The following is a 72,089-nucleotide window of genomic DNA, read 5'->3' as shown; positions in this document are numbered from 1 at the left end:
TCTAGAGAGTTGTTACAGGCCTTAGTTCTAGAGTGTTGTTACAGGCCTTAGTTCTAGAGAGTTGTTACAGGCCTTAGTTCTAGAGAGTTTTACAGGCCTTAGTTCTAGAGAGGTGTTACAGGCCTTAGTTCTAGAGAGGTGTTACAGGCCTTAGTTCTAGAGTGTTGTTACAGGCCTTAGTTCTAGAGTGTTGTTACAGGCCTTAGTTCTAGAGTGTTGTTACAGGCCTTAGTTCTAGAGTGTTGTTACAGGCCTTAGTTCTAGAGAGTTGTTATAGGCCTTAGTTCTAGAGAGTTGTTACAGGCCTTAGTTCTAGAGTGTTGTTACAGGCCTTAGTTCTAGAGAGTTGTTACAGACCTTAGTTCTAGAGTGTTGTTACAGGCCTTAGTTCTAGAGAGGTGTTACAGGCCTTAGTTCTAGAGAGGTGTTACAGGCCTTAGTTCTAGAGAGTGTTACAGGCCTTAGTTCTAGAGAGTTGTTACAGGCCTTAGTTCTAGAGTGTTGTTACAGGCCTTAGTTCTAGAGAGTTGTTACAGGCCTTAGTTCTAGAGAGTTGTTACAGGCCTTAGTTCTAGAGAGTTGTTACAGGCCTTAGTTCTAGAGTGTTGTTACAGGCCTTAGTTCTAGAGTGTTGTTACAGGCCTTAGTTCTAGAGAGTTGTTACAGGCCTTAGTTCTAGAGAGTTTATACAGGCCTTAGTTCTAGAGAGTTGTTACAGGCCTTAGTTCTAGAGAGTTGTTACAGGCCTTAGTTCTAGAGTGTTGTTACAGGCCTTAGTTCTAGAGAGTTGTTACAGGCCTTAATTCTAGAGAGTTGTTACAGGCCTTAGTTCTAGAGAGGTGTTACAGGCCTTAGTTCTAGAGAGTTGTTACAGGCCTTAGTTCTAGAGAGGTGTTACAGGCCTTAGTTCTAGAGAGGTGTTACAGGCCTTAGTTCTAGAGAGGTGTTACAGGCCTTAGTTCTAGAGTGTTGTTACAGGCCTTAGTTCTAGAGTGTTGTTACAGGCCTTAGTTCTAGAGTGTTGTTACAGGCCTTAGTTCTAGAGTGTTGTTACAGGCCTTAGTTCTAGAGAGGTGTTACAGGCCTTAGTTCTAGAGAGGTGTTACAGGCCTTAGTTCTAGAGAGTTGTTACAGGCCTTAGTTCTAGAGAGGTGTTATAGGCCTTAGTTCTAGAGAGGTGTTACAGGCCTTAGTTCTAGAGAGGTGTTACAGGCCTTAGTTCTAGAGTGTTGTTACAGGCCTTAGTTCTAGAGTGTTGTTACAGGCCTTAGTTCTAGAGTGTTGTTACAGGCCTTAGTTCTAGAGTGTTGTTACAGGCCTTAGTTCTAGAGAGTTGTTACAGGCCTTAGTTCTAGAGTGTTGTTACAGGCCTTAGTTCTAGAGAGGTGTTACAGGCCTTAGTTCTAGAGAGGTGTTACAGGCCTTAGTTCTAGAGAGGTGTTACAGGCCTTAGTTCTAGAGAGTTGTTACAGGCCTTAGTTCTAGAGTGTTGTTACAGGCCTTAGTTCTAGAGAGTTGTTACAGGCCTTAGTTCTAGAGAGTTGTTACAGGCCTTAGTTCTAGAGTGTTGTTACAGGCCTTAGTTCTAGAGTGTTGTTACAGGCCTTAGTTCTAGAGAGTTGTTACAGGCCTTAGTTCTAGAGAGTTTATACAGGCCTTAGTTCTAGAGAGTTGTTACAGGCCTTAGTTCTAGAGAGTTGTTACAGGCCTTAGTTCTAGAGTGTTGTTACAGGCCTTAGTTCTAGAGAGTTGTTACAGGCCTTAGTTCTAGAGAGTTGTTACAGGCCTTAGTTCTAGAGAGGTGTTACAGGCCTTAGTTCTAGAGAGGTGTTACAGGCCTTAGTTCTAGAGAGTTGTTACAGGCCTTAGTTCTAGAGAGGTGTTACAGGCCTTAGTTCTAGAGAGGTGTTGCAGGCCTTAGTTCTAGTGTGTTGTTACAGGCCTTAGTTCTAGAGTGTTGTTACAGGCCTTAGTTCTAGAGAGTTGTTACAGGCCTTAGTTCTAGAGAGGTGTTACAGGCCTTAGTTCTAGAGAGTTGTTACAGGCCTTAGTTCTAGAGAGTTGTTATAGGCCTTAGTTCTAGAGAGTTGTTACAGGCCTTAGTTCTAGAGTGTTGTTACAGGCCTTAGTTCTAGAGAGTTGTTACAGACCTTAGTTCTAGAGTGTTGTTACAGGCCTTAGTTCTAGAGAGGTGTTACAGGCCTTAGTTCTAGAGAGGTGTTACAGGCCTTAGTTCTAGAGAGGTGTTACAGGCCTTAGTTCTAGAGAGTTGTTACAGGCCTTAGTTCTAGAGTGTTGTTACAGGCCTTAGTTCTAGAGAGTTGTTACAGGCCTTAGTTCTAGAGAGTTGTTACAGGCCTTAGTTCTAGAGAGTTGTTACAGGCCTTAGTTCTAGAGTGTTGTTACAGGCCTTAGTTCTAGAGTGTTGTTACAGGCCTTAGTTCTAGAGAGTTGTTACAGGCCTTAGTTCTAGAGAGTTTATACAGGCCTTAGTTCTAGAGAGTTGTTACAGGCCTTAGTTCTAGAGAGTTGTTACAGGCCTTAGTTCTAGAGTGTTGTTACAGGCCTTAGTTCTAGAGAGTTGTTACAGGCCTTAGTTCTAGAGAGTTGTTACAGGCCTTAGTTCTAGAGAGGTGTTACAGGCCTTAGTTCTAGAGAGGTGTTACAGGCCTTAGTTCTAGAGAGTTGTTACAGGCCTTAGTTCTAGAGAGGTGTTACAGGCCTTAGTTCTAGAGAGGTGTTACAGGCCTTAGTTCTAGAGAGGTGTTACAGGCCTTAGTTCTAGAGTGTTGTTACAGGCCTTAGTTCTAGAGTGTTGTTACAGGCCTTAGTTCTAGAGTGTTGTTACAGGCCTTAGTTCTAGAGTGTTGTTACAGGCCTTAGTTCTAGAGTGTTGTTACAGGCCTTAGTTCTAGAGAGGTGTTACAGGCCTTAGTTCTAGAGAGGTGTTACAGGCCTTAGTTCTAGAGAGTTGTTACAGGCCTTAGTTCTAGAGTGTTGTTACAGGCCTTAGTTCTAGAGAGTTGTTACAGGCCTTAGTTCTAGAGAGGTGTTACAGGCCTTAGTTCTAGAGAGTTGTTACAGGCCTTAGTTCTAGAGAGTTGTTACAGGCCTTAGTTCTAGAGAGGTGTTACAGGCCTTAGTTCTAGAGAGTTGTTACAGGCCTTAGTTCTAGAGAGGTGTTACAGGCCTTAGTTCTAGAGTGTTGTTACAGGCCTTAGTTCTAGAGTGTTGTTACAGGCCTTAGTTCTAGAGTGTTGTTACAGGCCTTAGTTCTAGAGAGGTGTTACAGGCCTTAGTTCTAGAGTGTTGTTACAGGCCTTAGTTCTAGAGAGGTGTTACAGGCCTTAGTTCTAGGGAGGTGTTACAGGCCTTAGTTCTAGAGAGGTGTTACAGGCTGTAGTTCTAGAGAGTTGTTACAGGCCTTAGTTCTAGAGAGTTGTTACAGGCCTTAGTTCTAGAGAGTTGTTACAGGCCTTAGTTCTAGAGTGTTGTTACAGGCCTTAGTTCTAGAGAGTTGTTACAGGCCTTAGTTCTAGAGAGTTGTTACAGGCCTTAGTTCTAGAGAGTTGTTACAGGCCTTAGTTCTAGAGAGTTGTTACAGGCCTTAGTTCTAGAGTGTTGTTACAGGCCTTAGTTCTAGAGTGTTGTTACAGGCCTTAGTTCTAGAGAGTTGTTACAGGCCTTAGTTCTAGAGAGTTGTTACAGGCCTTAGTTCTAGAGAGTTGTTACAGGCCTTAGTTCTAGAGTGTTGTTACAGGCCTTAGTTCTAGAGAGTTGTTACAGGCCTTAGTTCTAGAGTGTTGTTACAGGCCTTCGTTCTAGAGTGTTGTTACAGGCCTTAGTTCTAGTGAGTTGTTACAGGCCTTAGTTCTAGAGAGGTGTTACAGGCCTTAGTTCTAGAGAGTTGTTACAGGCCTTAGTTCTAGAGTGTTGTTACAGGCCTTAGTTCTAGAGAGGTGTTACAGGCCTTAGTTCTAGAGAGTTGTTACAGGCCTTAGTTCTAGAGTGTTGTTACAGGCCTTAGTTCTAGAGTGTTGTTACAGGCCTTAGTTCTAGAGAGGTGTTACAGGCCTTAATTCTAGAGAGGTGTTACAGGCCTTAGTTCTAGAGAGGTGTTACAGGCCTTAGTTCTAGAGAGTTGTTACAGGCCTTAGTTCTAGAGTGTTGTTACAGGCCTTAGTTCTAGAGAGGTGTTACAGGCCTTAGTTCTAGAGTGTTGTTACAGGCCTTAGTTCTAGAGAGGTGTTACAGGCCTTAGTTCTAGAGAGTTGTTACAGGCCTTAGTTCTAGAGAGGTGTTACAGGCCTTAGTTCTAGAGAGGTGTTACAGGCCTTAGTTCTAGAGAGGTGTTACAGGCCTTAGTTCTAGAGAGTTGTTACAGGCCTTAGTTCTAGAGAGTTGTTACAGGCCTTAGTTCTAGAGAGTTGTTACAGGCCTTAGTTCTAGAGAGTTGTTACAGGCCTTAGTTCTAGAGAGTTGTTACAGGCCTTAGTTCTAGAGAGTTGTTACAGGCCTTAGTTCTAGAGAGGTGTTACAGGCCTTAGTTCTAGAGAGTTGTTACAGGCCTTAGTTCTAGAGAGTTGTTACAGGCCTTAGTTCTAGAGAGTTGTTACAGGCCACTGTTCCTGTTTCTGCTTGCTCTTTAGGGTCTGTGTTGTTATGTGTTAATAACATTTAGACTACGTTACCCAGCAGGCTAAGCGGGCGGGGCGGATGGTTAAAGAATGCCTTGCATGGCTAAACATGGAGTTTTGTAGCTGAAGTATATGTTCATTAAAAGTAGTTAAACCTACGGCCGGGTTTTTTATAAGGAACAAACATTACAGGGTCTAGGTTGGGTTACTGTAAAAGTAGTTTTTGACAACTGCTGATTATAAATAAACGTATTAGGGTTTTATGTTGTTTTTTTTGTAACTATGACATTTTCTGTAAAAGCTTAATAAAAGGGAAAGTGGATGCAAAAACAACAAACAAATCATTCCAGTGCCAAAATTGACAAAAAAACGTTTAAAGTAGGATAATGTTTTGTTAAAATTGTCAGTATATTCCAAAACAGAGATTTTAAAGATGTGTTTAACTGAGGTCGTGGCGATTTACATGAGGGTTGGGTTTAGTTAACAATCATGCCCACTACCACGGGATTATAACGCCTAGGGAGAATTGACATGTACTGGACAAACAGCTGCGCTGATTGCAATCTATCCAATCACAGCAGGGAACCTCCAGACGGTGAGACAGACCTGCCCGTCACACAGCGCCTCGGACTTGTTAACGTAAGACAACATAACACCAATGTTATGTTGAAAGAACACTTGGCCCCTAGTCCGTACATGGAGTGGCGACTAGCCGATGTGTTTGTTAGGGATCACTCCAGTCTGCCGGTTTTTGAGCAAAATGAGAAATGAGACGATGGGTCTTTGTTCCTGCTGCTACACTGTTTAGTAACATTAGTCCCCATGAAACACTGGCAGACACACTCTGGTAATAGATAGTGAGAAAGCTGTAAAAACAAAACGGCACCAAAGCACACACTTCACCACTCACCAGTGACTTGATAAGCCAATTTAGCTAACGTGGTCTACCGGCTCAATGTGCACGCTAGCTACTAGTACTAGCTAGCATTATTGACAAACACAGAGATGGAACTTAGCTAGCTAGCGTGTAGCAGCTTGAGCTTTATTTACGATAGTTTGACAGCTTTGTTGATGACGTACAGTAGATGTAAAATTGAGCGACAAAGACCTCCTTGGCAAACCACTTCCTCAATATTTAATTAATTTTAAAATGAATTAAAGATGGAAGAAATGGTAGTGGCTATGTTGTTGCTACCGTTCTTAAAGGGGCAGCAGAAAAACATATGCACAATCGACGAGTTCAGCAGCTCTTCAAACGTGTAACGTGTAAATATCATACTTTATTTGTTTTGTCTCATACCACTTCACTTCATTGAGTGAAGCAACAATACAATCGTTCACTATGCCAGATACACTGTAGTTACACATAGCTTTCTTCCAATCAGAAAACAAAATGTATAGAGGAAGGAACCGAGACTGCAAAAGAGAGATATAAATAAACAAAACACTTCAAGTACTTCTAAATATAAGTATATGTAAATATACATTAAATACATTAAATCACACTGATATTTGTTATTTTTTGAATGGCTATAAAGGCTCGTAGACATACTATACAGTGCCTTCATAAATTATTCACACCTCTTGAATTATTCCACATTTTGTTGTGTTACAGTCTGAATTTAAAATGGATTACATGTAGATTTTGTGTCACTGGCCTTCACACAATACCCCATAAGGTCAAAGTGGAATGATAGTAAAACCAAATCTCTGTACCGACACTGTAAGGTCCCTCAGTCCAGCAGTGCATTTCAAACACAGATTCAACCACTAAGACCAGGGAGGTTCTCCAATGCCTTGCAAAAAGGCCAACCTATTAGTTGATGGGTAAAATCAATAACAACAAAAAAAGCAGACATTGAATATCCATTTGAGAATGGTGAAGTTATTAATTACACTTTGGATGGTGGATCAATACACCCAGTCACTACAAAGATACAGGCGTCCTTTCTAACTCAGTTGCCGGAGAGGAAGGAAACCACTCAGGAATTTCACCATGAGACCAATGGTGACTTTAAAACAGTTACAGAGTTTAATGGCTGCGACATGTGACATGAGGATGGATCAAGAACGGTGTAGTTACTCCACAATACGAACCTAAATGACAGAGTGAAAAGAAAGCCTGTACTGAATTCAAATATACCCAAACATGCATCCTGTTTTCAAAAAGGCACTAAAGTAAAACTGTAAAAAAAAGTGGCAAAGAAATTAACTTTATGTCCTGAATACGATGCGTTATGGTTGAGGCAAATCCAACACATCACTGATTACCACTCTTCCTATTTCCAACATGGTGGTGGCTGCAACACGTTATGGGTATGCTTGTCATCGCCAAGGACTAGAGAGTTTTTAGGATAAAGAAGAACCGGAATAGAACTAAGCACAAGCAAAATCCTAGAGGAAATCCTGTTTCAGTCTGATTTCCAACAGACACTGGGAGACAAATTCACCTTTCAGCAGGACAATAACCTAAAACACAAGATCAAATATACACTGGCGTTTCTTAGCAAGATGATAGTGAATGTTCCTGAGTGGCTTAGTTACAGTTTTGACTTAAATCGTCCTGAAAATCTATGGCAAGACTTGAAAATGGCTGATTAGGTATGAATACTTTCTGAAGGCACTGTAAATATATTATTTTTAAGAGAAATAATTCAAGTACTTCATGTTGGTTTGACCTGCGTCACAGCTCTCTGGGCCCCTCTTCTGAGCAGCTTCTTGACCGATACCTTAAACTCCTCTGTCTTCAGAACGTATATGATGGGGTTGAGCATTGGTGGCAGTACTGAGGTCAGGGAGAGGTTGATGATCCGGGCGTTGGTTGGTATGAGGGATTGGAATTGGAGGACGTATGTGAAAATAACAGGCAGGTAGAATATGGCCACCAGTATTAGGTGTGAGGTACATGTCTTTATGGCTCTGAGTCTGAGAGAGAGAGAGAGAGAGAGAGAGAGAGAGAGAGAGAGAGAGAGAGAGAGAGAGAGAGAGAGAGAGAGAGAGAGAGAGAGAGAGAGAGAGAGAGAGAGAGAGAGAGAGAGAGAGAGAGAGAGAGAGAGAGAGAGAGAGAGAGAGAGAGAGAGAGAGAGAGAGAGAGAGAGAGAGAGAGAGAGAGAGAGAGAGAGAGAGAGAGAGAGAGGTGGAGAGAGGTGGAGAGTGAGAGGAGAGAGATAGGGTTAGAGGTGGAGAGAGAGAGAGGGTTAGAGGTAGAGAGAGAGAGAGGAGAGAGAGAGAGAGAGAAGGAGAGAAAGTGTGTCAATACAGTATGTGATTATCTATACAGTTTTAATTGCATTCTCAATATCTCCCAGCATGTATCATTCTTGTAACAAGTCCATCACTCTAAAAACGTTTTTCTGAGGCCTCACGCCAATCAGTATATGGGCCGTTCTGGCTTGGACAAGTCTACTTACTGACTTGACGTACTTATTCCAGTCAGTATTACTTCTCACCTGTCCTGGGGCAGTGTGATGGTGAACAGGGCGTGTGTTATACAGATGTAGGAGGATACGATGAAGACCATGGGGAGATAGAGAACTATACAGGGGTTGAGATACGCCATCATCTGATTAGGGACCACATCAGAACAGGGGGCCGCCAGACGGAACAGGGGACCGTGGTCACAGAAGTAGCTGTCGATCACCAGAGACCTACAATACATTATACAACATTTTATTACCCAGATATTAGAGAGAAAAACAGAAATGTTGTCTTCTGCTAATTTTTTCTCCAGCGCCTGGCCGGGGTTTCGAACCCGTGACGTTTTCGGCTACAGGTTCACTGCCTTATCTGTTGGAATTAGTATTCAAGAGGAACTGAGTCCATGACGACATGGAGCCATCAACCTTTTACAACAACCTGACAGATGACAACATAACATTCTGTTTGTTTATCTCCTTCATTTTATTGATTTACTGTAAAAGTAAAAATTTGAAATGCACTTGAACAATAGTTTGATGTGATTTAAGAGATAAAGCCGTAATTCACAGAAGCTATGCTTTTGCAGTGGAGTCGTTGCACTACAACACGATACATACTAACCTACAGAAAGAGAGCCGGGTGATGAGACACACAGCGATCAACATCATCAACACAGCAAACGTCCAGGCGGCGCCCGTCAGCTGGAGCATGGACCTGTGAGTGACCATCATGTGGTACCTGGGAAAGAACATGACAATGGAACTTTGAGAGTTGATGACACCTCTTGTCAATTAATAGGATCTCTGCGGGGGGGGGAAAGCTGTTCAACGTTATCGTGTTATAATCGTCAATGGTTGATTATTATTGTTTTATAATTATTCAGTCGAGATTCCCACATTTGGGGAACTTGCAGGGATCAGCACGACCAGAGTGCATTGGCCGAGCCTCACGCTGGGTTAACCTCCTTTGTGATCAAGGTGTCTGCCAGGAAACTATATCCTTATATATGATTTTAAATGCAGTGAATCCATGTTAAATCGTAATTTTTTTATATATAATACATTTAATAAATACATTTGAATAAATGGTCAAATAAATCAAATTATTCAATTAAAAATATTTTCTTTATCCCAGAAGAGTCAAATAATGTAGTCTTTCTGAATGTTATTTTAATTGAGTTAATAATTTGATGTATGATCTGAGACCTGAGCGGGCAGCAGATGGCCACCAGTCTGTCATAGGAGAGGATGGTGAGGTTGAAGGACTGCATGGTGATGAAGAGGAAGACGAAGAAGAGGCTAGTGAGACACTGGTTGTAGGAGATGAGCTGTCTGCTGAACAGGAACATGTCCAGCAGCTTGGGAACCAGGGCCGTGCTTTCACACACGTCTGTGAAGGCCAGGTTGAACACAGCAATGTACTTGGGGCTGTAAGGGCAGAACATAAATATCTTTTAATATTAATATAAATATCACGTAATGGAGATCGGGGAGCAGGGCAGGCTCCCACACATGTCTGTGAAGTCCAGGGGAACTGGGACTTCAAAAAGATAGAATGTCCAACAAAGGACCTTTTACACTGTATTGTGTTAATGAGATTAAAAGAGGTCTGATTACCTGTGGAGACTGCGGTCCATGTAGATGCCAGTCATGACGAAGGTGTTGCCCACCTAGACCCAACACACACACACACACACACAGAGAGAGAGAGCAGAAATGACCCAACATGGATTTACAGGTACATGCATCAGGCCATTGACTATGGGTGGTATTAGGTTTTGTGTTCTATAGGAAAGTGAACAACTTTAGAGTTTATCACCTGGACCAACTAGCTGACGCTAACCGCATGTAACACCCTGGACCAGAGCTCGCTAGTAACACCCTGGACCAGAGCTAGTTGGTAACACCCCGGACCAGAGCTAGCCAGTAATACCCTGGACCAGGGCTAGTTGGTAACACCCTGGACTAGAGCTGGTTTTGTAACACACGGGACCAGAGCTAGTGAGTAGGACCATTTACCAGAGCTAGTTAGTAACACCCTGGGCCAGAGCTAGGCAGTAACCCCCGGGACCAGAGCTAGTTAGTAACACCCCGGACCAAAGCTGGTTAGTAACACCCTGGACCAGAGCTAGCTAGTAACACCCTGTGCCAGGGCTAGTTAGTAACACCCCGGACCAGAGCTGGTTGGTAACACCCGGGACCAGAGCTAGTTAGTAACACCCCAGACAAGAGCTAGTCAGTATCACCCTGGACCAGAGCTAGCTAGTAACACCCTGTGCCAGGGCTAGTTAGTAACACCCTGGACCAGAGCTACATCCTTACCAGAGAGATGATGTATACAAAACAGAGGAAGCAGTAGTAGTACTTCATGTAGGGGATGGCTATGAAACCACTGATGAAGAAGTAAGGGGGTCGGATGATAGTGTTGATGTCTGTCTGGTTAGGGTCAGAGGTCAGGGAACTCATCCTGACTGGAGAACGTCTCCCTCTGGCTGGTGATAATCTGTGGAAATACATAACCATGAACACATTATTACAAATAAAGATATTCAAAACTGTACATTAATTCACCTGTTGACAAAAACATAATTGAAGCATCGTTAGTGGAAAGAGAATTAAACAAGTTCATCAAAAAGGTACATTACAAATAATTTACAAAAATGTATAAAATAATATTCTATTCAATGTTAGCGCATTCGATACCAGCTGCTAAGAAAAGGGTTAAACCAGTCACGTCAGACATCAAACTAAATAGCAGAATGTCAACATCTCCACCAACTAGTAAAGCCACTGTTTATCATGTAAATGTCAAGTTGAACCCACCTCCTCAGGTGATATGGTGAACCTGACAGCCCAGGTCTAGTGTGAGTACCTGGGCAGAGACAACAGGCTTATATATACTGGATCATCTTCACCTGCTGGTCATTAGTACACAGAGTTACATCACTGGTTCCCAATCCTGGTCCCGGGGACCCAAAGAGATGCACATTGTAGTTACTGCACTAACACACCTGATTCAGCTCATCAACTCATCATCAAGCCTTTGATTAGATGAATCAGGACAAAAACCTACATGGTGTTGACCCTTTGGGAAACACTGAAACACTGAATGACGCCTATAATAATGTATAATTGTAGAATGTAATAATAGGATCTATATGGTGAAGTCATCATGGAGGGGTGGGTTAACATACAGCTGTCCATTTCCAGATGTAGGATCTTCATTTGATCAAATCATCCATCTAATAATTCACATTTCCTTTTGATGGAGGATTATTTTCCTGTTATAGGAGACTGAATTAAATTAGAATCCTACATCTGTAGTAGCATCTCTCCTCCACAGGGATGGACACACCTGGGACAAACACTCACCTGGGTCAAACACTCACCTGGGTCAAACACTCACCTTGGTCAAACACTCACCTGGGTCAAACACTCACCTGGGACAAACACTCACCTGGGTCAAACACTCACCTGGGACAAACACCCACCTGGGACAAACACCAACCTGGGTCAAACACCCACCTGGGTCAAACACTCACCTGGGACAAACACTCACCTGGGACAAATAATCACCTGGGACAAACACTCACCTGGGTCAAACACTCACCTGGGTCAAACACTCACCGGCATCCCCAGCCGCGTCCTCAGAGCATGCGCAGACTAGCTGGCTGGTGTGTTTACGGACATATTCAATCAATCCTTATCCCAGTCTGCTGTCCCCACATGCTTCAAGAGGGCCACCATTGTTCCTGTTCCCAAGAAAGCTAAGGTAACTGAGCTAAACGACTACCGCCCCGTAGCACTCACTTCCGTCATCATGAAGTGCTTTGAGAGACTAGTCAAGGACCATATCACCTCCACCCTACCTGACACCCTAGACCCACTCCAATTTGCTTACCGCCCCAATAGGTCCACAGACGACGCAATCGCAACCACACTGCCCTAACCCATCTGGACAAGAGCGATACCTATGTGAGAATGCTGTTCATCGACTACAGCTCAGCATTTAACACCATAGTACCCTCCAAAATCGTCATCAAGCTCGAGACCCTGGGTCTCGATCCCGCCCTGTGTATCTGGGTCCTGGACTTCCTGACGGGCCGCCCCCAGGTGGTGAGGGTAGGTAACAACATCTCCACCCCGCTGATCCTCAACACTGGGGCCCCACAAGGGTGTGTTCTCAGCCCTCTCCTGTACTCCCTGTTCACCCACGACTGCGTGGCCATGCACGCCTCCAACTCAATCATCAAGTTTGCAGACGACACTAGAGTGGTAGGCTTGATTACCAACAACGACGAGACGGCCTACAGGGAGGAGGTGAGGGCCCTCGGAGTGTGGTGTCAGGAAAATAACCTCACACTCAACGTCAACAAAACAGAGGAGATGATCGTGGACTTCAGGAAACAGCAGAGGGAGCACCCCCCTATCCACATCGACGGGAGAGTAGTGGATAGGGTATAAAGTTTTAAGGTCCTCGGCGTACACATCACGGACAAACTGAAATGGTCCAACCACACAGACAGCGTGGTGAAGAAGGCGCAGCAGCGCCTCTTCAACCTCTGGAGGCTGAAGAAATTTGGCTTGTCACCAAAAACACTCACAAACTTTTACAGATGCACAATCAAGATCATCCTGTCGGGCTGTATCACCGCCTGGTACAGCAACTGCTCCGCCCATATCCGTAAGGCTCTCTAGAGGGTAGTGAGGACTGCACAATGCATCACTGGGGGCAAACTACCTGCCCTCCAGGACACCTACAGCACCCGATGTCACAGGAAGGCCAAACAGATCATCAAGGACAACAACCACCCGATCCACTGCCTGTTCACCCCGCTATCATCCAGAAGGTGAGGTCAGTACAGGTGTAACAAAGCTGGGACCGAGAGACTGAAAAACAGCTTCTATCTCAAGGCCATCAGACTGTTAAACAGCCATCACTGACATTGAGTAGCTACTGCCAACACAGTGAACAATAATATTACTGCATTGTCGGAACTAGAAGCACAAGCATTTTGCTACACTCGCATTAAACATCTGCTAACCATGTGTATGTGACCAATAACATTTGATTTGATTTGCTTTGATTTGAAGTAGTGAGTAACCACAACGTGAGGTGCTTCTGGACTTTATGTGTGTCGTCATTGTTTTTTGAGCTCCAACGCGCGCCAACGGGTTATTAAGCAAACTATAAATAAATGAATATGGGTTGTTGCATAACTCATCGGGGTTTATTATTTTTTATTTATTTTGATGTGAACATGTAATAACCCATATTAAACCTTATGTATGTTGCCTTGGTGGAGTAACTAAATGTTTCAATTTAATTTAATGCATGGGCTAGCCGCTAGCCTATCCTGATACAATAACAGAAACCTATAATCATTTCATCTGAAGTTAATACCCTATTGTCATCCCCCTAGACAGTTTACAGTAGGAGTTCTTATTGGAGAAGTCCTTCACACCTGACATCCCATGCTGTTGAGATACTCTTCGTAAGTTAATATTGTGAGAGTCATATTCGAGCCTGGTGAAAGTTACACTGTTTAACTTTAATTAGCCACGAAATCCATAGTTTGAAAGACACTGTTTTTCTGTTCTCTACCCCAGAGAACACTGCTACTCCAGCTGCTCTGTCTTCATCTGATTATATTTTCTCTCGTAGTCCGAGAGCATCTGGTCGTCACGGTGATGGCACAGGGCTCCTCATTCCTCCTAAATGGAGACTCTTTTCTCCCCCATACCATACCGTCACTGTCACTTGTCCACTCAAACTTAACCTTATCGTCATCTGTTGCCAACCAGGTGACCTTAGAGAGTTCCTCAATGAGCTCGACACCTTAATAAGCTAATTTCCTGACGATGGCTCACCGCTCTTCGTAGTTGGCGACTTCAACCTCCTGACATCTGACTTCGATACATTTCTTTCCAACTCTCTCTTTCACCCTCCTTGCCTTTTTTGACCTCAGCCTTTTTTTCAGTCACCTCCCACTCACAAGGTAGGCAATATGCTTGACCTCATCTTTACTAGAGGCTGTTCTCCTACTAATCTCACTGTAACCTCCCTCCAGGTCTCTGTTCTCCTACTAATCTCACTGTAACCCCCCTCCAGGTCTCTGTTCTCCTACTAATCTCACTGTAACCCCCTCCAGGTCTCTGTTCTCCTACTAATCTCACTGTTACCCCCCTCCAGGTCTCTGATCTTTTTCTCCCTTCCTTCTCCGTGGCTGAGTGACTCATTGTGAGCTTATAGAACAGGACTGGCGGAAGCTGAGTGAACATTTCTGGAGGACCTATCTTCCTTTCACTCCCTTCTTTACCTTCTGGAGGACCTATCATCCTTCCACTCCTTTACCTTCTGGAGGACCTATCATCCTTTCACTCCCTTCTTTACCTTCTGGAGGACCTATCATCCTTCTTTACTTCCTCCTCTCTACTTTCTCTTCCTCTGTATCTGCTTTCTAGCCACTTTCTATCACTCTAAATTTCAAGCTCCTTTCTCTAACCCTAGGACACTATTTTCCACCTCCTCTCTCCTTAATCCTCCACCCCCTCCCTCCTCCCTCTCTGCGGACAGCTTTTTCAACCTCTTTGAAAAGAAGGTTGATGGGAATCCGCTCCTCATTCACTCAGCCTATTGAGTCAACTGGTCCCACTCACACAGAACTATTCTACGCCTTGACCTCTTTCTCCCCTCCCTCTCCAGATGAAATCCTGAGATGAGTGTGGTCTGACCGGCCGACAAAAAACCAAGCCATGAAGTTGAAGGAAGTGTCCGTTGAACTCCGAGACAGGATTGTGTTGAGGCCCAGATCTGGGGAAGGCTACCAAAACATTTCTGCACCATTGAAGGTCCCCAACAACACAGTTGTCTCCATCATTTTTAAATGCAAGAAGTTCGGAACCACCAAGACTCTTCCTAGAGCTGGCCGACAGTGTAACGGCTGTCGTCCTCTTCTTCCTCTGAAGAGGTGTAGCAAGGATCGGACCAATACGCAGCGTGGTAGGTGTCCATGTTTTAATAGGGAAAACTGAACATGAACACAAATACAAAAACAATAAACGTGACCAAACCGAAACAGTCCAGTGTGGCACAAACACTGACACAGGAAACAATCACCCACAAAATACCCAAAGAACATGGCTGCCTAAATATGGTTCCCAATCAGAGACAACGATAAACACCTGCCTCTAATTGAGAACCAATCTAGGCAACCATAGACTTACATAAACACCTAGAATGAACACAACCCCATAAATCTACAAAAAAAACCTAGACAGTACAAACACCCTAGACGAGACAAAAACACACAAACCACCCTCGTCACACCCTGACCTAACCAAAATATTTAAAGAAAACAAAGAATACTCAGGTCAGGGCGTGACAGTACCCCCCCACAACCCCCCCTCAACAACTACAGACCAGTATCCCTTCTTTCTTTTCTCTCCAAAACTCTTGAATGTGCCGTCCTTGGCCAGCTCTCCTGCTATCTCTCTCAGAATGACCTTCTTGATCCAAATCAGTCAGGTTTCAAGACTAGTCATTCAACTGAGACTGCTCTTCTCTGTGTCACGGAGGCACTCCGCACTGCTAAAGCTAACTCTCTCTCCTCTGCTCTCATCCTTCTAGACCTATCGGCTGCCTTTGACACTGTGAACCATCAGATCCTCCTCTCCACCCTCTCCGAGTTGGGCATCTCCGGCGCGGCCCACGCTTGGATTGCGTCCTACCTGACAGGTCGCTCCTACCAGGTGGCGTGGCGAGAATCTGTCTCCGCACCACGTGCTCTCACCACTGGTGTCCCCCAGGGCTCTGTTCTAGGCCCTCTCCTATTCTCGCTATACACCAAGTCACTTGGCTCTGTCATAACCTCACATGGTCTCTCCTATCATTGCTATGCAGACGACACACAATTAATCTTCTCCTTTCCCCCTTCTGATAACCAGGTGGCGAATCGCATCTCTGCATGTCTGGCAGACATATCAGTGTGGATGACGGATCACCACCTCAAGCTGAACCTCGGCAAGACGGAGCTGCTCTTCCTCCCGGGGAAGGACTGCCCGTTCCATGATCTCGCCATCACGGTTGACAACTCCATTGTGTCCTCCTCCCAGAGCGCTAAGAACCTTGGCGTGATCCTGGACAACACCCTGTCGTTCTCAACTAACATCAAGGCGGTGGCCCGTTCCTGTAGGTTCATGCTCTACAACATTCGCAGAGTACGACCCTGCCTCACACAGGAAGCGGCGCAGGTCCTAATCCAGGCACTTGTCATCTCCCGTCTGGATTACTGCAACTCGCTGTTGGCTGGGCTCCCTGCCTGTGCCATTAAACCCCTACAACTCATCCAGAACGCCGCAGCCCGTCTGGTGTTCAACCTTCCCAAGTTCTCTCACGTCACCCCGCTCCTCCGCTCTCTCCACTGGCTTCCAGTTGAAGCTCGCATCCGCTACAAGACCATGGTGCTTGCCTACGGAGCTGTGAGGGGAACGGCACCTCCGTACCTTCAGGCTCTGATCAGGCCCTACACCCAAACAAGGGCACTGCGTTCATCCACCTCTGGCCTGCTCGCCTCCCTACCTCTGAGGAAGTACAGTTCCCGCTCAGCCCAGTCAAAACTGTTCGCTGCTCTGGCACCCCAATGGTGGAACAAACTCCCTCACGACGCCAGGTCAGCGGAGTCAATCACCACCTTCCGGAGACACCTGAAACCCCACCTCTTTAAGGAATACCTAGGATAGGATAAAGTAATCCTTCTAACCCCCCCCCCCCCCCCCCCCCTTAAAAGATTTAGATGCACTATTGTAAAGTGGCTGTTCCACTGGATATCATAAGGTGAATGCACCAATTTGTAAGTCGCTCTGGATAAGAGCGTCTGCTAAATGACTAAAATGTAAATGTAAATGTAAATGTGCGGACTCCGGCCGCAAAAACCTAATCTAAAGGGGAGGGTCCGGGTGGGCCTCATTCATGGCGGCGGCTCGGGTGCGGGACTTAGACCCCACTCTACCATAGTCATTGCCCTCTTCAAGGGCCTCTTCAGAGGGACGACCCTCGCCTCCGACCTAGGTTCTAAGATCCTAATTAAAGGCCCCACTGGACTGAGGGGCAGCTCCGGACTGAGGGGCAGCTCCGGACTGAGGGGCAGCCCCGGACTGAGGGGCAGCTCCGGACTGAGGGGCAGCTCTGGCAGCTCCTGACTGGCGGCTCTGGCAGCTCCTGACTGGCGGGCGGCTCTGGCAGCTCCTGACTGGCGGGCGGCTCTGACGGCACCTGACTGGCGGGCGGCTCTGGCGGCTCCTGACTGGCGGGCGGCTCTGGCAGCTCCTGACTGACGGACGGCTCTAGCGGCTCCTGACTGACGGACGGCTCTAGCGGCTCCTGACTGACAGACGGCTCTAGCGGCTCAGGACAGACGGGCGGCTTTGACGGCTCAGGACAGACGGGCGGCTCTGACGGCTCAGGACAGACGGGCGGCTCTGACGGCGCTGGGCAGACGGGCAGTGCAGGCGGCGCTGGGCAGATGGGCACACCTGTAGGGAGGAGACGGAGAGACAGCCTGGTGCGTGGGGCTGCCACAGGACCCACTAGGCTGGGGAGACCTACAGGAGGCTTGGTGTTAGGAGGAGTTACCTGAAGGACCGGGCTGTGGGTGAGCACTGGAGATCTAGTGCCTACTACACGCACCTCTCCCTTAGGCTCCACTCCCACATTTGCCCGGCACGAGCGGAGCGCAGGCATAGGACGCACTGCACCCTCCCAGCGCCCCGGAGACACAGCACGCAAAGCCGGCGCAGGATAACCTGGACCGAAACGGCGTACCGTAGACCAGACACGCTGAGCAGGCACAATACGCCCTGGCTGGATGCCCACACTCGCATGACACTTTCGGGGGGCTGCCCTATAGCGCACCGGGCTATGGGCACGTACTGGCGACACCGTGCGCTTAACCTCTTGACACTAGGGGGGCGCCATTTCGACTTTGTAAAAATTCGTTCCCAAATTAAACTGCCTCGTACTCAATTCTTGCTCGTACAATATGCATATTATTATTACTATTGGATAGAAAACACTCTCTAGTTTCTAGAACCGTTTGAATTATTTCTCTGAGTGAAACAGAACTCATTCTGCAGCACATTTCCTGTCAGGGAGTGAGATTTCAGAAATCGAGGTCCCTGTTCTGAGGTCAGTTTATAAGTCCCCATGTAAGCCATCGGGCTACATGCACTGCATACGCCTTCCTCTAGATGTCAGTAAGCAGGGAGAATTTGAATGGAGTGGATTGTGCAATCTGGGGCCCTATATAAGACCGTGGAACGGAAGTACCGTTCTTTTCAACGGGGCGCCTGGCGCATCAGGGACATCACAATGGCCTCCTGCAAAGCTTTCGTTTTAGCAGTTCTGTATCTCCGGTCATGTTTTTATTCGTTATAGTTGTTAAAGACATCATAAGGTAGTTAATTTAAACCGACTTATAGCAGTTTATTGCAATTTTCCTGGATTTCTTTGTGATGCGCTTTCACGAGTTGGACACCTCTCCAGTGGGTGGCTAACGTTAGCGGCTATTTCGACAGGACAAGAGGACATCTTTCAACCAAAAGACGATTGTTCTGGAGAAAGGACACCTTGCCCAAGATTCTGATGGAAGCTCAGCAAATAGTAAGCAGTCTTTATGCTGTTAATTCGTACTTATGTTGACAAATGTCAAATAATAATTCCGCCATGAATTATGGTGCGGTCTCGCTTTAGCGCACGCTGTATTGCGCAGTAACGTTAATTTTAAAAATCTAACACAGCGATTGCATTAACCTGTTTGGCGTGCAAGCCCGACGTCGGTACACTTATGACAACAGCCAGCTCAAAGTGCAGGGCGCGAAATTCAAAAGATATTTTTTTTTAATATTTAACTTTCACACATTAACAAGTCCAATACAGCATATGAAAGGTACACATCTTGTGAATCAAGCCAACATGTCCGATTTTTAAAATGTTTTACAGGGAAGACAAAATATGTAAATCTATTAGCTAACCACGTTAGCAAAAGACACCACTTTTTTTACTCCAACAGTTTTTTACTCCATCAGTAGCTATCACAAATTCGACCAAATAAAGATATAAATAGCCACTAACCAAGAAACAACTTCATCAGATGACAGTCTGATAACATATTTATTGTATAGCATATGTTTTGTTCAAAAAATGTGCATATTTCAGGTATAAATCATAGTTTACATTGCAGCTACAGTCAGAAATTGCACCGAAAGCAGACAGAAAAATTACAGACACCAACGCCAAATAACCAAATACTCATCATAAAACATTTCTGAAAAATACATAGTGTACAGCAATTGAAAGACAGGCATCTTGTGATTCCAGACAATATTTCCGATTTATCAAGTGTTTTACAGCGAAAACACAATATAGCGTTATATTAGCTTAGCACAATAGCAAACATAACAACAGCATTGATTCAAGGCAAAAATAGCGATAACGTAGAAACCACCAAAATATATTAATTTTTTCACTAACCTTCTCAGAATTCTTCAGATGACAGTCCTGTAACATCATATTACACAATGCATATAGAGTTTGTTCGAAAATGTGCATATTTAGCGGCACAAATCGTGCTTATACAATGAAAATAGTGTCCAAATACTCAAGCAATCTGTCCGGCGCCATCTTGGAAAGGCCCCTATTCTTATCGAAAACTATTCATAAACTTGACTAAAAAAATACAGGTTGGACAGCAATTGAAAGACAAATTAGTTCTTAATGCAATCGCTGAATTACATTTTTTAAATTAACGTTACTGCGCAATGCAGGGTGCGATAAAGCAAGGCTACACTGCAAGTAATGGCGTCTTATGCATTTTACTTTTTCCAACAGAACAATGAATTATCAGCATAAATAGTTCTTACTTTTTGATGAACTCCCATCAGAATCTTGGGAAAGGTGTCCTTTGTCCAAAAGAATCGTTGCTAGGTTGGAGAACGTCGTCTTCAACGTTGCAATTAGCAGTAAACATTAGCCATGTGGGCCAGAGATACCCAACTTCCTACAACGTCACGAAAATAAATACCCGAAAATCGCAATATACTGACATAAACTGATATAATTCGGTTTAAAATAACAACATTACGATGTCTTTAACACCTATATCGAATAAAAACAGAGCCGGATATATCTTGGAGCTGAAACAGGAGCTTCTAACATGACATGCCAAGACCCTCCCTGCGTCAGAGCGAAGAGTGGAAAGATGGGACATTTCGGTTCCAAGCAATTTATAACCTTTGGGAACTACGTAGAAACTCCATTTCAAGTCTCCCTATTCGCTGACACCCAGGGGAAGGCGTATGCAGTGCATCTCAACCAATAGAGGACAGGCAAATTAATACACAGGTCTCAGAACAGCCAGCAAAATTCTGCATTCTGACATACACATAGGAAAATTGCTCTAAGTCCAGTTCTGTTTCACCCACAGATATAATTCAAACGGTTTTAGAAACTAGAGAGTGTTTTCTATCCAATAGTAATAATAATATGCATATTGTACGAGCAAGAATTGAGTACGAGGCCTTTTTGAAATGGGCACCTTTTATCTGGCTACTCAATACTGCCCCTTGAGCCCAAACAGGTTAAGAACTAATTTATCTTTCATTTGCTGTCCAATCTGTATTTTTTAGTCAAGTTTATGAATAGTTTTCGATTAGATTAGGTGCCTCTCCAAGATGGCTCCGGACAGATTGCTTGAAGTTTTGGCCACTAATCACATTGTATAACCACGATTTGTGCCGCTAAATATGCACATTTTCGAACAAACTCTATATGCATTGTGTAATATGATGTTATAGGACTGTCATCTGAAGAATTCTGAGAAGGTTAGTGAAAAAATTAATATATTTTGGTGGTTTATACGTTATCGCTATTTTTGGCTTGAATCAATGCTGTTGTGATGTTTGCTATTGTGGTAAGCTAATATAACGCTATATTGTGTTTTCGCTGTAAAACACTTAGAAAATCTGAAATATTGTCTGGATTCACAAGATCTGTGTCTTTCATTTGCTGTACGCTGTGTATTTTTAAGAAATGTTTTATGATGAGTAATTAGGTAATGCACGTTGCTCTCTGTAGTTATTCTAGTCGCTTTGGTGAGAGTTGTGATGGTGGCTGCAATGGTAAACTATGATTTATACCTGAAATATGCACATTTTTCGAACAAAACATATGCTATACAATAAATATGTTATCAGACTGTCATCTGATGAAGTTGTTTCTTGGTTAGTGGCTATTTATATCTTTATTTGGTCGAATTTGTGATAGCTACTGATGGAGTAAAAAACTGTTGGAGTAAAAAAAGTGGTGTCTTTTGCTAACGTGGTTAGCTAATAGATTTACATATTGTGTCTTCCCTGTAAAACATTTTAAAAATCAGAAATGATGGCTGGATTCACAAGATGTGTATCTTTCATCTGGTGTCTTGGACTTGTGATTTAATGATATTTAGATGCTAGTATTTACTTGTGACGCTATGCTAGGCTATGCTAGTCAGCTTTTTTACTGATGGGGGTGCTCCCGGATCCGGGTTTGGGGAGAAGTAGAGGTTAACTGCATAACACGGTGCCTGACCAGTAACGCGCTGCTTATAATAAGCACGAGGAGTGAGCTCAGGTCTGCTACCTGGCTTAGCCACACTCCCCGTGTCCCCCCCCCCAAAAAAAATTGGGGGCTGCCTCTCGTACCTGTCGCGCTGCCGTGCTGCCTCCTCATATCGCCGCCGCTCAGCTTTGGGACGGCGATATTCCCCAGCCTGTTACCAGGGTCCTTTCCCATCCAGAATCTCCTCCCAGGTCCAGGAGTCCTGCGATCGCTGCTGCCCGATACCACGCTGCTTGGTCCTTGGTTGGTGGGTGATTCTGTAACGGCTGTCGTCCTCTTCTTCCTCTGAAGAGGTGTAGCAAGGATCGGATCAATACGCAGCGTGGTAGGTGTCCATGTTTTAATAGGGAAAACTGAACATGAACACAAATACAAAAACAATAAACGTGAACAAACCGAAACAGTCCCGTGTGGCACAAACACTGACACAGGAAGAACATGGCTGCCTAAATATGGTTCCCAATCAGAGACAACGATAAACACCTGCCTCTAATTGAGAACCAATCTAGGCAACCATAGACTTACATAAACACCTAGAATGAACACAACCCCATAAATCTACAAAAAAAACCTAGACAGTACAAACACCCTAGACGAGACAAAAACACACAAACCACCCTCGTCACACCCTGACCTAACCAAAATATTTAAAGAAAACAAAGAATACTCAGGTCAGGGCGTGACAGACAGGCCAAACTGCGCAATCGGGGGAGAAGGGCCCTGGTCAGGGAGGTGACCAAAAACCCAATGGTACCTCTGACAGAGCTCCAGAGTTCCTCTGTGGAGATGGGAGAACCTTCCACTAGGACAACCATCTCTGCAGCACTCCACCCATCAGGCGTTTTGGTGGAGTGGCCAGACCGAAGCCACACCTCAATAAAAGGCACATGACATCCTGCTTGGAGTTTGCCAAAAGGCACCTAAAGGGCTCAACAATATTCTCTGGTCTGATGAAACCAAGATTGAACTCTTTGGCCTGAATGCCAAGTGTCACGCCTGTAGGAAACCTGGCACCATCCCTACGGTGAAGCATGGTGGTGGCAGCATCATGCTGTGGGAATGTTTGTCAGCAGCAGGGACTAGGAGACTAGTCAGGATCAAGGGAAAGATGAACGGAGCAAAGTACAGAGAGATCCTTGATGAAAACCTGCTCCAGAGATCTCAGGTCCTCAGACTGGGGTGAAGGTTCACCTTCCAACAGGACAACGACCCTAAGCACACAGCCAAGACAATGCAGCAGTGGCTTTGGGACAAGTCTCTGAATGTCCTTGAGTGGCCCAGCCAGAGCCCGGTCTTGAACCCGATCGAACATCTCTGGAGAGACCTGAAAATTGCTGTGCATCGACACTTCTTATTCAACCTGACAAAGCTTGAGAGGATCTGCAGAAAATAATTGGAGAAACTCCCCAAATACAGGTGTGCCAAGCTTGTAGCTTCATACTCAAGAATATTTGAGTCTGTAGTCACTGCCAAAGGTGCTTCAACATAGTACTAAGTATAAGGGTCTGAATAAGTATGTAAATGTGATATCTCAGTTTGCAAAAAAATCTAAAAAGTTGTTTTTGCTTTGTCATTATGGGATATTGTGATGTCATTATGGAATATTGTGATGCCATTATAGGATATTGTGATGTCATTATGGGATATTGTGATGTCATTATAGGATATTGTGATGTCATTATAGGATATTGTGATGTCATTATGGGATATTGTGATGTCATTATGGGATATTGTGTGTAGCTTGATGAGGAGGAAAAAATGATTTATTCCATTTTAGAATAAGGCTGTAACTTAACAAATTGTGGAAAACATCAAGGAGTCTGAAGAGAAGATGATGAAGATATGTTTTCAGCACGACAGCGTTTGGGTTTTGTCCCACTTTGATCTATTGTGCTTAAATCAATTCAGTAGTTCTAAACCTGCGCCTGCCTCCTGCTCTCTACACTCGTGACAAAAATTATAAAAACTTGTTTTTGCTTTGTCAAAAAAAAGTCAAGGAGACTGAAGAGAGGAGTGCACTGTAATGTAAATATTTTACTTATTTGTCTCATACCACTTCACTTCATTGAGTGAAGCAACAATACAATCGTTCACTATGCCAGATACACTGTAGTTACACATAGCTTTCTTCCAATCAGAAAACAAAACGTATAGAGGAAGGAACCGAGACTGCAAAGAATATAGACATAAATATATTCCACACTTCACGTACTTCTAAATATAAGTATATCTAAATATGCATTAAATACATTAAATCATGATATCACACTGATATTTGTTATTTTTTGAAAGGCGATAAAGTCTCGTAGACATAACATACAGTGCCTTCATAAAGTATTCACACCTCTTGAATTATTCCAGATTTTGTTGTGTTACAGCCTGATTTTAAAATTGATTAATTTCAGATTATTTTTTTTGTCACTGGCCTACACACAATACCCCATAATGTCAAATTGGAGTGATTATTTTTAGAAATGTTTACAAATGAATTCAAAATTAAAAGCTGAAATTTCTTGAGTCATGGACCACTTTGATATGGCAAATCCAAATAAGTTCAGGAGTAGAAATGTGCTTAATAAGTTGCATGGACTCCCTCTGTGTTTAATAATAATGTTTAACATGATTTGTGAATGCCTACCTAACCTTTGTACCCCCACACATACAATTATCTGAAAGGTCACTTAGTCGAGCAGTGAATTTCAAGCACAGATTCAATCACGAAGACCAGGGAGGTTTTCCAATGCCTAGCATAGAAGGGCACCTAATTGTTGATGGGTAAAAATCAACAACAACAAAAAGGCAGACATTGAGTATCCCTTTGAGCACGGTGAAGTTATTAATTATGGACGGTGTATCAATAAACCCAGTCATTACAAAGATACAGATGTCCTTCCTAACTCAGTTGCTGGAGAGGAAGGAAACCGCTCAGGGATTTCACCATGAGGCCAATGGTGACCTTAAAACAGTTACAGAGTTTAATGGCAGTGACATGTGAACTGAGGATGGATCAAGAACAACGTAGTTACTCCACAATACGAACCTAAATGACAGAGTGAAAAGAAGGAAGCCTGTACAGAATTCAAATATACCCAAACATGCATCCTGTTTTCAATAAGGCACTAAAGTAAAACTGTAAAAAGAAATGGCTAAGAAATGAACTTTATGTCCTGAATACAAAGTGTTATGGTTGGGGTAAATCCAACACATCACTAAGTACCGCATATTTCCAAGCATGGTGGTGGCTGCAACATGTTATGGGTATACTTGTCATCGGCAAGGACTAGAGAGTTTTTTAGGATAAAAAGAAACTAAGCACAGGCTAAATCCTAAAGGAAATCCTGCTTCAGTCTGCTTTCCAAAAGACACTGGGAGACAAATTCACCTTTCAGCAAGACAATACCCGAAAGCATAAGATCAAATATACACTGGCGTTGCTTAGCAAGATGATAGTGAATGTTCCTGAGTGGCTTAGTTACAGTTTTGACTTAAATCTAAAAATCTATGGCAAGACTTGAAAATGACTGTTTAGGTATGAAACCTTTCTGAAGGCACTGTAAATATATTATTTTTAAGAGAAATAATTCAAGTACTTCATGTTGGTTTGACCTGCGTCACAGCTCTCTGGGCCCCTCTTCTGAGCAGCTTCTTGATCGATACCTTAAACTCCTCTGTCTTCAGAACGTATATGATGGGGTTGAGCATTGGTGGCAGTACTGAGGTCAGGGAGAGGTTGATGATCCGGGCGTTGGTTGGTATGATGGGGTGGAGGACGTATGTGAAAATAACGGGCAGGAAGAATATGGCCACCAGTATTAGGTGTGAGGTACATGTCTTTATGGCTCTGAGTCTGGGAGAGAGCGAGAGAGAGAGAGAGGGGGTTAGAGGTGGAGAGTGAGAGGAGAGAGAGAGAGAGAGAAAGAGAGAGAGAGAGAGAGGAGGTTAGAGGTGGAGAGTGAGAGGAGAGAGAGAGAAAGAGAGAGACAGAGAGAGAGAGAGAGAAAGAGAGACAGAGAGAGACAGAGAGAGCGAGAGAGAGAGAGAGAGAGAGAGACAGACAGAGAGAGAGAGTTTTAATTGCATTCTCAATATCTCCCAGCATGTATCACTCTTGTAACAATTCCATCACTCTAAAAAGGTTTTTCTGAGGCCTCACGCCAATCAGCATATGAGCCGTTCTGGCTTGGACAAGTCTACTTACTGACTTGACGTACTTATTCCAGTCAGTATTACTTCTCACCTGTCCTGGGGCAGTGTGATGGTGAACAGGGCGTGTGTTATACAGATGTAGGAGGATACGATGAAGATCATTGGGAGATAGAGAACTATACAGGTGTTGATTTGGCTCATCGCTACGTTAGGGACCACATCAGAACAGGGGGCCGCCAGACGGAACAGGGGACCGTGGTCACAGAAGTAGCTGTTGATCACCAGAGACCTACAATACATTATACAACATTTTATTACTCAGATATTAGAGAGAACAACAGAAATGTGTCTTTAGCTAAGTTTTTTCTCGAGGGTTCACCTCCTTACCCACCGGGATTTCTCTCACATTCAAGATGAACTGAGGTAAAGACAACATTAAACCATCAACTTTTACAGACAACCTGACAACAACCACATGATATATATATATATTCTTTTATATCCTTTATTTTATTTGTTTACTGTAAAGTGTTTTGATTTATCTCTACAAGGTGTTGATGCTGAACAAAGAAGAGCTCTCCTGTAGGTGTACCAAAACATTCACGGGCCATTTTCTCAAAAGTCAGGTTACAAGTTTATCAACTTTCAAAGCAGAATTTACTTTCCCATTGTTCCTCAACTGCTATGTATGATAAACCATTTTCTAGCTCTTAGCCATTTCAACATGTTGCTACATAAGACTGAATAGAGGTGCTGGGTCACATTTAATGAGCTAAATTTTCAAAAAGAACCTGTTGATTTCACAGGTTAAAAAAGGAATGGAAAGGAACAATACCAGAACTTTTTGGGGGTTCGAACTGGTTCAGAAATGTGTTTTGTTGGAACAAAAATAGTTGTTCTGTTCAGAACGAAACGTTTGTAAAATAATTTAGGTTTTAATCCCTGACTGTGTAGATGGGTGAGAAACTAAATTAATACATTTTGAATTCAGGCTGTAACACATCAAAATGTGGAATAAGTTACTGAATGTACAAAACATTAGCAACACCTTCCTAATATTGAGTTAAACCCCATTTTGCCTTCAAGACAGACTCAATTCATCGGGGCATGGACTCTACAAGGTGTTGAAAGCGTTCCACAGGGATGCTGGCCCATGTTGACTCCAATGCTTTCCACAGTTGTGTCAAGTTGACTGGATATCCTTTGGGTGGTGGACCATTATTGATAGAAATGGGAAACTGTTGAGCGTGAAAAACCCAGCAGCATTGCAGTTCTTGACACCAACCGGTGCGCCTGGCACCTACTACCATACCCCGTTCAAAGGCACTTAAATCTTTTGTCTTGCCCATTCACCCACTGAATGGCACACATACACACTCCATTTCTTGTATGTCTCAAAGCTTTAAAAACATTCTTTAAATTAACATGTCTCCTCCCATTCATCTACACTGATTTAAGTGGATTTAACAAGTGACTTGTCACGCCCGCTCCGCCTACCCCTGGAGCTCGAGGTCGCCAGGATCCCCAGCATTACGCACTCAAGCCCCCATCAGTACCCACACCTGCCTTCCCCCGTCACGCGCATCAGCGATCATTGGACTCACGTGGACACAATTACTTGTGTCATTACCTTACCTATATCTGTCTGTTCCCAAGCTATGTTCCCTGCTTCAGGAGTAATTGTCTCATGTCCGTGTTGTGTTACCCGTGTTCCTATGCTGTTCCTGTCTTGTTTCCTTGTCTGTTCCTGAATAAATGTCTGATTCCCCGTACCTGCTTCTCCTGTCCGGCGTCGGTCTTTACAGAAACCCGAAGCCATCACACGAAGCATCGGGGAGTACTGGCGTTCCGGTTGGTGGTGATGTCGGTCCTGGGTTGCCGCCGATGGAACCGGGGGTGCCTAGCCAGCTCGTCGGGCTTCCACGCCCTAGCTGGCTCGAGAAGTTTCCTTGCCCCGGTTGGCTCGGAAGGAGCCCATCCCACGTCGGGCCTCAGCCGGATCGTCAGACTGTTACGTCTCCGCCGGATCATCAGGCTCCTATGCCTCAGCCGGCTCGCCAGGCTCCCACGCCCCTGCCGGTCCGTGGGGAGTTGACCCCCAGCCGGCTTGCCCGGGCCCATGTCTCGGCCGGCTCGCCCAGGTGGGACGCCAGGTGGCGCCCCTAGAGAGTGGGGTACTGTCACGCCTGCTCCCGCTCTGTCTACCCCTGGCGCTCGAGGGCGCCAGGATCCCCAGCATTACGCACTCAAGCCCCCATCAATACCCACACCTGCCTTCCCCCGTCACGCGCTTCAGCGATCATTGGACTCACGTGGACACAATTACTTGTGTCATTACCTTACCTATATCTGTCTGTTCCCAAGCTATGTTCCCTGCTTCAGGAGTAATTGTCTCATGTCCGTGTTGTGTTACCAGTGTTCCTATGCTGTTCCTGTCTTGTTTCCTTGTCTGTTCCCGAATAAATGTCTGATTCCCAGTACCTGCTTCTCCTGTCCGGCGTCGGTCTTTACAGAATCCCGAAGCCATCACACGAAGCATCGGGGAGTACTGGCGTTCCGGTTGGTGGTGGCGTCGGTCTTGGGTCGCCGCCGATGGAACCGGGGGTGCCTAGCCAGCTCGTCGGGCTTCCACACCCGAGCTGGCTCGAGAGGTTTCCTTGCCCCGGTTGGCTCGGAAGGAGCCCATCCCACGTCGGGCCTCAGCCGGATCGTCAGACTGTTACGTCTCCGCCGGATCGTCAGGCTCCTATGCCTCAGCCGGCTCGCCAGGCTCCCACGCCCCTGCCGGTCCGTGGGGAGTTGACCCCCAGCCGGCTTGCCCAGGTAGGATGCTGGGTGGCATACCACCTGGGCGAATTTCGCCCTTACATGACTTCAATAAGGGATCATAGGTTTAACCTGGATTCACCTGATCAGTCTATGTCATGGAAAGAGCAGGTGTTGACCCGAACGTCTTTATCAAGTCTAACAATAAAACCGCGGGAGCATTCATAAGTGTAAGATAACCATCTTTTTTTCATGAGTTGATTTTTTTGTACCTAGCAGCAAGTCATTGGACTGGAGGTTCATGCACTATGTCTGAAACCAATAGTTTGATGTGATTTAACAGATAAAGCCGTAATTCACAGAAGCTATGCTTTTGCAGTGGAGTCGTTGCACTACAACACGATACATACTAACCTACAGAAAGAGAGCCGGGTGATGAGACACACAGAGATCAACATCATCAACACAGCAAACGTCCAGGCGGCGCCCGTCAGCTGGAGCATGGACCTGTGAGTGACCATCATGTGGTACCTGGGAAAGAACATGACAATGGAACTTTGAGAGTTGATGACACAGCCCCTCTTGTCATTTAATAGGATCTCTGTGGGGGGAAAAAGCTGTTCAACTTTATCGTGTTATAATTGTCAATGGTTGATTATTATTGTTTTATAATTATTCAGTCGAGATTCCCACATTTGGGGAACTTGCAGGGATCAGCACGACCAGAGTGCATTGGCCGAGCCTCATCCTCAGTCAACCGGCTTTCTGCTCAAGGTGTGTCCCCTGCCAAGTAACTATATCCTTATATATGATTTTAAATGCAGTGAATCCATGTTAAATCGTAATTTTTTATATAATACATTTAATAAATACATTTGAATAAATTGTCAAATCAAATTATTCAATTCAAAATATTTTATTTATCCCAGAAGAGTCAAATAATGTAGTCTTTCTGAATGTTATTTTAATTGAGTTAATAATTTGATGTATGATCTGAGACCTGAGCGGGCAGCAGATGGCCACCAGTCTGTCATAGGAGAGGATGGTGAGGTTGAAGGACTGCATGGTGATGAAGAGGAAGACGAAGAAGAGGCTAGTGAGACACTGGTCGTAGGAGATGAGCTGTCTGCTGAACAGGAACATGTCCAGCAGCTTGGGAACCAGGGCCGTGCTTTCACACACGTCTGTGAAGGCCAGGTTGAACACAGCAATGTACTTGGGGCTGTAAGGTCAGAACATAAATATCTTTTAATATTAATATCAATGTCACGTAACGGAGATCAGGGAGCAGGGCAGGCTCCCACACATGTCTGTGAAGGCCAGGGGGACTGGGACTTCAAAAAGATAGAATGTCAATTAATGTCTGTTTTACACTGTCTTGTGTTAATGAGATTAAAAGAGGTCTGATTACCTGTGGAGACTGCGGTCCACGTAGATGCCAGTCATGACGAAGGTGTTGCCCACCTAGACCCAATACACACACACACACACACCCACAGAGCAGAAATGACCCAACATGGATTTACAGGTACATGCATCAGGCCATTGACTATGGGTGGTGCTCTATGTCCCCACATAGTTCAGCTGGAATAACATTAAAGTATTAGGTTTTGTGTTCTATAGGAAAGTGAACAACTTTAGAGTTTATCACCTGGACCAACTAGCTGACGCTAACCGCATGTAACATCCTGGACCAGATCTAGTTGGTAACACCCGGAGCCAGAGCTAGTTAGTAACACCCCGGACCAGAGCTGGTCAGTAACCCCCTAGACCAGAGCTAGCTGGTAACACCCTGGACCAGATCTAGTTGGTAACACCCGGAGCCAGAGCTAGTTAGTAACACCATGGACTAGAGCTAGCTGGTAACACCCCGGACCAGAGCTGGTCAGTAACCCCCTGGACCAGGGCTAGTTAGTAACACCGTGGACTAGAGCGAGTCAGTAACACCCGGGACCAGAGCTTGTTAGTAACACCATGGACTAGAGATAGTTAGTAACACCCCGGACCAGAGCTTGTCAGTAACACCCTGGACCAGAGATAGTTAGTAACACACCGGACCAGAGCTGGTTGGTAACACCCGGGACCAGAGCTAGTTAGTAACACCCCAGACAAGAGCTAGTCAGTAACACCCTGGACCAGAGCTACGGCCTTACCAGAGAGATGATGTATACAAAACAGAGGAAGCAGTAGTAGTACTTCATGTAGGGGATGGCTATGAAACCACTGATGAAGAAGTAAGGGGGTCGGATGATGGTGTTGATGTCTGTCTGGTTAGGGTCAGAGGTCAGGGAACTCATCCTGACTGGAGAACGTCTCCCTCTGGCTGGTGATAATCTGTGGAAATACATAACCATGAACACATTATTACAAATAAAGATATTCAAAACTGTACATTAATTCACCTGTTGACAAAAACATAATTGAAGCATCGTTAGTGGAAAGAGAATTAAACAAGTTCATCAAAAAGGTACATTACAAATAATTTACAAAAATGTATAAATTAATATTCTATTCAATGTTAGCGCATTCGATACCAGCTGCTAAGAAAGGGTTAAACCACTCACTTCAGACATCAAACTAAATAGCAGAATGTCAACATCTCCACCAACTAGTAAAGCCACTGTTTATCATGTAAATGTCAAGTTGAACCCACCTCCTCAGGTGATGTGGTGAACCTGACAGCCCAGGTCTAGTGTGAGTACCTGGGCAGAGACAACAGGCTTATATACTGTATCATCTTCACCTGCTGGTCATTAGTACACAGAGTTACATCACTGGTTCCCAATCCTGGTCCTGGGGCCCCAAAGAGATGCACATTGTAGTTACTGCACTAACACACCTGATTCAGCTCATCAACTCATCATCAAGCCTTTGATTAGATGAATCAGGACAAAAACCTACATGGTGTTGACCCTTTGGGAAACACTGAAACACTGAATGACGCCTATAATAATGTATAATTGTAGAATGTAATAATAGGATCTATATGGTGAAGTCATCATGGAGGGGTGGGTTAACATACAGCTGTCCATTTCCAGATGTAGGATCTTCATTTGATCAAATCATCCATCTAATAATTCACATTTCCTTTTCATGGAGGATTATTTTCCTGTTATAGGAGACTGAATTAAATTAGAATCCTACATCTGTAGTAGCATCTCTCCTCCACAGGGATGGACACACCTGGGACAAACACTCACCTGGGTCAAACACTCACCTGGGTCAAACACTCACCTGGGTCAAACACTCACCTGGGTCAAACACTCACCTGGGACAAACACTCACCTGGGTCAAACACTCACCTGGGACAAACACCCACCTGGGACAAACACCAACCTGGGTCAAACACCCACCTGGGTCAAACACTCACCTGGGACAAACACTCACCTGGGACAAATAATCACCTGGGACAAACACTCACCTGGGTCAAACACTCACCTGGGTCAAACACTCACCGGCATCCCCAGCCGCGTCCTCAGAGCATGCGCAGACTAGCTGGCTGGTGTGTTTACGGACATATTCAATCAATCCTTATCCCAGTCTGCTGTCCCCACATGCTTCAAGAGGGACACCATTGTTCCTGTTCCCAAGAAAGCTAAGGTAACTGAGCTAAATGACTACCGCCCCGTAGCACTCACTTCTGTCATCATGAAGTGCTTTGAGAGACTAGTCAAGGACCATATCACCTCCACCCTACCTGACACCCTAGACCCACTCCAATTTGCTTACCGCCCCAATAGGTCCACAGACGACGCAATCGCAACCACACTGCCCTAACCCATCTGGACAAGAGCGATACCTATGTGAGAATGCTGTTCATCGACTACAGCTCAGCATTTAACACCATAGTACCCTCCAAAATCGTCATCAAGCTCGAGACCCTGGGTCTCGATCCCGCCCTGTGTATCTGGGTCCTGGACTTCCTGACGGGCCGCCCCCAGGTGGTGAGGGTAGGTAACAACATCTCCACCCCGCTGATCCTCAACACTGGGGCCCCACAAGGGTGTGTTCTCAGCCCTCTCCTGTACTCCCTGTTCACCCACGACTGCGTGGCCATGCACGCCTCCAACTCAATCATCAAGTTTGCAGACAACACTAGAGTGGTAGGCTTGATTACCAACAACGACGAGACGGCCTACAGGGAGGAGGTGAGGGCCCTCGGAGTGTGGTGTCAGGAAAATAACCTCACACTCAACGTCAACAAAACAGAGGAGATGATCGTGGACTTCAGGAAACAGCAGAGGGAGCACCCCCCTATCCACATCGACGGGAGAGTAGTGGATAGGGTATAAAGTTTTAAGGTCCTCGGCGTACACATCACGGACAAACTGAAATGGTCCAACCACACAGACAGCGTGGTGAAGAAGGCGCAGCAGCGCCTCTTCAACCTCTGGAGGCTGAAGAAATTTGGCTTGTCACCAAAAACACTCACAAACTTTTACAGATGCACAATCAAGATCATCCTGTCGGGCTGTATCACCGCCTGGTACAGCAACTGCTCCGCCCATATCCGTAAGGCTCTCTAGAGGGTAGTGAGGACTGCACAATGCATCACTGGGGGCAAACTACCTGCCCTCCAGGACACCTACAGCACCCGATGTCACAGGAAGGCCAAACAGATCATCAAGGACAACAACCACCCGATCCACTGCCTGTTCACCCCGCTATCATCCAGAAGGTGAGGTCAGTACAGGTGTAACAAAGCTGGGACCGAGAGACTGAAAAACAGCTTCTATCTCAAGGCCATCAGACTGTTAAACAGCCATCACTGACATTGAGTAGCTACTGCCAACACAGTGAACAATAATATTACTGCATTGTCGGAACTAGAAGCACAAGCATTTTGCTACACTCGCATTAAACATCTGCTAACCATGTGTATGTGACCAATAACATTTGATTTGATTTGCTTTGATTTGAAGTAGTGAGTAACCACAACGTGAGGTGCTTCTGGACTTTATGTGTGTCGTCATTGTTTTTTGAGCTCCAACGCGCGCCAACGGGTTATTAAGCAAACTATAAATAAATGAATATGGGTTGTTGCATAACTCATCGGGGTTTATTATTTTTTATTTATGTTGATGTGAACATGTAATAACCCATATTAAACCTTATGTATGTTGCCTTGGTGGAGTAACTAAATGTTTCAATTTAATTTAATGCATGGGCTAGCCGCTAGCCTATCCTGATACAATAACAGAAACCTATAATCATTTCATCTGAAGTTAATACCCTATTGTCATCCCCCTAGACAGTTTACAGTAGGAGTTCTTATTGGAGAAGTCCTTCACACCTGACATCCCATGCTGTTGAGATACTCTTCGTAAGTTAATATTGTGAGAGTCATATTCGAGCCTGGTGAAAGAGTTACACTGTTTAACTTTAATTAGCCACGAAATCCATAGTTTGAAAGACACTGTTTTTCTGTTCTCTACCCCAGAGAACACTGCTACTCCAGCTGCTCTGTCTTCATCTGATTATATTTTCTCTCGTAGTCCGAGAGCATCTGGTCGTCACGGTGATGGCACAGGGCTCCTCATTCCTCCTAAATGGAGACTCTTTTCTCCCCCTCTCTCACCTGTCCATCTCCCGATTTGAATTCCATACCGTCACTGTCACTTGTCCACTCAAACTTAACCTTATCGTCATCTGTTGCCAACCAGGTGACCTTAGAGAGTTCCTCAATGAGCTCGACACCTTAATAAGCTAATTTCCTGACGATGGCTCACCGCTCTTCGTAGTTGGCGACTTCAACCTCCTGACATCTGACTTCGATACATTTCTTTCCAACTCTCTCTTTCACCCTCCTTGCCTTTTTTGACCTCAGCCTTTTTTTCAGTCACCTCCCACTCACAAGGTAGGCAATATGCTTGACCTCATCTTTACTAGAGGCTGTTCTCCTACTAATCTCACTGTAACCTCCCTCCAGGTCTCTGTTCTCCTACTAATCTCACTGTAACCCCCCTCCAGGTCTCTGTTCTCCTACTAATCTCACTGTAACCCCCCTCCAGGTCTCTGTTCTCCTAATAATCTCACTGTAACCTCCCTCCAGGTCTCTGTTCTCCTACTAATCTCACTGTAACCCCCCTCCAGGTCTCTGTTCTCCTACTAATCTCACTGTAACCCCCCTCCAGGTCTCTGTTCTCCTACTAATCTCACTGTAACCCCCCTCCAGGTCTCTGATCTCCTACTAATCTCACTGTAACCCCCCTCCAGGTCTCTGTTCTCCTACTAATCTCACTGTAACCCCCCTCCAGGTCTCTGTTCTCCTACTAATCTCACTGTAACCCCCCTCCAGGTCTCTGTTCTCCTACTAATCTCACTGTAACCCTCCTCCAGGTCTCTGTTCTCCTACTAAACTCACTGTAACCCCCTCCAGGTCTCTGTACTCCTACTAATCTCACTGTAACCCCCCTCCAGGTCTCTGTTCTCCTACTAATCTCACTGTAACCCCCTCCAGGTCTCTGTACTCCTACTAATCTCACTGTAACCCCCCTCCAGGTCTCTGTTCTCCTACTAATCTCACTGTAACCCTCCTCCAGGACTCTGTTCTCCTACTAATCTCACTGTAACCCCCCTCCAGGTCTCTGTTCTCCTACTAATCTCACTGTAACCCTCCTCCAGGTCTCCGTTCTCCTACTAATCTCACTGTAACCCCCCTCCAGGTCTCTGTTCTCCTACTAATCTCACTGTAACCCCCCTCCAGGTCTCTGTTCTCCTACTAATCTCACTGTAACCCTCCTCCAGGTCTCTGTTCTCCTACTAATCTCACTGTAACCCCCTCCAGGTCTCTGTTCTCCTACTAATCTCACTGTAACCCCCCTCCAGGTCTCTGTTCTCCTACTAATCTCACTGTAACCCTCCTCCAGGACTCTGTTCTCCTACTAATCTCACTGTAACCCCCTCCAGGTCTCTGTACTCCTACTAATCTCACTGTAACCCCCCTCCAGGTCTCTGTTCTCCTACTAATCTCACTGTAACCCCCTCCAGGTCTCTGTTCTCCTACTAATCTCACTGTAACCCCCCTCCAGGTCTCTGATCTTTTTCTCCCTTCCTTCTCCGTGGCTGAGTGACTCATTGTGAGCTTATAGAACAGGACTGGCGGAAGCTGAGTGAACATTTCTGGAGGACCTATCTTCCTTTCACTCCCTTCTTTACCTTCTGGAGGACCTATCATCCTTCCACTCCTTTACCTTCTGGAGGACCTATCATCCTTTCACTCCCTTCTTTACCTTCTGGAGGACCTATCATCCTTCTTTACTTCCTCCTCTCTACTTTCTCTTCCTCTGTATCTGCTTTCTAGCCACTTTCTATCACTCTAAATTTCAAGCTCCTTTCTCTAACCCTAGGACACTATTTCCACCTCCTCTCTCCTTAATCCTCCACCCCCTCCCTCCTCCCTCTCTGCGGACAGCTTTTTCAACCTCTTTGAAAAGAAGGTTGATGGGAATCCGCTCCTCATTCACTCAGCCTATTGAGTCAACTGGTCCCACTCACACAGAACTATTCTACGCCTTGACCTCTTTCTCCCCTCCCTCTCCAGATGAAATCCTGAGATGAGTGTGGTCTGACCGGCCGACAAAAAACCAAGCCATGAAGTTGAAGGAAGTGTCCGTTGAACTCCGAGACAGGATTGTGTTGAGGCCCAGATCTGGGGAAGGCTACCAAAACATTTCTGCACCATTGAAGGTCCCCAACAACACAGTTGTCTCCATCATTTTTAAATGCAAGAAGTTCGGAACCACCAAGACTCTTCCTAGAGCTGGCCGACAGTGTAACGGCTGTCGTCCTCTTCTTCCTCTGAAGAGGTGTAGCAAGGATCGGACCAATACGCAGCGTGGTAGGTGTCCATGTTTTAATAGGGAAAACTGAACATGAACACAAATACAAAAACAATAAACGTGACCAAACCGAAACAGTCCCGTGTGGCACAAACACTGACACAGGAAACAATCACCCACAAAATACCCAAAGAACATGGCTGCCTAAATATGGTTCCCAATCAGAGACAACGATAAACACCTGCCTCTAATTGAGAACCAATCTAGGCAACCATAGACTTACATAAACACCTAGAATGAACACAACCCCATAAATCTACAAAAAAAACCTAGACAGTACAAACACCCTAGACGAGACAAAAACACACAAACCACCCTCGTCACACCCTGACCTAACCAAAATATTTAAAGAAAACAAAGAATACTCAGGTCAGGGCGTGACAGTACCCCCCCACAACCCCCCCTCAACAACTACAGACCAGTATCCCTTCTTTCTTTTCTCTCCAAAACTCTTGAATGTGCCGTCCTTGGCCAGCTCTCCTGCTATCTCTCTCAGAATGACCTTCTTGATCCAAATCAGTCAGGTTTCAAGACTAGTCATTCAACTGAGACTGCTCTTCTCTGTGTCACGGAGGCGCTCCGCACTGCTAAAGCTAACTCTCTCTCCTCTGCTCTCATCCTTCTAGACCTATCGGCTGCCTTTGATACTGTGAACCATCAGATCCTCCTCTCCACCCTCTCCGAGTTGGGCATCTCCGGCGCGGCCCACGCTTGGATTGCGTCCTACCTGACAGGTCGCTCCTACCAGGTGGCGTGGCGAGAATCTGTCTCCGCACCATGTGCTCTCACCACTGGTGTCCCCCAGGGCTCTGTTCTAGGCCCTCTCCTATTCTCGCTATACACCAAGTCACTTGGCTCTGTCATAACCTCACATGGTCTCTCCTATCATTGCTATGCAGACGACACACAATTAATCTTCTCCTTTCCCCCTTCTGATAACCAGGTGGCGAATCGCATCTCTGCATGTCTGGCAGACATATCAGTGTGGATGACGGATCACCACCTCAAGCTGAACCTCGGCAAGACGGAGCTGCTCTTCCTCCCGGGGAAGGACTGCCCGTTCCATGATCTCGCCATCACGGTTGACAACTCCATTGTGTCCTCCTCCCAGAGCGCTAAGAACCTTGGCATGATCCTGGACAACACCCTGTCGTTCTCAACTAACATCAAGGCGGTGGCCCGTTCCTGTAGGTTCATGCTCTACAACATTCGCAGAGTACGACCCTGCCTCACACAGGAAGCGGCGCAGGTCCTAATCCAGGCACTTGTCATCTCCCGTCTGGATTACTGCAACTCGCTGTTGGCTGGGCTCCCTGCCTGTGCCATTAAACCCCTACAACTCATCCAGAACGCCGCAGCCCGTCTGGTGTTCAACCTTCCCAAGTTCTCTCACGTCACCCCGCTCCTCCGCTCTCTCCACTGGCTTCCAGTTGAAGCTCGCATCCGCTACAAGACCATGGTGCTTGCCTACGGAGCTGTGAGGGGAACGGCACCTCCGTACCTTCAGGCTCTGATCAGGCCCTACACCCAAACAAGGGCACTGCGTTCATCCACCTCTGGCCTGCTCGCCTCCCTACCTCTGAGGAAGTACAGTTCCCGCTCAGCCCAGTCAAAACTGTTCGCTGCTCTGGCACCCCAATGGTGGAACAAACTCCCTCACGACGCCAGGTCAGCGGAGTCAATCACCACCTTCCGGAGACACCTGAAACCCCACCTCTTTAAGGAATACCTAGGATAGGATAAAGTAATCCTTCTAACCCCCCCCCCCCCCCCCCCTTAAAAGATTTAGATGCACTATTGTAAAGTGGCTGTTCCACTGGATATCATAAGGTGAATGCACCAATTTGTAAGTCGCTCTGGATAAGAGCGTCTGCTAAATGACTTAAATGTAAATGTAAATGTAAATGTGCGGACTCCGGCCGCAAAAACCTAATCTAAAGGGGAGGGTCCGGGTGGGCCTCATTCATGGCGGCGGCTCGGGTGCGGGACTTAGACCCCACTCTACCATAGTCATTGCCCTCTTCAAGGGCCTCTTCAGAGGGACGACCCTCGCCTCCGACCTAGGGTCTAAGATCCTAATTAAAGGCTCTCTAGTTTCTAAAACCGTTTGAATTATTTCTCTGAGTGAAACAGAACTCATTCTGCAGCACATTTCCTGTCAGGGAGTGAGATTTCAGAAATCGAGGTCCCTGTTCTGAGGTCAGTTTATAAGTCCCCATGTAAGCCATCGGGCTACATGCACTGCATACGCCTTCCTCTAGATGTCAGTAAGCGGGGAGAATTTGAATGGAGTGGATTGCGCAATCTGGGGCCCTATATAAGACCGTGGAACGGAAGTACCGTTCTTTTCAACGGGGCGCCTGGCGCATCAGGGACATCACAATGGCCTCCTGCAAAGCTTTCGTTTTAGCAGTTCTGTATCTCCGGTCATGTTTTTATTCGTTATAGTTGTTAAAGACATCATAAGGTAGTTAATTTAAACCGACTTATAGCAGTTTATATCAGTTTATTGCAATTTTCCTGGATTTCTTTGTGATGCGCTTTCACGAGTTGGACACCTCTCCAGTGGGTGGCTAACGTTAGCGGCTATTTCGACAGGACAAGAGGACATCTTTCAACCAAAAGACGATTGTTCTGGAGAAAGGACACCTTGCCCAAGATTCTGATGGAAGCTCAGCAAATAGTAAGCAGTCTTTATGCTGTTAATTCGTACTTATGTTGACAAATGTCAAATAATAATTCCGCCATGAATTATGGTGCGGTCTCGTTTTAGCGCACGCTGTATTGCGCAGTAACGTTAATTTTAAAAATCTAACACAGCGATTGCATTAACCTGTTTGGCGTGCAAGCCCGACGTCGGTACACTTATGACAACAGCCAGCTCAAAGTGCAGGGCGCGAAATTCAAAAGATATTTTTTTTAAATATTTAACTTTCACACATTAACAAGTCCAATACAGCATATGAAAGGTACACATCTTGTGAATCAAGCCAACATGTCCGATTTTTAAAATGTTTTACAGGGAAGACAAAATATGTAAATCTATTAGCTAACCACGTTAGCAAAAGACACCACTTTTTTTACTCCAACAGTTTTTTACTCCATCAGTAGCTATCACAAATTCGACCAAATAAAGATATAAATAGCCACTAACCAAGAAACAACTTCATCAGATGACAGTCTGATAACATATTTATTGTATAGCATATGTTTTGTTCGAAAAATGTGCATATTTCAGGTATAAATCATAGTTTACATTGCAGCTACAGTCAGAAATTGCACCGAAAGCAGACAGAAAAATTACAGACACCAACGCCAAATAACTAAATACTCATCATAAAACATTTCTGAAAAATACATAGTGTACAGCAATTGAAAGACAGGCATCTTGTGATTCCAGACAATATTTCCGATTTATCAAGTGTTTTACAGCGAAAACACAATATAGCGTTATATTAGCTTAGCACAATAGCAAACATAACAACAGCATTGATTCAAGGCAAAAATAGCGATAACGTAGAAACCACCAAAATATATTAATTTTTTCACTAACCTTCTCAGAATTCTTCAGATGACAGTCCTGTAACATCATATTACACAATGCATATAGAGTTTGTTCGAAAATGTGCATATTTAGCGGCACAAATCGTGCTTATACAATGAAAATAGAGTCCAAATACTCAAGCAATCTGTCCGGCGCCATCTTGGAAAGGCCCCTATTCTTATCGAAAACTATTCATAAACTTGACTAAAAAAATACAGGTTGGACAGCAATTGAAAGACAAATTAGTTCTTAATGCAATCGCTGAATTACATTTTTTAAATTAACGTTACTGCGCAATGCAGGGTGCGATAAAGCAAGGCTACACTGCAAGTAATGGCGTCTTATGCATTTTACTTTTTCCAACAGAACAATGAATTATCAGCATAAATAGTTCTTACTTTTTGATGAACTCCCATCAGAATCTTGGGAAAGGTGTCCTTTGTCCAAAAGAATCGTTGCTAGGTTGGAGAACGTCGTCTTCAACGTTGCAATTAGCAGTAAACAATAGCCATGTGGGCCAGAGATACCCAACTTCCTACAACGTCACGAAAATAAATACCCGAAAATCGCAATATACTGACATAAACTGATATAATTCGGTTTAAAATAACAACATTACGATGTCTTTAACACCTATATCGAATAAAAACAGAGCCGGATATATCTTGGAGCTGAAACAGGAGCTTCTAACATGACATGCCAAGACCCTCCCTGCGTCAGAGCGAAGAGTGGAAAGATGGGACATTTCGGTTCCAAGCAATTTATAACCTTTGGGAACTACGTAGAAACTCCATTTCAAGTCTCCCTATTCGCTGACACCCAGGGGAAGGCGTATGCAGTGCATCTCAACCAATAGAGGACAGGCAAATTAATACACAGGTCTCAGAACAGCCAGCAAAATTCTGCATTCTGACATACACATAGGAAAATTGCTCTAAGTCCAGTTCTGTTTCACCCACAGATATAATTCAAACGGTTTTAGAAACTAGAGAGTGTTTTCTATCCAATAGTAATAATAATATGCATATTGTACGAGCAAGAATTGAGTACGAGGCCTTTTTGAAATGGGCACCTTTTATCTGGCTACTCAATACTGCCCCTTGAGCCCAAACAGGTTAAGAACTAATTTATCTTTCATTTGCTGTCCAATCTGTATTTTTTAGTCAAGTTTATGAATAGTTTTCGATTAGATTAGGTGCCTCTCCAAGATGGCGCCGGACAGATTGCTTGAAGTTTTGGCCACTAATCACATTGTATAACCACGATTTGTGCCGCTAAATATGCACATTTTCGAACAAACTCTATATGCATTGTGTAATATGATGTTATAGGACTGTCATCTGAAGAATTCTGAGAAGGTTAGTGAAAAGATTAATATATTTTGGTGGTTTATACGTTATCGCTATTTTTGGCTTGAATCAATGCTGTTGTGATGTTTGCTATTGTGGTAAGCTAATATAACGCTATATTGTGTTTTCGCTGTAAAACACTTAGAAAATCTGAAATATTGTCTGGATTCACAAGATCTGTGTCTTTCATTTGCTGTACGCTGTGTATTTTTAAGAAATGTTTTATGATAAGTAATTAGGTAATGCACGTTGCTCTCTGTAGTTATTCTAGTCGCTTTGGTGAGAGTTGTGATGGTGGCTGCAATGGTAAACTATGATTTATACCTGAAATATGCACATTTTTCGAACAAAACATATGCTATACAATAAATATGTTATCAGACTGTCATCTGATGAAGTTGTTTCTTGGTTAGTGGCTATTTATATCTTTATTTGGTCGAATTTGTGATAGCTACTGATGGAGTAAAAAACTGTTGGAGTAAAAAAAGTGGTGTCTTTTGCTAACGTGGTTAGCTAATAGATTTACATATTGTGTCTTCCCTGTAAAACATTTTAAAAATCAGAAATGATGGCTGGATTCACAAGATGTGTATCTTTCATCTGGTGTCTTGGACTTGTGATTTAATGATATTTAGATGCTAGTATTTACTTGTGACGCTATGCTAGGCTATGCTAGTCAGCTTTTTTACTGATGGGGGTGCTCCCGGATCCGGGTTTGGGGAGAAGTAGAGGTTAACTGCATAACACGGTGCCTGACCAGTAACGCGCTGCTTATAATAAGCACGAGGAGTGAGCTCAGGTCTGCTACCTGGCTTAGCCACACTCCCCGTGGCCCCCCCCCCCAAAAAAAAATTGGGGGCTGCCTCTCGTACCTGTCGCGCTGCCGTGCTGCCTCCTCATATCGCCGCCGCTCAGCTTCGGGACAGCGATATTCCCCAGCCTGTTACCAGGGTCCTTTCCCATCCAGAATCTCCTCCCAGGTCCAGGAGTCCTGCGATCGCTGCTGCCCGATACCACGCTGCTTGGTCCTTGGTTGGTGGGTGATTCTGTAACGGCTGTCGTCCTCTTCTTCCTCTGAAGAGGTGTAGCAAGGATCGGATCAATACGCAGCGTGGTAGGTGTCCATGTTTTAATAGGGAAAACTGAACATGAACACAAATACAAAAACAATAAACGTGAACAAACCGAAACAGTCCCGTGTGGCACAAACACTGACACAGGAAGAACATGGCTGCCTAAATATGGTTCCCAATCAGAGACAACGATAAACACCTGCCTCTAATTGAGAACCAATCTAGGCAACCATAGACTTACATAAACACCTAGAATGAACACAACCCCATAAATCTACAAAAAAAACCTAGACAGTACAAACACCCTAGACGAGACAAAAACACACAAACCACCCTCGTCACACCCTGACCTAACCAAAATATTTAAAGAAAACAAAGAATACTCAGGTCAGGGCGTGACAGACAGGCCAAACTGCGCAATCGGGGGAGAAGGGCCCTGGTCAGGGAGGTGACCAAAAACCCAATGGTACCTCTGACAGAGCTCCAGAGTTCCTCTGTGGAGATGGGAGAACCTTCCACTAGGACAACCATCTCTGCAGCACTCCACCCATCAGGCGTTTTGGTGGAGTGGCCAGACCGAAGCCACACCTCAATAAAAGGCACATGACATCCTGCTTGGAGTTTGCCAAAAGGCACCTAAAGGGCTCAACAATATTCTCTGGTCTGATGAAACCAAGATTGAACTCTTTGGCCTGAATGCCAAGTGTCACGCCTGTAGGAAACCTGGCACCATCCCTACGGTGAAGCATGGTGGTGGCAGCATCATGCTGTGGGAATGTTTGTCAGCAGCAGGGACTAGGAGACTAGTCAGGATCAAGGGAAAGATGAACGGAGCAAAGTACAGAGAGATCCTTGATGAAAACCTGCTCCAGAGATCTCAGGTCCTCAGACTGGGGTGAAGGTTCACCTTCCAACAGGACAACGACCCTAAGCACACAGCCAAGACAATGCAGCAGTGGCTTTGGGACAAGTCTCTGAATGTCCTTGAGTGGCCCAGCCAGAGCCCGGTCTTGAACCCGATCGAACATCTCTGGAGAGACCTGAAAATTGCTGTGCATCGACACTTCTTATTCAACCTGACAAAGCTTGAGAGGATCTGCAGAAAATAATTGGAGAAACTCCCCAAATACAGGTGTGCCAAGCTTGTAGCTTCATACTCAAGAATATTTGAGTCTGTAGTCACTGCCAAAGGTGCTTCAACATAGTACTAAGTATAAGGGTCTGAATAAGTATGTAAATGTGATATCTCAGTTTGCAAAAAAATCTAAAAAGTTGTTTTTGCTTTGTCATTATGGGATATTGTGATGTCATTATGGAATATTGTGATGTCATTATAGGATATTGTGATGTCATTATGGGATATTGTGATGTCATTATAGGATATTGTGATGTCATTATAGGATATTGTGATGTCATTATGGGATATTGTGATGTCATTATGGGATATTGTGTGTAGCTTGATGAGGAGGAAAAAATGATTTATTCCATTTTAGAATAAGGCTGTAACTTAACAAATTGTGGAAAACATCAAGGAGTCTGAAGAGAAGATGATGAAGATATGTTTTCAGCACGACAGCGTTTGGGTTTTGTCCCACTTTGATCTATTGTGCTTAAATCAATTCAGTAGTTCTAAACCTGCGCCTGCCTCCTGCTCTCTACACTCGTGACAAAAATTATAAAAACTTGTTTTTGCTTTGTCAAAAAAAAGTCAAGGAGACTGAAGAGAGGAGTGCACTGTAATGTAAATATTTTACTTATTTGTCTCATACCACTTCACTTCATTGAGTGAAGCAACAATACAATCGTTCACTATGCCAGATACACTGTAGTTACACATAGCTTTCTTCCAATCAGAAAACAAAACGTATAGAGGAAGGAACCGAGACTGCAAAGAATATAGACATAAATATATTCCACACTTCACGTACTTCTAAATATAAGTATATCTAAATATGCATTAAATACATTAAATCATGATATCACACTGATATTTGTTATTTTTTGAAAGGCGATAAAGTCTCGTAGACATAACATACAGTGCCTTCATAAAGTATTCACACCTCTTGAATTATTCCAGATTTTGTTGTGTTACAGCCTGACTTTAAAATTGATTAATTTCAGATTATTTTTTTTGTCACTGGCCTACACACAATACCCCATAATGTCAAATTGGAGTGATTATTTTTAGAAATGTTTACAAATGAATTCAAAATTAAAAGCTGAAATTTCTTGAGTCATGGACCACTTTGATATGGCAAATCCAAATAAGTTCAGGAGTAGAAATGTGCTTAATAAGTTGCATGGACTCCCTCTGTGTTTAATAATAATGTTTAACATGATTTGTGAATGCCTACCTAACCTTTGTACCCCCACACATACAATTATCTGAAAGGTCACTTAGTCGAGCAGTGAATTTCAAGCACAGATTCAATCACGAAGACCAGGGAGGTTTTCCAATGCCTAGCATAGAAGGGCACCTAATTGTTGATGGGTAAAAATCAACAACAACAAAAAGGCAGACATTGAGTATCCCTTTGAGCACGGTGAAGTTATTAATTATGGACGGTGTATCAATAAACCCAGTCATTACAAAGATACAGATGTCCTTCCTAACTCAGTTGCTGGAGAGGAAGGAAACCGCTCAGGGATTTCACCATGAGGCCAATGGTGACCTTAAAACAGTTACAGAGTTTAATGGCAGTGACATGTGAACTGAGGATGGATCAAGAACAACGTAGTTACTCCACAATACGAACCTAAATGACAGAGTGAAAAGAAGGAAGCCTGTACAGAATTCAAATATACCCAAACATGCATCCTGTTTTCAATAAGGCACTAAAGTAAAACTGTAAAAAGAAATGGCTAAGAAATGAACTTTATGTCCTGAATACAAAGTGTTATGGTTGGGGTAAATCCAACACATCACTAAGTACCGCATATTTCCAAGCATGGTGGTGGCTGCAACATGTTATGGGTATACTTGTCATCGGCAAGGACTAGAGAGTTTTTTAGGATAAAAAGAAACTAAGCACAGGCTAAATCCTAAAGGAAATCCTGCTTCAGTCTGCTTTCCAAAAGACACTGGGAGACAAATTCACCTTTCAGCAAGACAATACCCGAAAGCATAAGATCAAATATACACTGGCGTTGCTTAGCAAGATGATAGTGAATGTTCCTGAGTGGCTTAGTTACAGTTTTGACTTAAATCTAAAAATCTATGGCAAGACTTGAAAATGACTGTTTAGGTATGAAACCTTTCTGAAGGCACTGTAAATATATTATTTTTAAGAGAAATAATTCAAGTACTTCATGTTGGTTTGACCTGCGTCACAGCTCTCTGGGCCCCTCTTCTGAGCAGCTTCTTGATCGATACCTTAAACTCCTCTGTCTTCAGAACGTATATGATGGGGTTGAGCATTGGTGGCAGTACTGAGGTCAGGGAGAGGTTGATGATCCGGGCATTGGTTGGTATGATGGGGTGGAGGACGTATGTGAAAATAACGGGCAGGAAGAATATGGCCACCAGTATTAGGTGTGAGGTACATGTCTTTATGGCTCTGAGTCTGGGAGAGAGAGAGAGAGGGTTAGAGGTGGAGAGAGAGAGAGAGAGAGAGGGTTAGAGGTGGAGAGTGAGAGGAGAGAGAGAGAGAGAGAGAGAGAGAGAGAGATAGGGTTAGAGGTGGAGAGTGAGAGGAGAGAGAGAGAGAGAGAGAGAGATAGGGTTAGAGGTGGAGAGTGAGAGGAGAGAGAGAGAGAGAGGGGGTTAGAGGTAGAGAGAGACAGAGAGAGAGGAGAGAGAGAGAGACAGAGAGAGAGAGAGACAGAGAGAGAGAGAGAGAGAGAGAGAGAGAGAGAGAGAGAGAAAGAGAGAGAGAAGGAGAGAAAGTGTGTCAATACAGTATGTGATTATCTATACAGTTTTAATTGCATTCTCAATATCTCCCAGCATGTATCATTCTTGTAACAAGTCCATCACTCTAAAAACGTTTTTCTGAGGCCTCACGCCAATCAGTATATGGGCCGTTCTGGCTTGGACAAGTCTACTTACTGACTTGACGTACTTATTCCAGTCAGTATTACTTCTCACCTGTCCTGGGGCAGTGTGATGGTGAACAGGGCGTGTGTGATACAGATGTATGATGATACGATGAAGACCATGGGGAAATAGAGGACTATACTGGGGTTGAGATAAGACATCACTATGTTAGGGACCACATCAGAACAGGGGGCCGCCAGACGGAACAGGGGACCGTGGTCACAGAAGTAGCTGTCGATCACCAGAGACCTACAATACATTATACAACATTTTATTACCCAGATATTAGAGAGAAAAACAGAAATGTTGTCTTCTGCTAATTTTTTCTCCAGCGCCTGGCCGGGGTTTCGAACCCGTGACGTTTTCGGCTACAGGTTCACTGCCTTATCTGTTGGAATTAGTATTCAAGAGGAACTGAGTCCATGACGACATGGAGCCATCAACCTTTTACAACAACCTGACAGATGACAACATAACATTCTGTTTGTTTATCTCCTTCATTTTATTGGTTTACTGTAAAAGTAAAAATTTGAAATGCACTTGAACAATAGTTTGATGTGATTTAAGAGATAAAGCCATAATTCACAGAAGCTATGCTTTTGCAGTGGAGTCGTTGCACTACAACACGATACATACTAACCTACAGAAAGAGAGCCGGGTGATGAGACACACAGCGATCAACATCATCAACACAGCAAACGTCCAGGCGGCGCCCGTCAGCTGGAGCATGGACCTGTGAGTGACCATCATGTGGTACCTGGGAAAGAACATGACAATGGAACTTTGAGAGTTGATGACACCTCTTGTCATTTAATAGGATCTCTGCGGGGGGGGGAAAGCTGTTCAACGTTATCGTGTTATAATCGTCAATGGTTGATTATTATTGTTTTATAATTATTCAGTCGAGATTCCCACATTTGGGGAACTTGCAGGGATCAGCACGACTAGAGTGCATTGGCCGAGCCTCACGCTGGGTCAACCTCCTTTGTGATCAAGGTGTCTGCCAGGAAACTATATCCTTATATATGATTTTAAATGCAGTGAATCCATGTTAAATCGTATTTTTTTTTATATATAATACATTTAATAAATACATTTGAATAAATGGTCAAATAAATCAAATTATTCAATTAAAAATATTTTCTTTATCCCAGAAGAGTCAAATAATGTAGTCTTTCTGAATGTTATTTTAATTGAGTTAATAATTTGATGTATGATCTGAGACCTGAGCGGGCAGCAGATGGCCACCAGTCTGTCATAGGAGAGGATGGTGAGGTTGAAGGACTGCATGGTGATGAAGAGGAAGACGAAGAAGAGGCTAGTGAGACACTGGTTGTAGGAGATGAGCTGTCTGCTGAACAGGAACATGTCCAGCAGCTTGGGAACCAGGGCCGTGCTTTCACACACGTCTGTGAAGGCCAGGTTGAACACAGCAATGTACTTGGGGCTGTAAGGGCAGAACATAAATATCTTTTAATATTAATATAAATATCACGTAACGGAGATCGGGGAGCAGGGCAGGCTCCCACACATGTCTGTGAAGGCCAGGGGAACTGGGACTTCAAAAAGATAGAATGTCCAACAAAGGACCTTTTACACTGTATTGTGTTAATGAGATTAAAAGAGGTCTGATTACCTGTGGAGACTGCGGTCCACGTAGATGCCAGTCATGACGAAGGTGTTGCCCACCTAGACCCAATACACACACACACACACACACACACACACACACACACACACACACACACACACACACACACACACACACACACACACACACACACACACACACACACACACACACACACACACAGAGCAGAGAGCAGAAATGACCCAACATGGATTCTATAGGAAAGTGAACAACTTTAGAGTTTATCACCTGGACTAACTAGCTGACGCTAACCGCATGTAACACCATGGACCAGAGCTAGTTGGTAACACCCTGGACCAGATCTAGTTGGTAACACCCGGAGCCAGAGCTAGTTGGTAACACCCCGGACCAGAGCTAGTCAGTAACACCCTAGACCAGAGCTAGCTGGTAACACCCTGGACCAGATCTAGTCAGTATCACCCTGGACCAGAGCTACGGCCTTACCAGAGAGATGATGTATACAAAACAGAGGAAGCAGTAGTAGTACTTCATGTAGGGGATGGCTATGAAACCACTGATGAAGAAGTAAGGGGGTCGGATGATGGTGTTGATGTCTGTCTGGTTAGGGTCAGAGGTCAGGGAACTCATCCTGACTGGAGAACGTCTCCCTCTGGCTGGTGATAATCTGTGGAAATACATAACCATGAACACATTATTACAAATAAAGATATTCAAAACTGTACATTAATTCACCTGTTGACAAAAACATAATTGAAGCATCGTTAGTGGAAAGAGAATTAAACAAGTTCATCAAAAAGGTACATTACAAATAATTTACAAAAATGTATAAATTAATATTCTATTCAATGTTAGCGCATTCGATACCAGCTGCTAAGAAAAGGGTTAAACCAGTCACGTCAGACATCAAACTAAATAGCAGAATGTCAACATCTCCACCAACTAGTAAAGCCACTGTTTATCATGTAAATGTCAAGTTGAACCCACCTCCTCAGGTGATATGGTGAACCTGACAGCCCAGGTCTAGTGTGAGTACCTGGGCAGAGACAACAGGCTTATATATACTGGATCATCTTCACCTGCTGGTCATTAGTACACAGAGTTACATCACTGGTTCCCAATCCTGGTCCTGGGGACCCAAAGAGATGCATATTGTAGTTACTGCACTAACACACCTGATTCAGCTCATCAACTCATCATCAAGCCTTTGATTAGATGAATCAGGACAAAAACCTACATGGTGTTGACCCTTTGGGAAACACTGAAACACTGAATGACGCCTATAATCATGTATAATTGTAGAATGTAATAATAGGATCTATATGGTGAAGTCATCATGGAGGGGTGGGTTAACATACAGCTGTCCATGTCCAGATGTAGGATCTTCATTTGATCAAATCATCCACACAGAGAACATAGATCACAGAGAACATAGAACACAGAGAATAAAGAACATAGAGAACATAGAACACAGATAATAATGTATAATTGTAGAATGTATGACACGTAGAATAATGTATCATGTTAGTTTTATGTTAGTTATACAGTAGGTGTCACGCCCTGACCGTAGAGAGCTTTTTATGTCTCTATTTTGGTTTGGTCAGGGTATGATTTGGGTGGGCATTCTATGTTCATTTTCTATGTTTTGTATTTCTTTGTGTTTTGCCGGGTGTGGTTCTCAATCAGAGGCAGCTGTCTCTCGTTGTTTCTGATTGAGAATCATACTTAGGCAGCTTTTTCCCACCTGTGTTTTGTGGGTAGTTATTTTCTGTTTAGTGTTTTGCACCTGACAGGACTGTTTCGGTTATTCTCTTTGTTATTTTGTTATTAGTGTTCAGCTTCAATAAAAAGCATGAACACTTACGACGCTGTGCTTTGGTCCGATTCCTCTTCATCTGACGACGACACCCGTTACAGAACTACCCACCACAAACAGACCAAGCAGCGTGGTATGGAGGAGCAGAGGGTTCAGGACTCCTGGATTTTGGAGGAGATATTGGACGGTAAGGGACCCTGGAGACAGGCTGGGGAATATCGCCGCCCGAAAGAAGAACTGGAGGCAGCGAAAGCTGAGAGGCGGCGATATGAGGCAAGGCAGCGCAGCAGGCACGAGAGGCAGTCTCCAAAAACTGCCTCTCGGGGGGGGTACACAGGGAGATTGGCTGAGTCAGGCGATAGACCTGAGCCACCCAGACCCTCCCCTATAGGTTCAGGTTTTGTGACCGGAGTCCGCACCTTTGGGGGGGGGGGGTGTAGTGTCACGCCCTGACTGTAGAGAGCTTTTTACGTCTCTATTTTGGTTTGGTCAGGGTATGATTTGTGTGGGCATTCTATGTTCATTTTCTATGTTTTGTATTTCTTTGTGTTTGGCTGGGTGTGGTTCTCAATCAGAGGCAGCTGTCTATCTGTTAAAGGAATTAAATTATTCCTCTATGTACTCATTAATTAAAATCAATCTGTCTATTTATAAGAATTTTTAATATACTTATTAACATAAAATAGACAGGATACAGTCTTATTAAAATTAGATAATAGTATTTATTCTCGGAGCACGCTCCCATTTGACCATAAACAACAGTTTATATACAAGATATGACGTCATTGGTTTACAGAATAAATCTCCTCCTCTTGACCAATATAAAACAGGTTCAAAAGTTCATTCCAACTCCCCAGCGCACACACATGACACACTGTCACGTTCCTGACCTTATTTTCCTTTGTTTAACTTTGTTTAGTTGGTCAGGACGTGAGCTGGGTGGGTAGTCTATGTTATGTGTTTCTATGTGGGGTTAAATGTGTTGCCTGATATGGTTCTCAATTAGGGGCAGGTGTTTGACGTTTCCTCTGATTGAGAACCATATTAAGGTAGGCTGTTCTCACTGTTTGTTTGTGGGTGATTGTTCCTGTGTCTGTGTCTGTTGCACCACATGGGACTGTTTCGTTTGTTCGTTTGGCTAGTCTTTCCTGTTCGTGCGTTCTTCGTGTCTATATGTAAGTTCTCAAGTTCAGGTCTGTCTACGTCGTTTGTTGTTTTGTAGTTTGTGTAAGAGTTTTCGTGTTTCGTCTTTCTTTAATAATTTCATTATGTCTACATTCAACGCTGCATTTTGGTCCGACCCTTACTCCTCCTCCTCATTCGAGGAGGAGGCATTAGACAGCCGTAACAGAATCACCCACCATGAAACACATAACATAGACTACCCACCCAGCTCACGTCCTGACCAACTAAACAAAGTTAAACAAAGGAAAATAAGGTCAGGAACGTGACACAAACAATATAATTTATTCTCCTGAAGGCTCACTATAATTTATTACCACTTTAGCAGACAACTCAAGATAATGGAAAACCTAAGAAGTTACTCACTGCCTTATCTAAACATCTCAGGGCGAAGTTGGGTCAGTTCAACCATAGTTTAACCACCCTTTTTGCTTACTTTATAACCCACAGCACAAACCTCTCTGACTAAGTTTGAATGGTGTTTATATCCTCATTGTTCATACTACCTAATCCCTTCCTTATGAATTAACATTATAAAGGTAACAAATAAAGGTGAAATAAAATAAAATAAATAAATAAAATTATTAATCAGATATAATAATAATAATACCGTGCAGAGTTCAATTAGGTAGTTTTATCTAAATCTAGAAATTGTTTAGTTATTATTCATAAAATTCCTAACAATCCACCCTAAATGACAAAACAATTCATAACAACATATCAAACACTATATTGAAACATCAATGTAATACAAGAATAAACCAAACCAATACATGTATTTACACTCGATCATCATCGATGACTGTTCTAACCTACATCAGAATCAAAACTCTTCTAATTAGAATTTTCGTTACTATCTTTATTAAAGAAACAGTCTATAAATTGAAACATGAAACCATCTGAATTCTCTAAACGTCAAATATGGCCTCCTCAGGTGTGAAAGATCCGGAGTCCTCTGTAGGGTCTGGAGCCATATATTCATCATTCCACTGGTCAGAACTTAGGATTGGTCCGTATATCTCCATCTGTTGTCATCGAATACTTCAGAGTCCCAGAAATGAGTACCTTTCCCACAACGGAATCATACTTAGGCAGCTTTTTCCCACCTGTGTTTTGTGGGTAGTTATTTTCTGTTTAGTGTTTTGCACCTGACAGGACTGTTTCGGTTGTTCTCTTTTTTGTTATTAGTGTTCAGTTTCAATAAAAAGTATGAACACTTACCATGCTGCGCTTTGGTCCACACCTTCTTCAACAGACGACCGTTACAAAGGGCTACATTATGTTAGTTTTACAAAGGGCTACATTATGTTAGTTTTACAATAGGCTACATTATGTTAGTTTTACAATAGGCTACATTATGTTAGTTTTACAATAGGCTACATTATGTTAGTTTTACAATAGGCTACATTATGTTAGTTTTACAATAGGCTACATTATGTTAGTTTTACAATAGGCTACATTTTGTTAGTTTTACAATAGGCTACATTATGTTAGTTTTACAATAGGCTACATTATGTTAGTTTTACAATAGGCTACATTATGTTAGTTTTACAATAGGCTACATTATGTTAGTTTAACAATAGCCTACATTATGTTCCTTTTACAATAGGCTACATTATGTTAGTTTTACAATAGGCTACATTATGTTAGTTTTACAATAGGCTACATTATGTTAGTTTTACAATAGGCTACATTATGTTAGTTTTACAATAGGCTACATTATGTTAGTTTTACAATAGGCTACATTATGTTAGTTTAACAATAGGCTACATTATGTTAGTTTTACAATAGGCTACATTATGTTAGTTTTACAATAGGCTACATTATGTTAGTTTTACAATAGGCTACATTATGTTCGTTTTACAATAGGCTACATTATGTTCGTTTTACAATAGGCTACATTATGTTAGTTTTACAATAGGCTACATTATGTTAGTTTTACAATAGGCTACATTATGTTAGTTTTACAATAGGCTACATTATGTTAGTTTTACAATAGGCTACATTATGTTAGTTTTACAATAGGCTACATTATGTTAGTTTTACAATAGGCTACATTATGTTAGTTTTACAATAGGCTACATTATGTTAGTTTTACAATAGGCTACATTATGTTAGTTTTACAATAGGCTACATTATGTTCGTTTTACAATAGGCTACATTATGTTAGTTTTACAATAGGCTACATTATGTTAGTTTTACAATAGGCTACATTATGTTAGTTTTACAATAGGCTACATTATGTTAGTTTTACAATAGGCTACATTATGTTCGTTTAACAATAGGCTACATTATGTTCGTTTAACAATAGGCTACATTATGTTCGTTTTACAATAGGCTACATTATGTTCGTTTTACAATAGGCTACATTATGTTAGTTTTACAATAGGCTACATTATGTTAGTTTTACAATAGGCTACATTATGTTAGTTTTACAATAGGCTACATTATGTTAGTTTTACAATAGGCTACATTATGTTAGTTTTACAATAGGCTACATTATGTTAGTTTTACAATAGGCTACATTATGTTAGTTTTACAATAGGCTACATTATGTTAGTTTTACAATAGGCTACATTATGTTAGTTTAACAATAGGCTACATTATGTTAGTTTAACAATAGGCTACATTATGTTAGTTTAACAATAGGCTACATTATGTTAGTTTTACAATAGGCTACATTATGTTAGTTTTACAATAGGCTACATTATGTTAGTTTTACAATAGGCTACATTATGTTAGTTTTACAATAGGCTACATTATGTTAGTTTTACAATAGGCTACATTATGTTAGTTTTACAATAGGCTACATTATGTTAGTTTTACAATAGGCTACATTTTGTTAGTTTTACAATAGGCTACATTTTGTTAGTTTTACAATAGGCTACATTTTGTTAGTTTTACAATAGGCTACATTATGTTCCTTTTACAATAGGCTACATAATGTTAGTTTTACAATAGGCTACATTATGTTAGTTTTACAATAGGCTACATTATGTTAGTTTTACAATAGGCTACATTATGTTAGTTTAACAATAGCCTACATTATGTTCCTTTTACAATAGGCTACATTATGTTAGTTTTACAATAGGCTACATTATGTTAGTTTTACAATAGGCTACATTATGTTAGTTTTACAATAGGCTACATTATGTTCCTTTTACAATAGGCTACATAATGTTAGTTTTACAATAGGCTACATTATGTTAGTTTTACAATAGGCTACATTATGTTAGTTTAACAATAGGCTACATTATGTTCCTTTTACAATAGGCTACATTATGTTAGTTTTACAATAGGCTACATTATGTTAGTTTTACAATAGGCTACATTATGTTAGTTTTACAATAGGCTACATTATGTTAGTTTTACAATAGGCTACATTATGTTAGTTTTACAATAGGCTACATTATGTTCGTTTTACAATAGGCTACATTATGTTCGTTTTACAATAGGCTACATTATGTTCGTTTTACAATAGGCTACATTATGTTAGTTTTACAATAGGCTACATTATGTTAGTTTTACAATAGGCTACATTATGTTAGTTTTACAATAGGCTACATTATGTTAGTTTTACAATAGGCTACATTATGTTCCTTTTACAATAGGCTACATAATGTTAGTTTTACAATAGGCTACATAATGTTAGTTTTACAATAGGCTACATTATGTTAGTTTTACAATAGGCTACATTATGTTAGTTTTACAATAGGCTACATAATGTTAGTTTAACAATAGCCTACATTATGTTCCTTTTACAATAGGCTACATTATGTTAGTTTTACAATAGGCTACATTATGTTAGTTTTACAATAGGCTACATTATGTTAGTTTAACAATAGGCTACATTATGTTAGTTTAACAATAGGCTACATTATGTTAGTTTTACAATAGGCTACATTATGTTAGTTTTACAATAGGCTACATTATGTTAGTTTTACAATAGGCTACATTATGTTAGTTTTACAATAGGCTACATTATGTTAGTTTTACAATAGGCTACATTATGTTAGTTTTACAATAGGCTACATTATGTTAGTTTTACAATAGGCTACATTATGTTCCTTTTACAATAGGCTACATAATGTTAGTTTTACAATAGGCTACATTATGTTAGTTTTACAATAGGCTACATTATGTTAGTTTAACAATAGGCTACATTATGTTCCTTTTACAATAGGCTACATTATGTTAGTTTTACAATAGGCTACATTATGTTAGTTTTACAATAGGCTACATTATGTTAGTTTTACAATAGGCTACATTATGTTAGTTTTACAATAGGCTACATTATGTTAGTTTTACAATAGGCTACATTATGTTCGTTTTACAATAGGCTACATTATGTTCGTTTTACAATAGGCTACATTATGTTCGTTTTACAATAGGCTACATTATGTTAGTTTTACAATAGGCTACATTATGTTAGTTTTACAATAGGCTACATTATGTTAGTTTTACAATAGGCTACATTATGTTAGTTTTACAATAGGCTACATTATGTTCCTTTTACAATAGGCTACATAATGTTAGTTTTACAATAGGCTACATAATGTTAGTTTTACAATAGGCTACATTATGTTAGTTTTACAATAGGCTACATTATGTTAGTTTTACAATAGGCTACATAATGTTAGTTTAACAATAGCCTACATTATGTTCCTTTTACAATAGGCTACATTATGTTAGTTTTACAATAGGCTACATTATGTTAGTTTTACAATAGGCTACATTATGTTAGTTTAACAATAGGCTACATTATGTTAGTTTAACAATAGGCTACATTATGTTAGTTTTACAATAGGCTACATTATGTTAGTTTTACAATAGGCTACATTATGTTAGTTTTACAATAGGCTACATTATGTTAGTTTTACAATAGGCTACATTATGTTAGTTTTACAATAGGCTACATTATGTTAGTTTTACAATAGGCTACATTATGTTAGTTTTACAATAGGCTACATTATGTTCGTTTTACAATAGGCTACATTATGTTAGTTTTACAATAGGCTACATTATGTTAGTTTTACAATAGGCTACATTATGTTAGTTTTACAATAGGCTACATTTTGTTAGTTTTACAATAGGCTACATTATGTTAGTTTTACAATAGGCTACATTATGTTCCTTTTACAATAGGCTACATTATGTTCCTTTTACAATAGGCTACATAATGTTAGTTTTACAATAGGCTACATTATGTTAGTTTTACAATAGGCTACATTATGTTAGTTTAACAATAGGCTACATTATGTTAGTTTAACAATAGGCTACATTATGTTAGTTTAACAATAGGCTACATTATGTTAGTTTTACAATAGGCTACATTATGTTAGTTTTACAATAGGCTATATTATGTTAGTTTTACAATAGGCTACATTATGTTAGTTTTACAATAGGCTACATTATGTTAGTTTTATAATAGGCTACATTGTTAGTTTTACAATAGGCTACATTGTTAGTTTTACAATAGGCTACATTATGTTAGTTTTACAATAGGCTACATTATGTTCGTTTTACAATAGGCTACATTATGTTCGTTTTATAATAGGCTACATTATGTTAGTTTTACAATAGGCTACACTTTGTTAGTTTTACAATAGGCTACATTATGTTAGTTTTACAATAGGCTACATTATGTTAGTTTTACAATAGCCTACATTATGTTCCTTTTACAATAGGCTACATTATGTTAGTTTTACAATAGGCTACATTATGTTAGTTTTACAATAGGCTACATTATGTTCCTTTTACAATAGGCTACATTATGTTCCTTTTACAATAGGCTACATTATGTTAGTTTTACAATAGCCTACATTATGTTCCTTTTACAATAGGCTACATAATGTTAGTTTTACAATAGGCTACATTATGTTAGTTTTACAATAGGCTACATTATGTTAGTTTTTCAGTAGGCTGCATTTTGTTAGTTTTACAATAGGCTGCGTTATGTTAGTTTTACAATAGGCTACATTATGTTAGTTTTTCAGTAGGCTGCATTTTGTTAGTTTTACAATAGGCTGCGTTATGTTAGTTTTACAATAGGCTAAGGGGCAGAGCCAAGTCACAGAAAAACACAGCCATTTTTCCAACCAAAGAGAGGAGTCACAAAAAGCAGAAATAGAGATAAAATTAATCACTAACCTTTGATGATCTTCATCAGATGACACTCATAGAACTTCATGTTACACAATACATGTATGTTTTGTTCGGTAAAGTTCATATTTATTTCCAAAAATCTCAGTTTACATTGGCACGTTATGTTCAGTAGTTCCAAAACATCCGCTGATTTTGCAGAGAGCCACATCAATTTACAGAAATACTCATAATAAACATTGCTAAAAGATACAACTGTTATGCATGGAATTTTAGATCCACTTCTCCTTAATGCAACCGCTGTGTCAGATTTCAAAAAAACTTTACGGAAAAAGCAAACCATGCAATAATCTGAGTACGGCGCTCAGAGACCAACACAACCCAAACAGATATCAGCCATGTTGTGGAGTCAACAGATGTCAGAATAGCATTATAAATATTCACTTACCTTTGATGATCTTCATCAGAATGCACTCCCAGGAATCCCAGTTCCACAATAAATGTTTGTTTTGTTCTATGAAGTCCAAATACCTCCTTGTTGTTCGCGCGTTTAGCCCAGTAATCAAAATTCATGACGCGCGATCACTAGGTGCAGACGAAAAGTCCAAAAAGTTCCGTTACAGTCCGTAGAAACATGTCAAATGATGTATAGAATCAATCTTTAGGATGTTTTTAACATAAATCTTCAATATTGTTCCAACTGGAGAATTCCTTTGTCTTCAGAAATGCAATGGAACGCAAGCTAACTATCACGTGAACGCGCATGGTCAGCTCCTGGCTCTCTGGCAGACTCATTCCCCTCTCATTCACCCCCACTTCAGAGTAGAAGCCTCAAACAAGGCTCTAAATCAATCAATCAATCTATTTTATTTTATATAGCCCTTCGTACATCAGCTAATATCTCGAAGTGCTGTACAGAAACCCAGCCTAAAACCCCAAACAGCTAGTAATGCAGGTGTAGAAGCACGGTGGCTAGGAAAAACTCCCTAGAAAGGCCAAAACCTAGGAAGAAACCTAGAGAGGAACCAGGCTATGAGGGGTGGCCAGTCCTCTTCTGGCTGTGCCGGGTGGAGATTATAACAGAACTATGCCAAGATGTTCAAAAATGTTCATAAGTGACAAGCATGGTCAAATAATAATCATGAATAATTTTCAGTTGGCTTTTCATAGCTGATCATTAAGAGTTGAAAAACAACAGGTCTGGGACAGGTGGCGGTTCCATAACCGCAGGCAGAACAGCTGAAACTGGAATAGCAGCAAGGCCAGGCGGACTGGGGACAGCAAGGAGTCACCACGGGCGGCAGTCCCGACGCATGGTCCTAGGGCCCAGGTCCTCCGAGAGAAAGAAAGAGAGAAGGAGAAAATTAGAGAGAGCCAAGATTTTCAAAATGTTCATAAATGACAAGCATGGTCAAATAATAATCAGGAATAAATCTCAGTTGGCTTTTCATAGCCGATCATTAAGAGTTGAAAACAGCAGGTCTGGGACAGGTAGGGGTTCCATAACCGCAGGCAGAACAGTTGAAACTGGAATAGCAGCAAGGCCAGGCGGACTGGGGACAGCAAGGAGTCACCACGGCCGGTAGTCCCGACGTATGGTCCTAGGGCTCAGGTCCTCCGAGAGAAAGAAAGAGAGAAGGAGAAAATTAGAGAGAGCCAAGATTTTCAAAATGTTCATAAATGACAAGCATGGTCAAATAATAATCAGGAATAAATCTCAGTTGGCTTTTCATAGCCGATCATTAAGAGTTGAAAACAGCAGGTCTGGGACAGGTAGGGGTTTCGTAACCGCAGGCAGAACAGTTGAAACTGGAATAGCAGCAAGGCCAGGCGGACTGGGGACAGCAAGGTGTCAGCATGCCCGGTAGTCCTGACGTATGGTCCTAGGGCTCAGGTTCTCAGAGAGAAAGAGAGAACGAGAGAATTAGAGAGAGCATACTTAAATTCACACAGGACACTGGATAAGACAGGAGAAGTACTCCAGGTATAACCAACTGACCCTAGCCCCCCGACACATAAACTACTGCAGCATAAATACTGGAGGCTGAGACAGGAGCGGTCAGGAGACACTGTGGCCCCATCCGAAGAAACCCCCGGACAGGGCCAAACAGGAAGGATATAACCCCACCCACTTTGCCAAAGCACAGCCCCCGCACCACTAGAGGGATATCCTCAACCACCAACTTACAATCCTGAGACAAGGCCGAGTATAGCCCACAAAGGTCTCCACCACAGCACAAACCAAGGGGGGGCGCCAACCCAGACAGGAAGATCACGTCAGTAACTCAACCCACTCAAGTGACGCACCCCTCCTAGGGACGGCATGAAAGAGCACCAGCAAGCCAGTGACTCAGCCCCTGTAACAGGGTTAGAGGCAGAGAATCCCAGTGGAGAGAGGGGAACCGGCCTGGCAGAGACAGCAAGGGCGGTTCGTTGCTCCAGAGCCTTTCCGTTCACCTTCACACTCCTGGGCCAGACTACACTCAATCATATGACCTACTGAAGAGATAAGTCTTCAGTAAAGACTTAAAGGTTGAGACCGAGTCTGCGTCTCTCACATGGGTAGGCAGACTGTTCCATAAAAATGGAGATCTATAGGAGAAAGCCCTGCCTCCCGCTGTTTGCTTAGAAATTCTAGGGACAATTAGGAGGCCTGCGTCTTGTGACCGTAGCGTACGTATTGGTATGTACGGCAGGACCAACTCGGAAAGATAGGTAGGAGCAAGCCCATGTAACGCTTTATAGGTTAACAGTAAAACCTTGAAATCAGCCCTTGCCTTAACAGGAAGCCAGTGTAGGGAAGCTAGCACTGGAGTAATATGATCAAATTTCTTGGTTCTAGTCAGGATTCTAGCAGCCGTATTTAGCACTAACTGAAGTTTATTTAGTGCTTTATCCGGGTAGCCGGAAAGTAGAGCATTGCAGTAGTCTAACCTAGAAGTAACAAATGCATGGATTAATTTTTCTGCATCATTTTTGGACAGAAAATTTCTGATTTTTGCAATGTTACGTAGATGGAAAAAAGCTGTCCTTGAAACAGTCTTGATATGTTCGTCAAAAGAGAGATCAGGGTCAAGAGTAACGCCGAGGTCCTTCACAGTTTTATTTGAGACGACTTTACAACCATCAAGATGAATTGTCAGATTTAACAGAAGATCTCTTTGTTTCTTGGGACCTAGAACAAGCATCTCTGTTTTGTCCGAGTTTAAAAGTAGAACGTTTTCAGCCATCCACTTCCTTATGTCTGAAACACAGGCTTCTAGCGAGGGCAATTTTGGGGCTTCACCATGTTTCATTGAAATGTACAGCTGTGTGTCATCCGCATAGCAGTGAAAGTTAACATTATGTTTTCGAATAACATCCCCAAGAGGTAAAATATATAGTGAAAACAATAGTGGTCCTAAAACGGAACCTTGAGGAACACCGAAATGTACAGTTGATTTGTCAGAGGACAGACCATTCACAGAGACAAACTGATATCTTTCCGACAGGTAAGATCTAAACCAGGCCAGAACTTGTCCGTGTAGACCAATTTGGGTTTCCAGTCTCTCCAAAAGAATGTGGTGATCGATGGTGTCAAAGGCAGCACTAAGGTCTAGTAGCACGAGGACAGATGCAGAGCCTCGGTCTGACGCCATTAAAAGGTCATTTACCACCTTCACAAGTGCAGTCTCAGTGCTATGATGGGGTCTAAAACCAGACTGAAGCATTTCGTATACATTGTTTGTCTTCAGAAAGGCAGTGAGTTGCTGCGCAACAGCTTTTTCTAAAATTTTTGAGAGGAATGGAAGATTCGATATAGGCCGATAGTTTTTTATATTTTCCGGGTCAAGGTTTGGCTTTTTCAAGAGAGGCTTTATCACTGCCACTTTTAGTGAGTTTGGTACACATCCGGTGGATAGAGAGCTGTTTATTATGTTCAACATAGGAGGGCCAAGCACAGGAAGCAGCTCCTTCAGCAGTTTAGTAGGAATAGGATCCAGTATGCAGCTTGAAGGTTTAGAGGCCATGATTATTTTCATCATTGTGTCAAGAGATATAGTACTAAAACACTTAAGTGTCTCTCCCGATCCCAGGCCCTCGCAGAGCTGTGCAGATCCAGGACAGCTAAGCCCTGGAGGAATACGCAGATTCAAAGAGGAGTCCGTAATTTGCTTTCTAATGGTCATGATCTTTTCCTCAAAGAAGTTCATGAATTTATTACTGCTGAAGTGAAAGCCATCCTCTCTTGGGGAATGCTGCTTTTTAGTTAGCTTTGCAACAGTATCAAAAATAAATTTTGGATTGTTCTTATTTTCCTCGATTAAGTTGGAAAAGTAGGATGATCGAGCAGCAGTGAGGGCTCTTCGGTACTGCACGGTACTGTCTTTCCAAGCTAGTCGGAAGACTTCCAGTTTGGTGTGGCGCCATTTCCGTTCCAATTTCCTGGAAGCTTGCTTCAAAGCTCGGGTATTTTCTGTATACCAGGGAGCTAGTTTCTTATGACAAATGTTTTTCGTTTTTAGGGGTGCAACTGCATCTAGGGTATTGCGCAAGGTTAAATTGAGTTCCTCAGTTAAGTGGTTAACTGATTTTTGTCCTCTGACGTCCTTGGGTAGGCAGAAGAAGTCTGGAAGGGCATCAAGGAATTTTTGTGTTGTCTGAGAATTTATAGCACGACTTTTGATGCTCCTTGGTTGGGGTCTGAGCAGATTATTTGTTGCGATTGCAAACGTAATAAAATGGTGGTCCGATAGTCCAGGATTATGTGGAAAAACATTAAGATCTACAACATTTATTCCATGGGACAAAACTAGGTCCAGAGTATGACTGTGGCAGTGAGTAGGTCCAGAGACATGTTGGACAAAACCCACTGAGTCGATGATGGCTCCGAAAGACTTTTGGAGTGGGTCTGTGGACTTCTCCATGTGAATATTAAAATCACCAAAAATTAGAATATGATCTGCTATGACTACAAGGTCTGATAGGAATTCAGGAAACTCAGAGAGGAACGCTGTATATGGCCCAGGAGGCCTGTAAACAGTAGCTATAAAAAGTGATTGAGTAGGCTGCATAGATTTCATGACTAGAAGCTCAAAAGACGAAAACGCCATTTTTTTTTTTGTAAATTGAAATTTGCTATCGTAAATGTTAGCAACACCTCCGCCTTTGCGGGATGCACGGGGGATATGGTCACTAGTGTAACCAGGAGGTGAGGCCTCATTTAACACAGTAAATTCATCAGGCTTAAGCCATGTTTCAGTCAGGCCAATCACATCAAGATTATGATCAGTGATTAGTTCATTGACTATGACTGCCTTTGAAGTGAGGGATCTAACATTAAGTAACCCTATTTTGAGATGTGAGGTATCACGATCTCTTTCAATAATGGCAGGAATGGAGGAGGTCTTTATCCTAATAAGATTGCTAAGGCGAACACCGCCATGTTTAGTTTTGCCCAACCTAGGTCGAGGCACAGACACAGTCTCAATGGGTATGGCTGAGCTGACTACACTGACTGTGCTATTGGCAGACTCCACTAAGCTGGCAGGTTGGCTAACAGCCTGCTGCCTGGCCTGCACCCTATTTCATTGTGGGGCTAGAGGAGTTAGAGCCCTATCTATGTTGGTAGATAAGATGAGAGCACCCCTCCAGCTAGGATGGAGTCCGTCACTCCTCAGCAGGTCAGGCTTGGTCCTGTTTGTGGGTGAGTCCCAGAAAGAGGGCCAATTATCTACAAATTCTATCTTTTGGGAGGGGCAGAAAACAGTTTTCAACCAGCGATTGAGTGCTGAGACTCTGCTGTAGAGCTCGTCACTCCCCCTAACTGGGAGGGGGCCAGAGACAATTACTCGATGCCGACACATCTTTCTAGCTGATTTACACGCTGAAGCTATGTTGCACTTGGTGACCTCTGACTGTTTCATCCTAACATCGTTGGTGCCGACGTGGATAACAATATCTCTATACTCTCTACACTCGCCAGATTTAGCTTTAGCCAGCACCATCTTTAGATTAGCCTTAACGTCGGTAGCCCTGCCCCCTGGTAAACAGTGTATGATCGCTGGGTGATTCGTTTTAAGTCTAATACTGCGGGTAATGGAGTCGCCAATGACTAGGGTTTTCAATTTGTCAGAGCTAATGGTGGGAGCCTTCGGCGTCTCAGACCCCGTAACGGGAGGAGTAGAGACAAGAGAAGACTCAGCCTCAGACTCCGACTCGCTACATAATGGGGAAAACCGGTTGAAAGTTTCTGTCGGCTGAATGAGCGACACCAGTTGAGCATTCCAACAGCATTTCCCTCCAGAAGCCATGAGAAAGTTGTCCGGCTGCGGGGACTGTGCGGGGGGATTTATACTAACGTTACTATCTGTACTTACTGGTGGCACAGACGCTGTTTCTTCCTTTCCGACACTGAAATTACCCTTGCCTAACGATTGCGTCTGAAGCTGGGCTTGTAGCACAGCTATTCTCGCCGTAAGGCGATCGTTCTCCTGTATATTATGAGTACAGCGACTGCAATTAGAAGACATCATGTTAATGTTACTACTTAGCTTCGGCTGTTGAAGGTGTTGACGAACCATGTCCAGATAAAGCGTCCGGAGTGAAAAAGTTGAATGAGGGAAAAAAGTTGCGATGGAAAAACTAAAAATATAAACGGTAATTAAAAACAAAAACAAAACAAAAAACGTAAAGTTGTCAGCTAGCAAAGTAAAGTAAAGTTGGCAGCAAAACGCACAGCAACAAAACGCACAGCAACACGTCTGCAGATTCAACAGGAAGTGACGATAAGCATTCCAGCATGATAATGACTGTTGACATCTAGTGGAAGCCGTAGGAAGTGCAATATGACCCCATTTCCACTTTATCTTGGATAAGCAAAGAGTTGAAAAACTACAAACCTCAGATTTCCCACTTCCTGGTTGGATTTTTTGGCAGGTTTTTGCCTGCCATATGAGTTCTGTTATACTCACAGACATCATTCAAACAGTTTTAGAAACTTCAGAGTGTTTTCTATCAAAATCTACTAATAATATGCATATCCTAGCATCTGGGCCTGAGTAGCAGGCAGTTTACTCTGGGCACGCTTTTCATCCGGACGTGAAAATACTTTCCCCTACTCTAGAGAAGTTAATAAATGCTGACAAAACTCCAAAACGACCAAAATGTACAAAATAACAAAGTGGGTACAAAACCCATCGCACACCAACACTAAATAGCACATCACATACAAACAAAACAATCTCTGACAAGGACATGAGGGGAAACAGAGTGTTAAATACACAACATGTAATGAATGGGATTGGAACCAGGTGTGTAGGAAGACAAGACAAAACCAATGGAAAATGAAAAATGGATCAATGATGGCTAGAAGGTTGATGACGTCGACCGCCGAACCCACCCGAACAAGGAGATGCACCGACTTCGGCGGAAGTCGTGACAGCTACATTATGTTAGTTTTACAATATGCTACGTTATGTTAATTTTACAATAGGCTACATTATGTTAGAGAGGAGGAAGGAGAGAGAAAGAGAGGTAGGAGAGAGAAAGAGAGGAGGTAGGAAAGAGAAAGAGAGGTAGGAGAGAGAAAGAGAGGAGGTAGGAGAGAGAAAGAGAGGTAGGAGAGAGAAAGAGAGTAGGTAGGAGAGAGAAAGAGAGGTAGGAGAGAGAAAGAGAGGTAGGAGAGAGAAAGAGAGGAGGTAGGAGAGAGAAAGAGAGGAGGTAGGAGAGAGAAAGAGAGGTAGGAGAGAGAAAGAGAGGAGGTAGGAAAGAGAAAGAGAGGTAGGAGAGAGAAAAAGAGAAGGTAGGAGAGCGAAAGAGAGGTAGGAGAGAGAAAGAGAGGAGGTAGGAAAGAGAAAGAGAGGTAGGGAGAGAGAAAGAGAGGTAGGAGAGAGAAAGAGAGGTAGGAGAGAGAAAGAGAGGTAGGAGAGAGAAAGAGAGGAGGTAGGAAAGAGAAAGAGAGGTAGGAGAGAGAAAGAGAGGTAGGAGAGAGAAAGAGAGGAGGTAGGAGAGAGAAAGAGAGGTAGGAGAGAGAAAGAGAGGAGGTAGGAGAGAGAAAGAGAGGTAGGAGAGAGAAAGAGAGGAGGTAGGAGAGAGAAAGAGAGGTAGGAGAGAGAAAGAGAGGTAGGAGAGAGAAAGAGAGGTAGGAGAGAGAAAGAGAGGTAGGAGAGAGAAAGAGAGGAGGTAGGAGAGAGAAAGAGAGGTAGGAGAGAGAAAGAGAGGTAGGAGAGAGAAAGAGAGGAGGTAGGAGAGAGAAAAAGAGAAGGAAGGAGAGAGAAAGAGAGGAGGTAGGAGAGAGAAAGAGAGGTAGGAGAGAGAAAGAGAGGAGGTAGGAGAGAGAAAGAACTGAGGTAATGAATGTCTGCTCAGGTCACTGCTATCTGCTCCCTGACATGGTCTGCTGCTGGGTCTTCAGGCTTTCTCTCCAACCCTGCTCTAACGCACCAGATTGGCTGATCATCAGGACCTTGATCCCGAGAGCGGATGCACATGCTAAAAATGTACGCGATCACTGTACTATCATCTGCTCTTGAACTTATTTTGGAGAAAATATTTGTTCTAGATCGTATCATTGTAGAGAACGGGCCTAAATCGGATCATTGTAGAGAACGGGCCTAGATCGGATCATTGTAGAGATCGGGCCTGGATCGGATCATTGTAGAGAACGGGCCTAGATCGGATCATTGTAGAGAACGGGCCTAGATCGGATCATTGTAGAGATCGGGCCTGGATCGGATCATTGTAGAGAACGGGCCTAGATCGGATCATTGTAGAGATCGGGCCTAGATCGGATCACTGTAGAGAACGGGCCTAGATCGGATCATTGTAGAGAACGGGCCTAGATCGGATCATTGTAGAGAACGGGCCTTGATCGGATCATTGTAGAGAACGGGCCTAGATCGGATCACTGTAGAGAACGGGCCTAGATTTGACTCTTTGTGTTATTCAGTGGTATCATAGAGGATGACTACTAGACCTCTATCTGTCAACACATGAGTCCCCTACTGAGAACACAGTCGGGAAGGGAGGAAGGGAGGGAGGCAGGAAGGGGTGTTTGTTGACACTGTGTCTCTAGTCTGCAGAGGATGACACAGGGAGGGAGGAAGGGAGGAAGGGAGGAAGGGAGGGAGGCAGGGAGGGGTGTTTGTTGACACTGTGTCTCTCGTCTGCAGAGGATGACACGGGGAGGGAGGGAGGGAGGCAGGGAGGGAGGGAGGGAGGGGTGTTTGTTGACACTGTCTCTAGTCTGCAGAGGATGACACGGGGAGGGAGGGAGGGAGGATGACAGTTACAGTAAAGCTGACCTGTGAGAATACCACTTTCTCTACAGAATACTAACGTCTACATATCTCATTAGTTCAGCGGTGTAAACAGAAGTGGAGGGAAGGAAGGAAGGAAGGAAGGAAGGAAGGAAGGAGGGAAGGAAGGAAGGAAGGAAGGAAGGAAGGAAGGAAGGAAGGAAGGAAGGAAGGAAGGAAGGAAGGAAGGAAGGAAGGAAGGAAGGAAGGAAGGAAGGAAGGAAGGAAGGAAGGAAGGAAGGAAGGAGATCAGTGTACACAAACAACAAGTGTGCAGTTAAAATTAGCAAAATAATACACCGATTTCTTTCCTTAGGACCGTGGACTGAGATAGAGATCCAGCTCTTTCTATCAATGAATTGGCAAGGTCACTAGAACAGCCTGCAGCACCCGGCCTCACCCTACTGGAATCTGATGTCTACTGTTTGCTGATGATCTGGTGCTTCTGTCACCAACCAAGGAGGGCCTACAGCAGCACCTAGATCTTCTGCACAGACTCTGTCAGACTTGGACCCTGAAAGTGAAACTCAGTTAAGACAAAAATAACGGTGTCCAGTAGCCAAAACAACGAATACAAGTTTTTATCTAGACACTGTTGCCCTAGAGAACACAAAGAATTACACCTATCTCAGCCTCAACATCAACACCACAGGTAACTTCTACAAGGCTGTGAACGATCTGAGAGACAAGGCAAGAAGGGCCTTCAATGCCATCAAAAGGAACCTAAAACTCAACATCCCAATTAGGATCTGGCTAAAAATACTTGAATCAGTTATAGAACCCATTGCCCTTTATGGTTGTGAGGTCTGGGGTCTGCTCACCAACCAATAATTCACAAAATGGGACAAACACCCAATTGAGACTCTGCAAGCAGAATTCTGCAAATAAATACTCTGTACAACGCAAAAGTCCAAACAATGAAATACCTGCCAGTTATCAAACTCCAGAAAAGAGATTCTAATTTTCTACAACCAGCTGATGCCCAAACCTTCCATCACAAAGACAGGAAGTGATGCCCAAACCTTCCATCACAAAGACAGGAAGCGATTCCCACACCTTCCATCACAAAGACAGGAAGTGATGCCCAAACCTTCCATCACAAAGACAGGAAGTGGTTCCCACACATTCCATCACAAAGACAGGAAGTGGTTCCCACACATTCCATCACAAAGACAGGAAGTGGTTCCCACACATTCCATCACAAAGACAGGAAGTGGTTCCCACACATTCCATCACAAAGACAGGAAGTGGTTCCCACACATTCCATCACAAAGACAGGAAGTGGTTCCCAAACATTCCATCACAAAGACAGGAAGTGGTTCCCACACATTCCATCACAAAGACAGGAAGTGGTTCCCAAACATTCCATCACAAAGACAGGAAGTGGTTCCCAAACCTTCCATCACAAAGACAGGAAGTGGTTCCCACACATTCCATCACAAAGACAGGAAGTGGTTCCCACACATTCCATCACAAAGACAGGAAGCGATTCCCAAACATTCCATCACAAAGACAGGAAGCGATTCCCAAACCTTCCATCACAAAGACAGGAAGTGATGCCCAAACCTTCCATCACAAAGACAGGAAGCGATTCCCAAACATTCCATCACAAAGACAGGAAGCGATTCCCAAACATTCCATCACAAAGACAGGAAGCGATTCCCAAACATTCCATCACAAAGACAGGAAGTGATTCCCAAACCTTCCATCACAAAGACAGGAAGTGATGCCCAAACCTTCCATCACAAAGACAGGAAGCGATTCCCAAACATTCCATCACAAAGACAGGAAGCGATTCCCAAACATTCCATCACAAAGACAGGAAGCGGTTCCCAAACCTTCCATCACAAAGACAGGAAGCGATTCCCACACCTTCCATCACAAAGACAGGAAGCGATTCCCAAACCTTCCATCACAAAGACAGGAAGCGATTCCCAAACCTTCCATCACAAAGACAGGAAGCGATTCCCAAACCTTCCATCACAAAGACAGGAAGCGATTCCCAAACCTTCCATCACAAAGACAGGAAGCGATTCCCAAACCTTCCATCACAAAGACAGGAAGCGATTCCCAAACCTTCCATCACAAAGACATCACCTACAGAGAGGTGATGAACCTGGAGAAGAGTCCCCTAAGCAAGCTGGTCCTGGGGCTCTGTTCAAAAACACAAACAGACCCCACAGAGCCCCAGGACAGCAACACAATTAGACCCAACCAAATCATGAGAAAAGCAAAAAGTTACTATTTGACACACTGGGAAGAATCAACCCAAAAACAGAGCAAACTAGAATGTTATTTGGCCCTAAACAGAGAGTACACAGTAGCAGAATACCTGACCACTGTGACTGACCCAAACTTAAGGAAAGCTTTGACTATATACAGACTCAGTGAGCATAGCCTTGCTATTGAGAAAGGCCACCCGTAGGCAGACCTGGCTCTCAAGAGAAGACAGGCTATGTACACACTGCCCACAAAATGAGGTGGAAAACTGAGCTGCACTTCCTAACCTCCTGCCCAATGTATGACCATATTAGAGACACATATTTATTTCCCTCAGATTACACAGATCCACAAAGAATTTGAAACCAAATCAAACATTGACAAACTACTATATCCGTCAGGTGAAATACCACAGCGTGCCGTCACATAAAGCAAGATTTATGGAGAGTTGCGATACGGGCAACCAGTGGAACACAAACAACATTGTAAATACCATGTATCTGTGTATTTGTCTTCCCCTACTATTCGTACTACAGCCATTGGGTACATTGTTAAAACACTGTAAACAGCTGATAATATAACACTTGGTATGTCTTGATCTTTTTTAAACCTTTGTGTTACTGTTCATTTCTAATACTTTTTTTGTTGATGTTGTTTTGTGTCCTCTCACTTTTGTTTACTGTTTATTTTCACTTGCTTTTGGCAAAGTAAAAAAAAAAATCACAGGATCTGATGTCACTGTTTTCAGAGTTAACAAACAGGTGGTCATCCGAGAGCCAATTAAAATATGTTGACACACCTGAAGAGAGTGTTTACCTGTAGACAGCTGGGGACAGACAGACACACTGACTCACTCACACACACACGCACGCACACGCACGCACGCACGCACGCACGCACGCACGCACGCACGCACGCACGCACGCACGCACGCACGCACGCACACACACACACACACACACACACACACACACACACACACACAGAGCAGTCAGCTGAGGATGACTGCTGTTATGGCTTACACACTGACTGGTGACACTGATGACACTATGACACTGGGACTGACAACCCTTAAAGTATTCCACTTGCATTATTATCATTACTAAGCTTCAAAGTGGAAAAAATATAGCTGTCAATAACAGCAATATACGGTAACATTGTCATCTTGTCTCATATAAAGATATAAAGTCCTAGTTTGAAGTTGGGACCATTCATCATCATTACACGTTCAGCTCCATCTTGAAAACGTAACAGCTGACATGGGGGGGGGGGGGGGGTGTAACAGGCTGACATGGGGGGGGGGGGGGGTGTAACAGGCTGACATGGGGGGGGTGTAACAGGCTGACATTGGGGGGGTGGGGGTGTAACAGGCTGACATAGGGGGGGGGGGGGGGGGGGTGTAACAGCAGTGGACTGATGAACAAAATACTAAAATATATATTTTGTTAGTAAAGGGATCCTTTAAATGAAACTCAAACTCTTTGGTCCTGTGTGGCTTAGACAGACATCCCTAAAATGGCACCCTATCCCCTATATAGTGCACTACTTTTGACCAGAGCTCAATGGCACCCTATTCCCTATATAGTGCGCTGCGTTCTATGGACCCTGGTCAACAGTAGTGCACTAATCAAGAACCAGGTCCTAATCAAGAACCAGGTCCTAATCAAGAACCAGATCCTAAACAAGAACCAGGTCCTAATCGAGAACCAGGTCCTAAACAAGAACCAGGTCCTAATCAAGAACCAGGTCCTAATCAAGAACCAGGTCCTAATCAAGAACCAGGTCCTAATCAAGAACCAGGTCCTAATTAAGAACCAGGTCCTAAACAAGAACCAGGTCCTAATTAAGAACCAGGTCCTAAACAAGAACCAAGTCCTAATGGAGAACCAGGTCCTAATCAAGAACCAGGTCCTAAACAAGAACCAGGTCCTAATGGAGAACCAGGTCCTAATCAAGAACCAGGTCCTAAACAAGAACCAGGTCCTAATCAAGAACCAGGTCCTAAACAAGAACCAAGTCCTAATGGAGAACCAGGTCCTAATCAAGAACCAGGTCCTAAACAAGAACCAGGTCCTAATCAAGAACCAGGTCCTAAACAAGAACCAAGTCCTAATGGAGAACCAGGTCCTAATCAAGAACCAGGTCCTAATCAAGAACCAGGTCCTAAACAAGAACCAGGTCCTAATCAAGAACCAGGTCCTAATCAAGAACCAGGTCCTAATTAAGAACCAGGTCCTAATCAAGAACCAAGTCCTAATGGAGAACCAGGTCCTAATCAAGAACCAGGTCCTAATCAAGAACCAGGTCCTAAACAAGAACCAGGTCCTAATCAAGAACCAGGTCCTAAACAAGAACCAGGTCCTAATGGAGAACCAGGTCCTAATCAAGAACCAGGTCCTAATCAAGAACCAGGTCCTAAACAAGAACCAGATTCTAAACAAGAACCAGGTCCTAAACAAGAACCAGGTCCTAAACAAGAACCAGGTCCTAATCAAGAACCAGGTCCTAAACAAGAACCAGATCCTAAACAAGAACCAGGTCCTAAACAAGAACCAGGTCCTAAACAAGAACTGTGACCTTCCAAAGTGACCTTGTGACCTTCCAAAGCCGTGTGTAGTATAGTATAGCTATTCTACTTTAGTAGCCCTAACTTCTTGACTTATTTATCTATCACCTTCTCCAAAGCACTCGTGGGTTCGATGATAAAGAATCGGGTTCCTTTCTATGGATTTGAATCCATCCGAGTAGCAGCAGCACAAACGGTAGTGACACAACGACAAGTTATCTCCTCACTTCTTTGTCACTCACACATCTCTCACGTGAATCTCTTGTCATGCGCGGGTGAGTATGGGAAGGGTGTTTTCAGAATAAGAGCCCCGACATGAATTGTAGATGGCGATGCCATAATAAAAGTCTCTAATTTACATGACATACAGTAGTTCTGATTACTTAACATATATTTCTGCATACCAAACGTTTGGCTAGAAATGATGGGGTCAGGAACCAGTTGGAGGTCACAGCTAATTACCTTTTTGTATCCTGGTCTAAGTTTTGGTTCTGGCTTTAAAACATGTATTTTTACCCTAAAGAAATATAAGAAAACTTGAACAAAACATCTAAAGTCATGAGCCAATAAGACCACGGACTGCTGGCTTCATCCGTCCCCTCTAATCATCCCCTGATAACCCGTCAATTAACTAGGAAAGAGAAAAGAAGACCAGCAATACTGTTGACTGAGATGTCTGGATTTTAATATCATACAGTGTATATCTCCAGAAGAAAAAATATAACTGTGGTATGGTATCTCTTGGAGATAAATAACTGTGGTATGGTATCTCTTGGGGGTAAATAACTGTGGTATGGTATCTCTTGGAGGTAAATAACTGTGGTATGGTATCTCTTGGAGGTAAATAACTG

The 72,089-nt window shown here is 43.2% G+C and overlaps 3 protein-coding genes and 3 pseudogenes across 3 annotated transcripts; all 6 read right to left on the bottom strand.

Moving 5' to 3' along the window:
- Window positions 1–7,300: 7,300 nt before the first annotated feature.
- Window positions 7,301–10,519, bottom strand: LOC120036245 (olfactory receptor 1361-like). Its single transcript, XM_038982726.1, has 6 exons — window positions 10,376–10,519; window positions 9,671–9,723; window positions 9,260–9,481; window positions 8,676–8,792; window positions 8,087–8,284; window positions 7,301–7,562 (listed from the first exon to the last, which is right to left on the bottom strand). Exons 1-6 carry the CDS (start codon window positions 10,517–10,519, stop codon window positions 7,301–7,303), a joined length of 996 nt encoding a protein of 331 aa, XP_038838654.1.
- LOC120036247 lies at window positions 8,926–9,050 on the bottom strand (annotated as a pseudogene).
- A 14,782-nt stretch (window positions 10,520–25,301) lies between the features above and the next one.
- LOC120036243 (olfactory receptor 1F1-like) lies at window positions 25,302–30,919 on the bottom strand. Its single transcript, XM_038982724.1, has 6 exons — window positions 30,776–30,919; window positions 30,034–30,086; window positions 29,623–29,844; window positions 29,037–29,153; window positions 25,948–26,145; window positions 25,302–25,557 (listed from the first exon to the last, which is right to left on the bottom strand). The coding sequence occupies exons 1-6, from the start codon at window positions 30,917–30,919 to the stop codon at window positions 25,302–25,304; spliced, it is 990 nt and encodes a 329-aa protein (XP_038838652.1).
- On the bottom strand, window positions 29,291–29,420 carry LOC120036246 (annotated as a pseudogene).
- A 14,817-nt stretch (window positions 30,920–45,736) lies between the features above and the next one.
- LOC120036242 (olfactory receptor 1361-like) lies at window positions 45,737–48,704 on the bottom strand. The gene is made up of 6 exons (XM_038982723.1): window positions 48,561–48,704; window positions 48,102–48,154; window positions 47,691–47,912; window positions 47,106–47,222; window positions 46,517–46,714; window positions 45,737–45,992 (listed from the first exon to the last, which is right to left on the bottom strand). The coding sequence occupies exons 1-6, from the start codon at window positions 48,702–48,704 to the stop codon at window positions 45,737–45,739; spliced, it is 990 nt and encodes a 329-aa protein (XP_038838651.1).
- On the bottom strand, window positions 47,356–47,480 carry LOC120036248 (annotated as a pseudogene).
- Window positions 48,705–72,089: the final 23,385 nt, after the last annotated feature.

This window comes from Salvelinus namaycush, unplaced genomic scaffold (genome assembly GCF_016432855.1).
Source record: "Salvelinus namaycush isolate Seneca unplaced genomic scaffold, SaNama_1.0 Scaffold1265, whole genome shotgun sequence".
Taxonomy (NCBI): Eukaryota; Metazoa; Chordata; class Actinopteri; order Salmoniformes; family Salmonidae; genus Salvelinus; species Salvelinus namaycush.
Note: the sequence above shows the minus strand (reverse complement) of the source record. Positions and strands in the feature narration are given on the sequence as shown.

Excerpts from the sequence above, each read along its gene's own strand:
- LOC120036243 (XM_038982724.1), bottom strand. The coding sequence starts at position 30,919 with ATGAGTTCCCTGACCTCTGACCCTAACCAGACAGACATCAACACCATC. Across the intron at positions 29,845-30,033 it reads GTGGACCGCAGTCTCCACAG|CCCCAAGTACATTGCTGTGT; the intron begins GTAATCAGACCT and ends CTGACCTTACAG. Across the intron at positions 25,558-25,947 it reads ATCACACTGCCCCAGGACAG|ACTCAGAGCCATAAAGACAT; the intron begins GTGAGAAGTAAT and ends GCTCTCTCCCAG.
- LOC120036242 (XM_038982723.1), bottom strand. The coding sequence starts at position 48,704 with ATGAGTTCCCTGACCTCTGACCCTAACCAGACAGACATCAACACCATC. Across the intron at positions 46,715-47,105 it reads ACCCGGCTCTCTTTCTGTAG|GTCTCTGGTGATCGACAGCT; the intron begins GTTAGTATGTAT and ends AATGTATTGTAG. Across the intron at positions 45,993-46,516 it reads ATCACACTGCCCCAGGACAG|ACTCAGAGCCATAAAGACAT; the intron begins GTGAGAAGTAAT and ends TCTCTCTCCCAG.
- LOC120036245 (XM_038982726.1), bottom strand. The coding sequence starts at position 10,519 with ATGAGTTCCCTGACCTCTGACCCTAACCAGACAGACATCAACACTATC. Across the intron at positions 9,482-9,670 it reads ATGGACCGCAGTCTCCACAG|CCCCAAGTACATTGCTGTGT; the intron begins GTAATCAGACCT and ends CTGCCCTTACAG. Across the intron at positions 8,793-9,259 it reads GCCATCTGCTGCCCGCTCAG|GTACCACATGATGGTCACTC; the intron begins GTCTCAGATCAT and ends GTTCTTTCCCAG.